The sequence below is a fragment of the Pagrus pagrus genome (genome assembly GCF_965226575.1).
Source record: "Pagrus pagrus genome assembly, chromosome: 1".
Lineage (NCBI taxonomy): Eukaryota > Metazoa > Chordata > Actinopteri > Spariformes > Sparidae > Pagrus > Pagrus pagrus.
This window is the reverse complement of record NC_140185.1, coordinates 2,753,506-2,804,448: the sequence shown is the minus strand read 5'-3', so window position 1 is coordinate 2,804,448 and position 50,943 is coordinate 2,753,506. Positions and strand designations below refer to the sequence as shown.

Sequence of the window (50,943 nt, the reverse complement as noted above, 5' to 3'; positions counted from 1 at the left end):
ACTCTGCCTGTAGCAGAGTGACGATTATCACAAGGAATCCCTCACTCAGTCCCCATACAGTCGGCTTTTCATATTACAGATCATCATATGGGCCCACGTCTGCAGCAGAACATTCTCATCTTGACAGTGTGTGGCTACTTCTTTCTCAACTGTGCGAGTGTGTGGAGGGGTGTGGAGGGGGAGGGGTGGGGGATGAGGCGTGCCAGCCGGTACTGTGCGTTTCCGTGTCACTTCCTCGTTCCTCTGTGGAAGGTGAAAACTTTTCACGGAACAGTCGCGTTAAGACGACTGACTGTATTCGGCTGAGCTAGCGCTAAATGTCGGAAGCAAGCATTTAATTCCTCCTTCATCGCTCCGAACTGACGGAAAGTTTGAAGCCATGGCGGACAGCCGAGAAGAGGAGCGGAAAGGAGACCAGGAGCCTCAGGGCGCCGCGGGTGGGGAAGGTATGTGAAGCCATATCAGGCTTACACAAGTGAAGCGAATGGCCGTTTTCACTTGGACACTTCAAACTTCGTCGCATTTTCACGATGTAGGTTCCAGATAACACCACCTTTAATGTCGTCGTTGGAGGCACCGGTGTGTTGGTGGAGTGTGTTGACGAGTCTCGTCGATGTGCGTTTCTCTTACCTTAACCTGGAAATAAGCCTGTCCCTGTCCCTCTGTCCTTGTCCCTGTCCCTCTGTCCCTGTCCCTGCTCCACCTGACTCCAGTCTCAGTCTAACCCCGACAAGCTATCTCTGCAATCACTAACACAACATACGTCGATGCGTAATGTATGTTGCTGGGGAGTACACTACGTCATTTGAGACATGAACTTTAGCCTAATTAGCCGTTATCTGGTTCAAAAAGACTTATTCGTGTAGGTAATAGCTTCACCTGTCTCATAGTTTACCCAGCAGCCTTCAAACAACAGCAGAACTGTGCTGCTAAGAGCTGAACACTGCTGGGAAAGTGTTGAAATAGTTGCTCGGCTATATGCTGATTTAAGTGTGCGTTGTAAAGAACCGAAAGGGCCTTGTATCTGCTCTGTCGGCCAATTTGGGCCTGCTGATAAACAAGGTTATAAAAATGTCTTGTCCTCATTACATAACAATGATAGTTGTTAGCTAGCAGAGTAGCTGTTCATGTTCACGGACTGAGAGAAATGTCGCCCTGCTGATGTCCAGCGTGATGACAGAGACACTGGGAGACTGAGTGAGTGTGCACTCAACCTGGAGTTTTAAATGTGGAAATCTGCAACCTTCCTTTAAGGGCACAGCATCCAGTACAGAACAGGGCATGCCAAGCTGGCCGTGTGGTAGAAGGGGCACTACTGGGACAGTCTGGAGCGCTTTACGTTAACTGGGCTGTTAATAAAGATTTTAGAAAGTAAATATAAAACTGTAGTTACTGTGTTAAACCATTTATTGTCAAACTATTGCCTAAACAATATTTGATCACGCAAAAGTAAGACATAGGGCGGCAAGATATGCTACAAATCCATCCTGAAATTATTTTGACATATACTACTATCACAATATGATTCACGATAAGTTGGAATGATCATTTTTGTAGTTTGTAGTTTGCAATTTTTCATTTTCAGACAGTACTATTAAAAACGAGATGATGTGACATTTGTTGGGGTCCGTACTAAATAAACATGCTTTCTCACATCTGGAGAACTCTGGAGATTTGTCGTGCAGGAGAATACTGCAGCACTAAAGTAGGGTTGGGTCCATTGTGATTGATATGTCGTAGACAACTAAGCCCACGTCCATCTTAACATTGTTATTTAAAAGGAAACCCTTACCTTGCCAGAGAGCGCAGAAAGTGACTGTGTTCCCTCAGAGATGCTGTCAGGCAGGAGTTGTCGTTGCTGGTCAATGCACTCAGTCATGTTTCGTTTATTTTTTTCTGGGTTATTAAACCAGCACAGTTAGGCGAACACAAGACGCTCGATTCTGTAAGTGCCAGCAGTGATTCTTTTCTGTGGGAGATTGCAAATGTGTTCCTAGCATACGAATCCTGCTACTGTTATTTACATTATTTTAGCTTAGCTTCTTTAGTATAGCTTGTCATTACAGATGTGTGCTTCAGATACAAAGACATTTGTAAACCTTAGTCGATCTGCTTGCTCCCTTTTCTGGTGACCAGAGTTTTCTTGGGTGATGGAGGTTGCAACTCCTTCTAATGGGACACTACCTCAAATGTAGAAAGACATAGTAAACATTAAATGTACAGCGCTGGTAAGCCTGTTTCCCAGTAGGAAAGGGGAAAATACTAATGTTTTAACACTATTTAAACACAGTTTAAACTATTTGTTATCAGTTGATGATATTTATAACATCTGGCAGCTCACATGAAAAAGTGATGGAAAATGACTCTCTAAAAACACTACTTTTCTAAATTGGGCATGGATACAATCCTTTTTGTCTTTTACTGCATGAGCAGGTGGAGAAGGGACATGGGTTACCGACCAAACATTCCATAAGAATGATTACTGTTGGTATATAGAGCTATTTCACACTTATTTTAACTTACAGCAGCTTTATTTTTTCAGAATTATTTGTTGTTTTTTTTGTCCGGTGTTGTTTGTTGCTGCCACCGTGATAAATAAATATTTGCTCAGTTTCTTGTTATAGATATTAATTATTTTTGTTTTAACACATTCTTTTCATATTATAACAGAGAGTTTTGTGTTATAAAGTTAGATTTTTCTTATTATTAATGTTGTTCCAGTTTTTAAGACAGTAGGTAGGTGGTAGCTAGCTAGGTATGTAGGTAAAACAGTTTGTGAGAAAGGACCCAGTTCCACAGCCTCTTGACTTTTGAAAGATTTATCCTGATTCCTAGAATTGGAAGAGTTTTTATACAGAGGAGAATCGTATTAACATATGTAACATGGCGTAGTTGGTTATCTCTCCTGGACATTTGCTTTGCTGTTCTTAGGTAGAGTCCAAACTGATTCAGATGAGTAGGAGCTACGTCAGGCTTCCTCTATGCTTACATGAAACAACTTATTTCAACAGTCATGCTGAACTTGCACAATAGCTGCTGTAAACAATTGGATGTGAAATGGTACTGTATGTGTGAAAACAAGGAGCACATTCTCCACTTCATATGCTTTACATCAGAGGTTACAAAAGTCAAAATATAAGTTAGAATAAATCACTAGTTCTTATGTAAAATTGTAACCACACTACAAGCAAAATTATTCCATTTTAAAATGAAACCCAAGTTCGTCACTTTTTCTTCTTACGTTGGGGCAGCTGTGGCTCAGGAGGTAGATTGGTCATCCAGTAATTGGAAGGTCGCTGGTTCAAATCCCCAGCTCTCCCAGCCACTTGCCGAAATATCCTTGAGCCAGATACCTCAGCCATCAGTGTATGAATGTGGGTGTGAATGGGTGAATGTGACAAGCCTTGTAAAACGCTTTGAGAGGTCAGTACAAGCACTATAGAAATGCCAAAGTCCATTGACCTTTTCCCATTATAACAGGATGAGTTGATATACTGATTTTCTTGTTTTTCTGTACATTTAAGCAAACATTGCTCTCAATGATTGAAATAATTGTAGATATTAATTAGTCTTCTCATTGCTCCAGATGTCATCGATGATCCCATCCTGGAGCAAGGAGCAGTGGTACTTAGAGGGTAAGTCTCATCATAACAACTGGATAAACAACAACAATAAGAATAATGATGATAATGAAGATACTATTATTATTATTATTATTGTTATTATTATTATCCTTGTTTACAGCCATTGAAAAAGGAATAAACATTGAAGTATAATATAACATTGTTTATACCATTGTTAGATAACAATAATATAACCAAGATTATATGAAAGCATGTGTGACCTTGTGGAAATCAGGCCAAGTGACCGAACAACTATTGTAACTTGATTTTAAAGCAAGAGGTAACTACCAAGATATTACACCCAGGTTTGTGTGCAGCATAAAAATCCACTTCAAGAGATTTAACTTGCTTTAGACACATAATCCATCTAGGGCTGGGCAATATTACATTAATCCAAACTTTTTTCTGCATAATATGTGAATTGTTGTAAAATTCATCTTTTTACAACATGCATATCACCAGGGATGTGTGAAGACATTTTTTTTTCAAGAGAAAAAAAGGGGCACTCACCCCAACCACACTTTCTCTATTTGAATGTGTTTTTATATATATTCATATTTGGGCCCTCTTTTGAACCAGGGCTTGGGATAGCTGTCCTGGTGTTCCACCGCTGTCAGCAGCCCTGGCATCCATCCATCAATATTGACTGCAAAGAGATCTTCTCTTAAAGCAATGTCATTGTAAGTGATAGAAGACAGAATCCACAGTCATTCTGTGTATATGTCCTAGGTATGTGATTGAACGTATAAACACAGAGGAGCCCGATCGACACGTCTCATCTCAGGATCTGGGAGGAAGGCCAGATGAACAAAGGGATCCACAAATCAAAGAAGTGGTGGAACATCTGCTCAAGATTGCGGATGAGTTGAACAGGAACGCTGAGCTCCAACGGTAAGCTGTGCATCATGTACAAAAACAGCTGGCGGAACACACCAGTTAACTGATCCATTAGTTATTGGTTAATCATTGTTCAACAATGGTCACAGAGCTTGAATTTGTTACAGTAGCTCAACACTGAAGCTGTTTGATTGTTGACACAGCTGTTGTGGGGTAATTGCAGAATGAAAAACCTCAGTCACACTGACCATGACCACAGTTTTGCAGGTCACACAGGAACTAGGGATATACCTGTATGAAATTTTCATGCTATGAATATTGTGGCCAAAAATACAGTCAACTGTAATGTCATATTATCACAAAAAACATCATACTTTCCTGAAATATTACTATTTGAGCTGAAGTATATTAAAAATTACCATACACAGTGTTTACCGTGGACTCTATTGCCACTGTTTGAGTTTGCAAAATAACTACCATGAAAAACATGTTGAACACCATGAAATCCAAATCAAACTGCTGATAAAGGCAGGAGCACTGAGTTGTGTTCATGATGGTAGTTATGGTAATGATGGTAATAGAAATGATGGTGGTTATTTTACTGTCAGTATGTTTCAGCACAGTAAATGGTAAACAGTTTACCAGAACAACAACACTTGAGATCTAAGTTCCATTTCAGAGAAATCCACCAAGAAGTGAAATCAAATCAAAACATTGTTACTATTAATTCTTTACATTTCTTTCTGTCAGGCTTGTCAACCAGGTTCAGGGCAACTGTGCTAAGGACATCTTCATGAAGGTGGCCAGGAGCATCTTTGCTGATGGCATTAACTGGGGTCGAGTGGTGGCTCTCTTCCATCTGGCCTACAGACTCATATACAAGGTAATACAGAAACAGATACCTCATAGAGCAGTGCAATTCAACAGGGCTACAATTGTTCTAGAATTTTATAGTCAGGTACCATTTTATGTTTTTATTAAGATGCAGTGTTTGTAGTAACATGTTACAAAAATAACGTGCGTCAGTAATGTATTACTTCAAGCAATAACTAATTTGACACATTTCTTTAAGGATTTGTGGTAATATGCATACTGCTACCATGTCCAGTAACCACCCGAAATAAATGAAATATAGATGTTTTTCAGCCTGGTCAGCCCCACCATGGAGCCTGTGACCCGTTAAAGCCATTCAAAGCAGCTCCTAATTATATAAATTAGGGGTGTAACAATTCACCGTTATGAATCAGAAATTGGTTTTAAAGTTAAAGATACGACTACACCCATATGCTGACCTCTGGATCGATCTAAATGTACTGCGAACTGGTCAATGGCCCAATTTCAAAGTTATGAATCGGTTGAGTGAAGCTGCTATGCGCCTACTTCCTCACAGTGTCTTTTCAAACTCACGTAAAAGTTCAAAGGTCAGCGCAAGACTCTCGTGAGATGCATCACAGTAACGTTATCGTTGCCCGCCAGGTAAAAACAAAACAAACATGTCCTTTGTAGAACAGAGTTTAAGTACAATGGTAAGACAAGAAGATTAAACACTTTTTCCAGCCACTTTAGCCACAACTCGGCGAGGTTTAAGGTAATCACACATCTATAGCCCACTTTATTGCTAAGGACTTACAACCTGTCTGCTTTCGAATGTGTTGCTATCATTAGCTGTATTCTGTGACTGCCGGTAGTACTGCACACTGTTTGTCTACTGAAATTATCCACTGAAATGAACCATACTACTGACAGTTGCTGCACAGTGCACACTGTTCAGTTAATCAAACCTTTGAGTTTGTTGTCAGTAGTAAACATCTGTCTGATTGTTAATCATAGGTGTGATTTTATACACTGATCATTACTAGAAAGCAGAGGATACAGTCAGGGACATCCAGTTCAGAGAGGTCCAATGCAGACAGATCCAGCTCAGAGAGACCCTGCTCATGGAGACCCAGACAACAGGATAGTTGTTCCTCAGATCCAGGATGAGACGACAGGTGTGTTTTTTAATAGGGCTGTGTTTAAAAATCGATACGGCAATATATCGCAATATACTGCATCGATGTCCAGCTTATCAATCTAATGAGATGTGATGTATTAAGACTACACGGATCGTACACAGCAACTTGTATTTCAGCTCTGTTTTTACATTTTCAGTAAACTATGTGGAATATAGGAATATATGGCAGTATGCATCGTATCGCACTGTATTGTAATATATTCATATTGTGATCCATGTATCAAGAAAGGTATCGTATTGTGAAGTCCTTGCCAATACCCTGCCCTATAGGTCTCCCTGGTCGTTTATGAAATATCTATTTGAAGCTAAGCAATGACACTTTTGTAGAATTGGCTTATTCTAATTTATAATAGAAAGTGAATGTCTACATGAAACAAAGAATTGTATAGGATTTAATGGTATTGTACCGAAACCGGATCAGATCAATATGTAGCGAATTGTTCCATAACAAAAAGTATCATCCCTGAATTGTATCGTAGCCCATGTATCTAGATACATATCGGATCATCTTATATGGAGAGTAGCACACCCCTAATATAAATGTTTTAACCTTTGATCATATTGACATACTATACATGGTTAGATTGGTTCGATTCTCCACAGTTCAGTCGTTGAGTTCATTTAACAGAAACCAGACGAATAATTCATTCAGACATGGTAAGGAAAAGAGACAAAAAAGTGGTGACCTACATTTGAAGCAGTCAATAAGTTTTAATTTGGGTCCATTCCCTGATAATTTATAGTCCTTTAGTCCACAAGGGAGGGTGGGTGATACCACAAAATTTGGTTTCGATCCGATACAAAGTATTTCAAGGCCAATATCGCCGATACCGATACTTTTTATTATGAAAACACCAGATAGTTTTTAAAGGCAAAATAACAAAAATATTGATTTTATTAATGTAAAGTGAAATTGCATACATCTAAAAAGGTTTTTATATGTAATAATAATAACAATATAATAATAATAGTAATGTAACTTTACTTTTAAAAAGGTTACTATTTTCAGCCATTTTCATATTTCAGGTTTGAGATTTTTATTTTTTTTTTCAGTTTCATTACAATAATTCATTTAGATAAGTTCCAATGGGCTCAATATATTATTTGGATGTCTGAATATAGTATGCTATATTTAATCAGTTTGACTAAACATTTATTTTACTGTATATACCTGGATATTCCCTGTCTCCCTGAAAAGACTTTGCCAGTGAACTCTGTCTGTGTCTCAGTGTCGGGGGTCTGTGTGTGGATGAGGCATTTTCTTCCTCCTCCTTTCTTCTCTGCTGCAGCTCCATGTTCTCTTTCTCGTGTTTTTCTCGTTTTTTTATGTGTTAAAATAAGTTTGTGGTGTAGCCACAGTAGTGAACAGCTTTCCTGCAAATATCATGTTTTCTTTTATGGCTGTGAAGTAGCTCCAAACGACGACAGCAGAGCAGTGGAGAGGAGAAGAAATATACATTTAAATGAGCAACGTATATATATTTCTATCGATCCAATTGACACTTAAATCGATCTACAAAAGGAGTATGTCGTATTGGTAGTATTGATATTTTGGATCGATCTGCCCACCCCAACCGTGAGGGTCCACTAATCAAAAGAATCAAAGGGTTTTTCATCAAATAAATCCAAGTTGTGAATATTGTCCTTTGAAGTCATTCGCTGTCTGCCAACTTCATTCATCAAACAACACACTTTTGACAGGAGACATATTTTCACAGAAACAATACTACCCTTCTCCATTTCATAATACTGTGGGGTTTTTTTTGGTGAAAGCAAAAGAAGTGTAATCTGTAATACATTACTCTACACAGACAGTTATATTGTAAAGTAACTTATTACTATTTTCAACAATTTAATGTTCACCCTGTAACCAAAAACATGCTGCAACCCCACAAGAGAACTCAGAGTCACATTCTGCAGTTCATAACTTAAGAAAACTTTAGAATGAAAATATCTGGGCTGCCCCAGCACACAGCAGCATAGAGTATAGCACTGGCCAACACAGACTCATAAAACATCCTGAGCATAGTCCAGCAGATGTTGAATGACCTCAATCGTCTCAGAAAATACAGACGACTCTGTCCCTCCCTGTAGAGGCCGTTAGTGTTCTTAACCCAGTCCAGTTTATTATCAGTGTGGACTCCCAGATACTTATAATCCTCCACAATGTCCACACTGACCCCCTGGATGGTCAACGGCACCTTGGTCCTCCTCAGATCCACAACCAGTTCCTTGGTCTTTGTCACATTGAACTGTAGATGGTTCCGCTCACACCATGTGACAAAGTTGTCCACAGTAGTCCTGTACTCATCCTCAGCACCTTCACTGATACATCCAGCTATTGCTGAGCCATCCGAGAACTTGTGTAGATGACAAGTCTCTGTGCAGTAGTTGAAGTCCGTGGTGTAGAGGTTGAAGAGGAAGGGAGAGAGGACAGTTCCTGTGTGGCCCCGGCGTTGCTGACCACTCTGTCTGATACACAGTGTTGTAAGCGCACATACTGTGGTCTGCCAGTCAGATAGTCAATAATCCAGGTCACAAGGGGGGAATCCACCTGCATTGCTGTCAGCTTCTCACCCAGTAGAGCCGGACGGATGGTGTTGAATGCACTGGAGAAGTCAAAAAACACAACTACAACAATGTGTGTATATATATATATATATATATATATATATATATGTGTGTGTGTGTGTGTGTGTGTGTGTGTGTAAACAAAAAGACAAAAGTATTTACAGAAAGAGCCATGAGCAAAGTAGCAGTGTGTGTATGCATGTTTGTGATATACAGTGTGTGCTGAGTGTGTGTTATGTTGGTTTATGAGAGTTTATTGTCCGAATGGCCTGAGGGAAGAAGCTCCTCCTCAGATGCTCAGTCCTGGCCATGACACTGTGTAGGTGCTTGCCAGAAGGCAGCTTCACAAACAGTTCATGGTCAGGGTGGTGAATGTCCGTCATGATCCTGGTCGCTCTGGACCTGGACCACCTGGTGTAAATGTCCTGAAGGCAGGGCAATGCAGTTCTAGTGATGTGCTCAGCACATCGGATCACTCTATGGAGAGATTTCTGGTCCTGGGCGCAGCAGTTGTTGTACCAGGTGGTGATGGTTCCAGAGATGACAGACTGGATGGCGGCAGAGAAGAAGGTTTTCTGCAGCCCTGTGGAGATCTTAAATTTCCTCAGTCGTCTGAGGTGATACAGGCGCTGCCTAGCCTTCTTCACTAGTGAGATGATATGGGTTGTCCATGTTAGGTCCTCAGAGATATGAACTCTGAGGTACCTATAGCTGGACACCTTCTCCACCGGGGTCCCGTAGATCTGTAGTGGTGTGTAATGGGACCTCTGCTTCTCCCTCCTGAAATCTACCACCATCTCCTTGGTCTTGGTGATGTTCAGGTCCAGGTTGTTGGTGTTGCACCATGATGTCAGCAACTCCACCTCTTCCAAGTAAGCCGTCTCCATGTTGTTGGAGATCAGGCCAATCACCACTGTGTCATCCGCAAATTTCTTAATGGTGTTGGTGCTGTGTGGCTATACAATCATGGGTGTACAGGGAGTAGAGCAGGGGGCTCAGGACGCAGCCTTAGGGGGCGCCCGTGTTCAGGGTGCAGGTGCTGGAGGTGCAATTCCCAATCTTCACCACCTGTGGTCTGCCGGTCAGAAAGTTCAAGGCCCAGAAACAGAGTGAAGATCCGTCAATGTGGACAAATGATCACTAGTAGGATCAGCATGCATGGCTCTGAATGGTTCTCAATTTTAATATATTTTTTTCTTGAAAAAGATACAGGAAGCATAAAAGATAAATGAAATGTTATATTTCTTAGGTCAGCATGTAAAACACCGCACAGATAGGCCAGTCAGTTCTGCTTTCAGACATCAGTCTGATATCTGCTAGCTACATATAGTGTTGGCTATGCAGCAGGTAGGAACAGACTGAGCAAAGAACATTCTTCAATCTGCTCAGTTGACTCTGGTGGCTTCACCTCTCTGAACCAGAGCTGTTGCCTTATCAACAGAAACACAAACTGTAGTATTTTTCAGTGTGTCCTTGTATAATATTGATGCCACTGTGAAATAAACAGAAAAGCTAACAAGCTAGAGTCATGATAGTGACATATAGTGAAATAATTGCAGTCACAGTTTTTGTTTCTCTTCTTTCAAGGCACTGACCACCAACCATGTAGACAACATCAGGACAATCATAAGCTGGGTTCTCCAGGTCGTCAGAGAGCAGCTCTACTCCTGGATCGTACAGCAGGGAGGCTGGGTGAGTGATGCATCATCCGTGATGATCTGTCAGTTGTGTGATGATTCATTTAAAATATGGATGTAAGGCTTTATGGCAGTGATACTCAACTTGTGGCCCACCAGCCGCCATTTTCAAATTTACAATATAAATTAAATAATTCACACATGGATTTTTTTGTTTGTTTAGACCAGTGGTCCTCAACCTCGTTTGGGCCAGCCCCTTATCCATCATAAAGGGTCCTCATCGCTGCCCATCAAACAAAATGAAGGACAAGGGCTCTATTTTACACCTGGTGCAAAGCGTCGCACAGCACAGCGCAATGTCATTGCTAGTTTCAGACCGACGCAGTAGTTATTTTCACGCCCAGCATCCACGTTGTGCTAGTAGCAAATGAACCTGCACGCACATGCACCCCTGGGTGTGTTGGTCTTAAAATTAGGTTTTGTCAAGCACACTGATGGTGCATTGCTATCTTGACGCAGCAGAAAGTGACTGTGCCATAGACCAGCAACAGGCTGGTCTAAAGTCAAAGGAGCAGTTTGTATCAGCTATTTAAAGGTGATGCATTATTCAGATAATAAAATGCACCTACATAGGCAGGTTCAAAATGTGTATTTATATTTTTTTATCATATCACATTTATTTGTATTATTATTTTATTTATTTATTTGTTTATATTTCTTATTATATTATTATTTTGTAGCATATCATTAGAAAGCATTAAAAAGCACCTCATTGAGTGCCAAATAACAGATTTGATTTAAGTAGATAGGAATGAGTTGAGTTATTATAACTTTCACAAGTTACATTCATAGATTTCTTTTTAACTGATTTTACTCATTATCATGACAGCTGTAGCCTAAAATATATGTATTGCTGAGATCTACTGTACTGATTATTTCCCCTTAATTTAATGAACAACTTTCCATTTAAACTTAACTCTTCCCCATTTTTAGTTTCACATTTCATGTTTCCCTTGTCTTATTTCCATTGCTATTTACAATTTCATCTTTATAGCTTTCAGTTTGAGCATTTCCATTTCAGTTTTTGCATTTTAATTTAACTTTTTTCATTTACTCACCATAGCTTACATTTTCAGATTATCATTTTACATTTTCTTTGTTTTAAGTTTATTGATGACCTGATTGTTTTTAGTTGTGTAGTAAAACAATCATCTTTAAATTGTATTTATTTTACTTTTAGTTTTCCAATAGGATTTTGACTTTTAATAGTGGCTAAGATGATCTTCCATACAGAGGATGCTCTAAGCGCTCTGAAACTGAAACAGAGAACATCCATTTCTGACAGAATTTATGAACGCACTACATTTTAATGCTCATCAAACAGCGGACTAATGGTGATTCTTAATCATCAACTCATGTTTGTATAGTTAACGACGTAACACTCCTGAGGTGGTTCAAGGAACCTAAAAAAGAAGGAAGACACAGACACGACGCTATGGAAGGTGACTCCAGAGCTACCTGAGAGATTTCCAAGATTTTCTATTTGACTCAAGAGGCGTCACTCTGATATTTTTTAATTTAGACTTCAGAGCTACTGTAACTAGCTGCCACTCGTGCGGCACCATCTTGCCACCTGTTGGCCAACTGTGGTACCAAAACTTGAACTACATATTTTTTGTTTATGTTTGGGATCCTGAAGAGGAGTTATTAAGATTCTCAGTCATCCAGGTCATGGTAATTCTAAGTGCTATATCATAGGCAATTGGACTTGTTTCAGTTTCTTGAAGAAGTTTCCCCTCTCATCCAAGAGGCTTCTTCAGAGAACTGAAGAAGCCTTTTGTTTCCTAGGATATAGCACTTTGAAGTCAAACTCATCACTTTGTGGTGGGTTTTATATTGTGCACAAACTGTATGACACACTGGTGACCTACAATTCTTTTGTGTGGTTAGTCCATTTTATTTCTTCTGATGTCTCAAAATACCTAGTTGTTGGAAATAATAAGGCTCAATGTTCTGACAGGCACAGGCCTTACAGTCAGCTGCTACGAAGTAGATGCAACTATCAACTTGTCTTGCAGTGAATTTCTGGTGTAAACTTGCAAACACCCCCAGAGACCACCTCAATGCACCCCTTTTCACAAGTGTTGCTTCCAGCGCCCTACCACATTCTCCTAATGCCACCTAGGGGGTAGTACAACTCCCTATGAGAAACACTGGTTTAGACCATTAAGTAAAGATTCAGAAATGCCACTGACTGACTGATGTGCCAGTTTTGTATGATAAATTAGGCTGTTAAACAGGAACTAAACCCCAAAACCACTTTTTTCAGCTGAAAAACAATGAATGTGCATGTTTCGTAATGTTGTTGATTTATTCAGGTCCATATATTGGCATTTACTGCAAAGTATTTGAATTCTACATATTATGTTATAAATATGCTTTGATTGCCCTCTACAGGTTGAAACCTGGCTATTGCAGCAGGATTTTGCTATAACTGCCGCCTCTCTGGGCAGACTGTGGGAGAACAGTATCAAAGAAGAAGTGATTAGTAATTAAACATGCCTATGGTAACAACCCAATAGCTGGGATTAAATGCTAAAAGTTTATTGCAAACCACTTCAAATATATTTACATTCCTATATAATGTGTCATATCACGTTCACATTACAGACTTTTATATTGAGAGGGAGAGGTGATGGTGGTGGAGTTACAGCACAGGAAGCTGTCTGCAATTTAAAACTTTGTTTCAACAGTTGTGTGAGTGTCAAACAAATTAATATTTTTAAGGAGACCTTGGGACAATCTCCAGCCTCTTTTGTGGCAACAAAACCGGGTGTCTTTGACTTGGAAGTTGTGGCATCTCCATCTAGGTTTTGTGGCAACACACCTAGGTGTTTTGGACCGAGAAGTTGCAGCATCTCCAGCTGGGTTTTGTGGCAACAAGCAAATATGTTAGCTAATAACATGATGGTGTGTATGTCTATGTGTGTGTGGTGGTATTGAGGGGCTGGAGGGGACAAATGCAGCTGCAGGAGGCAGCATGAAAGAGTGAATGAGCGTGTCTTACTACCCCCTGCCATCCCTGCCCATGTTGAGGCATTTTTCGAATTTCCAGAGTAGAGGCACATTAGCTAAGCCTCTGGGGTTTAGTTACTCTTTCATAAGAGAGCAGGATGCCCTCTGCATTATAGGCTGTGCAAAGTGCACTAGGATCAGATGGTGAACTGTGCAGGCCAGACAACTATTGACTAAAGAGGAGCAAAAGTTACAAAGTTATGAGGATAATTCTGATCACATAAATGTGTATTTTACACTTAAAGAGCTTTAATATCAGGGTTTTTCCTGGCTCAAAATGAGATGGAGGTGCTACCATCCCAGTGTTGTCCCTATATGCACCTAGCCTTTTTTTACAGTAGGAGAGGTGGAGGAGAGGAGAGGAGAGGAGAAGTGGAGCCGTCATATTATTTTGCACTACGGACACTTCATATCTGTTGTTCTTTTTAAACAACAGAGGGCGCAATCGTACCGCTCAAGAAGACATCCCCGTTATTATGGGTCCCACCTGAGTTCTTATAAGACCTGTCTCTTCCTCCTCCTCTGGTAATATCTGATTTCGGAGGTGTTTGAGCTGTAGTAACACCTCTTAACACCAACACACTGACCTCTCTCCCGGACTTCGCAGCTCTTCACTCCAAGAGTGTCTCTTGTTAGGCGGAGCAAACAGGCCACCTGTCCGCTGGGTGGGCTGCTCTGGTGTTGCTCTGCCACCCGGCCTGTCTCCTTAACCCAACAAGTGACACTGCAGCTCATTGGATGTTGTTGCTGTGTTTACCAGAGGGGAAGTTATGGCTCACAAACCAACAGCGAGAAAAACACTTTAGAATAGAATGAAAGCAGAAGTACATCAAGTAAAAAGTAAAAACAAATTGTATACGAATAACAAATGCTGTTCACATCACATTTATTATTAAAGTCATCTGATGACTAAATGATGATTATGATTAAATTTACATTTACCTGATGATGTCAGAACAACGATTATGACAACAAGCATCGGGTAGATGTCAACACTGAAGCAAGCAGTGCTGAACACGGACTCTGCATTATCATTCTCGCAGAAAGGAAAAAACTGTCCTGCAGCTTTACACGATTGTTGCACAGTAATATTAAAGCAAACGCAGTCATTTGATAGGAATATGCAACGAAACACATATCTGTGAAAAACACAACATTTGGAAGATCAAAGTTGAAAGATGGTATGTGTACCACATGACCCGATTTTCTTTATCCTTGCTGCCTTTTTTGTGTGATGCGCAACAGCTATTTCATAATAGTTATTCATAAAAGACTGTCATGAATGTAAGTTATTTTATCATTGATAGTGTTGTTAAATTCAAGTAAATTCACACTTTTTAATAATACAACACTGCAGGGTTACAGCACTACTTTTGGTGTCCAACTCAGGAATTCATGTAGCTGTCCCCACCAAAGTTGATATTAGATTTTCATCCCAGCAGGTTTGAATTTTCAGATCACACCTCATTTGTACTTTACGGCACACTTTGCAAACGGACAAAAAATATTTTGTGTGCGCATGTGTACCATGCTTTCAACTGACCCAGGCAAACACTTTTGATACACTTTTGGTATTGATACAGCCAGACTCGGACTCTGTGACACAAAGCTGGGGAGATAGGTCTGGCTTTGTGAGACTAAGTTTGCCCTGATAAGCATAAACAATGTATACTGGTATATCTGGGTATCTTATTGTCAAAGGTAAAAATGGAATGTGCTGCTTCTGACACGTGAGCAAAATAAAAAGTTGACAGCACTGGCTGTGATTCAGACAACGAGGCCTTTTGTTATTATCCTCAAAGTATGGGGCATTCATAAGCCTCAGCTACAGGAATAAAAAGTGATGTTAAATCACACAAACGTAGGCTTTGTGTAAATACACTCCTATTTACTGAACAACATGATAGCCTAGCGTTACTCCTCGTCCTGTCTTGTACACTGACTCTGATCCTCTCAATCCCTGCTCTCTTCCTCCTCTTGTGCTTGTGCACTTCTTTCAGACCTGGCAGATTTACAGCCAGTGGTCACTAACATGAATTATTATTACTGTGATACAATGATGTGCCTGTGATAATCGGATGTTGTCTGCACTGTTTCACCTGCTCTCTTTTCTTTCCTCCTCACAAACTGTCTTTGTAAAGTAATTGCTGATTCAATGAGCCATATCTACGACCCTTAACACATTACACTGTTGGGATGTTGATTTAAGAAACATATGTAGGAAATTGGATGTGCATGGATGCAAGCTAAACAATATTCACCTGTTTAAACAGCCTTGAAACATGACAGGTGGCACATTGCTGATGTCGGTAATACAAAAACAGATGAGAGAAAATTGCAACTCTTTTGTTCCTCCCTGGCAGTTTTGGCAGCACCTTTTTCAGTGCACTGTGCAGATTATGATACTGCCTTGCTATGCTTACTACATCGTCATAATGCAGCAATAGCAGGCACAAATGTCGGAGCCCCCTTGTGGCAATTCAAAATAAATCAGGAAGTCAATATAGGACTGTATCATCAAGCTAGGCTATTTGTAATAATCCTATTTATCCCAATCAGTGATACAATTACATACATAAATATATATTTTTTTATTGTTTATTTTATTATTGTGACGTTCTCGTATGTTTTTATGTTATGTCATATTGTATTGCACCGACTGAGATGCATCTGTGATTTCATTATAAGCTGAGCTTACAATGACAATAAAAGAATTCTATTCTTTTCTATTCTATTCTATTCAGTCATACATCCTCCCATCCCTAGTTTCAGTTATGTTTAATGTCGTATAAACTCTTTCAAATGTAACTGAAGCATGTACAACTAAGCAGCAGTTGCAACTATCAAATTCAGTGAAATATCAGATTTAGCTGTCCCCAGGCAAAGCAAGTTGAGTCTCCCTGCTTTATGGTCTTATGAATAGACTAGATCAAATCAAATAATTTTGCTGTCTTGATCCTTCTAGGAAGGGGTGATCCGTGGTTTTTCTCGGTGGAGGACAGTAGCCATAGTAGCATCAGTAGTGTTGGTGGCAACTATTGTTTACTACAGGAAGACACGCTGAGACATCAGACCTCACCATCATGGCTGCAGTCCCATCTCCTGGATGAACACAGCTTGTTAATGAAGACGGTTTCTGGACATTAATTACCACCACCCCTCAACCTTCATCTCTCTAGCCAGAGGAAGTCTGAACTGAGTGCTGAACTTGGAAGGGGAAAAACCTACTCTCTTCTCAGGTTTCCAAGAGCAAAAAAGTGCATGTACAGCTGCTGTCCACCATTTCCATCACCCTTCACGAGCAACTATTCAGTACCTTTCATGGAATTACAAGAGATGCTGCAACACACCCTCTTGCCGCTATATTGAAGATTCTGAGATCTTGTGCACGTACATTAACCAGGTCTCAGGTTCACATCAGTTCTGGGTGTGTCCAACTCAGCGATCCCCTTCACACTTGTATTAAGTCATACATAAAAATCTGTAACATGTGTCTGACATAGATTTTGTATTAAAACAAGTAACTAGAATGGCACTCAGCAGAGTGGACCAAGGACCAACTGTCCCCTTTAATTCAATTAGGCCAAATCCAATATCTGCATCAAATTGTACTCACTCATAGATACCAGCCACCGGAATATGTCTTTTAATTTCTCATCAAGATTCATGCATTATTCTCTGGGAATTTAACAAAATTATAAAAAAACAAAAAACACCCCATCTTGCAATGTTTTGTGGAAATCTGTTCAGGGTTTTTGTGTAATCCTGTGGACAAGTTTCTACATCACATTTGCGTATGTTGAATATTGGACCAGGACTCATAAGCCTGCCTCTTTCATTCTCAATCATATTTCAATGAACACAGAGAAAATGTACACTCTAAGCAATGAATGTGAAAAGAGCCAGGGGGACTTTAATTTTCTCCAGGTCTTGTGTCTGAGCAAATTTTGGGTTTGACCTTAAAGACCTGAAAAACAGTCTGATGACAAGTCAGACAATCAAAATTCAACAAATCACTGAGCCGAATGTACTGTAGATAGATAGCTTGTGCTGGAAATATTACAAATGTTGTATTTCGGCCAAGGGGCAGCCATGTTTATTCTTATTTGCCAGGGCTTTTTCTAGACACATGCGTGGCTTTAATGTGGATTTAAAATGTTAGGGTTCAGCTTTGTTTCTGAGAGATCATGTTTCCTTTCATATTTCGGTGGATGAGCCTCAGTAACTTTGGCTATAGCTGTGGCTAATGGCTGTGGCTAAATTCAGAATGTATAATTGTTACATTGGACCTTTTTCATAACAGACATTTTGACATTTCATAACACGAAAAGCAGCAGTTTTTTAATAACGTTGACTGGATACCATTTCACCTTGCCAGATCCAGTTACTTGCCTTGTGCACGCTGGCTCACTGGCATGGCTTACTGAGACGCTTACATAGAACATTATGTAACTAATTACCATTACTATTACAATTACATTATCCGTAACCGTATCCATCCTCGGATCAGGCAGGGGTTAAAGCTGGGACCACAAGATGTTGATTTTAGCCTGAATTGATATATGAGTTGACCAGAAGTTGCTATATTTATTCTCTTTTTGAAAACTATTTACAGAACAGCCTCATATCAGTGTTTTTGATCACAAGAGTAAGATAACTATTTACAGAGTGTTTTTAAAAATAAAAAACAATTTTATGAATAGACTTAAGCCAGCCACCCAATGAGGATTTTCCTTCACCATGATTACAGATATTGCCACATTTGTCCTGCTTCAAATCGTTCTGTGGTAGTCAAGGCTGTTAATCAGCTCCAACTCTGGTTGGCTGTGATGGTAACACAACACCTGGGTTGAAAAACATGATTTTCGCCCCTTTATAGGTATGATGCTATGAAGAGCTGTCAAGCAGTGCTCAAACATCATTCAGATGTCGCTGAGATTGAAAGAGACTGAAGTAAATATATTTAAAAAGTAACCCCTTAGTGGCTTCTGTGCCTCTAAGGGCACAGTCTGATACGGAATGTGATCTGCTGCTTGTGACTAATGACGAACATTACACAAAAAAAAAACAGAACAGAAAGACAAACTTCTCTCCTGGCAATCTGAGAGGTGTCAATCACCTATTTTTAGGGAGTTTATCCACATTTAAAAACCAGCAGATACACAGTGATTTTGTGTAAAAGTGGTATACCTTAACTGGACACTTGTTTCAGCCGAGTACACACGCAACTGTAAATATTACATTGTCACTTGCCACAACAGAATGGCTTAGATTCACCTGTGCTTATCCTGCTATGACAAGTCAAGATGACTGCTGTGACCTTGCCAACAAAACAAGGTATCAGAGTAATTAAATAATGAGTTGATGTATCACATTTGTTGTTAGCGTTCAGATGTCCTACAAGCATACCAAGTGACACAGATAAATATATAAATATATATATATATATATATATATATATATATATATATATATATATTACTGATAATTCAACTAATTTAATTTCCATTGTTTAACAATGTTATGTTTTCTATGCAGAAATGAATGGTTCTCAGGACACTGGGAATAAGTCCTCCACCACACTCTATAGATGTGATCATGTCTGTGTTTACAGAGAGTCTATTAGACATTAAACATTACATTTTAACTTTCATGTGTGGTTGGTATTACCATTGGCTGTCATGAGCTGTCATTGTACTTGAACTACAGTGGTTTGGGCTTGTCATTATGTCACTGGGTGTTATTACACTGACAAATGTTTCTGTATCAGTGTCATCTTGACCTCAACAAAAATGGTACAATTTGGACTTGTCAGTAAGGTGACATTAAACGTTATAAAGCAAGTTTGTGTATGACAATGGGAATAAGTACTAAGTTGATTTGAGGAGTTTTATTTGTTGCTAAATTAAGCTAACTGCTAATTGCTGCTTACTGTAGATAGCCGTCGGCAGCTAGTTAGCTTGGTTATCCGTGGAGCTAACATTCCTGTTTGCTGACTCAGTCTGACTCAACCACTGGACTGTGAACATGCTTTAATTGCACATTGGCTCAGTTATCTAGCTGAATCTTGCTTGTAGATTCCTGTTGACATTAACAACAGCAGTGGTTGTGTAATTCTCTGTAACAGCAGTGTTAAGAACCAACCTTATCTTGTCTTATCCTTGAGTGATTTTATGACCCAACGTAAAATCGATATATCATACACTATCATACACAAACGGAAAGATATCAATGGTGACAAAGTCAACAGAACAAACATTCAAACTTGTAACTGCTGATGTATGATGAGTACTAACCTGTTCAGTCACACTCCTTTTGTTGATACATGAAAGAGAAGGACTTTCTATACCATTTCTTTTCCACTGTGATTGTTAATATTTAAAAAAACAATCAGAAAATGCTTTATTGTGGCTGAAAAGTCTCTCTCTCTCTCTCTCTCTATATATATATATATATATATCTCAAATGTACCCACAACATGTAAACATGAGCTGACCCCTCACATTGAGATGGTTAATAGTGTCACATTGATCTGTACCTGGCTTGCTCACCCAACAACACAGTCTAGTTCTCTTCCTCCAGTTTAGTTGTTATGTGCAGTATTTCTACTTCATTTTCACACACATCCAATGAAATTTCTTTATGAACAGATGCTGGTAGATGACTGTTCTCTGCAGTTCGCTGGGAAAGCTGGTTTATAGATAAAGAAATTATTATTTTATTGAACATTTTTCTTACTGCAATGTATAAGGGTCAGGTGATTTAATTGATGGCTTATACGGGATCTGATCTTTCAGCAGACCTAGGTTCTTTTATCTAGTGCCACATGAGCTTTTGTCAAGTATTTTTGCTACCAAATTGATCTTGCACTTTTCAAAGGGATATCACACTATTTATATGCTGTTCTGTGGTGTTTTTTTAAATGTCATCTGTGATTATTTTATTGTTAGAAAAAATATTTGATTGGACTCAATTTCTGTTAATAAATGAAAAATGTTTATTACCACTCATCACTCATTGTGTGAATGTTCTGAGTCATCCAGGCCATGCGATATCTAGTCAGTCATAAGCAGCTGGACTTCAACTGAGAGTTTTTTTTTACCAACATGGCAGTCATGGTAATGCAGGTGTGATGTGAGGAACACAAACATGTCATTTATTGTTTGAGGAAAGTGGACTCAAGGGTGGAGGTAACGCACCAAAGGGGTATATTCTGCCTATTGGGCCTTTATTTAGATAAAATGTGACTTTATTAAGATGAAATCTGAAACTATTTAATATTACTGTTTAATAAAACTAAGTGTACATTATATCATCATTTTAAACAAAATATGCTAAATACAGTAGATAAAAACAGGCAGAATATATGATCTGGTGCATAACTTCCACTGGAGTGGACATATATTTTGAATCACAGGTAAAAAAAATTAGAGAAAAATAGGATGATTTAACAGTCAATTCAGAGGTCCTTGGTGCAGCTAGTCTTCACTTTGCCATTTTGAATTTATGATGTCATATCTCAAAATGGCAAAGATATACAAAGATAATCATTTGGAATTGTGGACAGGGTTGGGGATCCACCACCTGGTGATTGGGACAAATATCTGTCTACTGTAGTGGACACCATGCATTAAAAGGTTAACAAGCATTAATCACAAACAGTGACCCTGCTTGGAATGTTTTATAATAATGACTTTATTCCAAAATCTTATATCAAATTAATGCAAACAGTTGCTTTACATGTAACAGGAAGCATCAACACACACAGAATGCGGAGGTGCATTCAATAAAGATATTCACATTGGAACTGCTGGACATTCAAATAACCAAATAAATACAACAACTAAACTTCTGCAATATGACTTACTTTTGCCAGTTGTGGAAAGCCCTATTAGCCCTATTTTTGACTTACTATCCCATGCAGTTTATTTTACCAACATCCTGATCCTCATCTACAGGTAGCAGTCTTATTCTCTTCTTCTTTTCACTGAGGCATTATACCCTGAGATTCTTGTTGTGTTCAAGGGATAGCAGGGAAATATGCTTGTTCTGTATGCTTGTTCTGTTGTTGTCTGTTCTAAACAAAATGGCAGTATGATAAATATCATGCCATTTATTTCCTTTTACCAGTTTCTTAGGTATCTTAGGTGCTGATCATCATCATCTATAGTTACTGGTGCTGTCACTTTAAACAAACCAGAAAGTCAAACATCTTCCTCCTTGTGTAAAGAAGGCTCTTTTATGAGAGGAAAAGAAGTAGTCTTTCCGGGTGTTTTTTCAGTAAATGTAAAAGCTGTTACTGAAAACGACAGGATGGAACATTAAACCCAGTACAGGTGTCATTCTCCCCTCTGTATTTCACTGCAGAGGACAGTGCTGGACGAATCTCATAGACTGGGTGCAATCTGGCTAGAAATGCAGTCAGGCCCTGGTTTACAGCATGCAGGGAGGAGTGCTCGGTTTCAGTCCTCAGACAAAGCAGAGCACACCTGGACACATTCATTTACTGCTCTCCCAAAGCTTATGCCTCATCTCTTATGGAAGCTGGGACTGTGAATAATCTGAGAGAGCTTTCCAAAAGAGTCCATTGTGTCCACAGGTTCCTCTGTTTGGGCTCCGCTCTGTCCTGGCTGGTCAGGAATGTCCAGTCCAGGGTACAAGGCCTGATCTAGGGTGCTGATCCTGGGGAGGAATTGGGCCAGAGCTGGGAAGTCTCTGTCTCGACCCTGTAGCCTCTGTCTATGGTTTCCTAGACTAAGCAGGACTCCGTGTCTGTCAGAGACATAGATGTTGTACCCGTCCGGCAAGATCTGCTCTCTGAAGGTGCAGTCATCTCTTTCGTAGGTGTGCTGGAAAAGATGGGAGATTATTGCATTTAAAACTGTTTATGCTCTTTGAATACTGAGATTTTGTGATGATTTAACACTTAAGTGATTCCTGGCAGTGTGGAAAATACATTTTTGTTGCAACCAACCAGACAAAGAAGGAAAGTGCACTGAGGAACCAAAATAGATCCAGGTACACGTGTGACGTACTACTTCATTTGACTAATTATATGTTTGTTTGGGAATATATTGATTTTGTTTGCTAGGACTTTCCATACAGCTCCATTATCTGCACTTGTAAATGTGGTTCTACAGTATCATGTTTTATCAAATGTACTTATCTACTAGCAGCAGACGTTCCTCTTGCCCCAGTTGTTTTTTTTTTCTATTCTAGCCAAATTGCTAAAGTTAATATGTATTTAAATACTATAAACACATAAAATTGTTTTTCATTTACATATTATTCAACATACATATTAAATGCTGCATGGGGATTCATTACTCAAATACATACAGTATAATCTAAAATATAAATAAAATGCACTTGTAAAAAATGACCTAAAAATAATAACTCAGAAAAGGTTTAATCTTTTTTTTTATAGAATTAAAGGAAGGCTATGTAATAAAACAAGCAAGTGATAAAACATGATGACAAGGATGGTAAATATTTTGGACTTTGCAGAAAAGACGCGTCAACAGAGAAACAGCAATCTCTCTGCTAAGTTGTTGTTCTCAATGAGGCAATAGTAGCTGCTCTTTTTTAAAAATGTAAGGCAAAAAAAAGTGTTTACATTTACTTACAGTATGTGTTTTTTTTTTCTTTTTGGCCAAAAGCTGAACGACAGGGATGGCAGCTTCTTCTGTAACTGTCTTAAATGTACAGATGATAGTGTCTCATATCAATCTCAGGCCCATGAATTGAATTTTGGCTGACTTTATAATATCGGTAATGTAATGAAAGTGGTAGTTTAAACCCCTATTAAGTATGCTCAGGACTTGGGCTTTTGCTGGTACAGACCTCCTACTTGGTCTAGTAGGACATTTTATTTTTTGCAAAATACGGATTCATTCAAATTTGTATGTGCCATTTGTACCATATGAAAATTTCTATAATACAAACATGTTCACATTACATGTATATAAGTTGGCTATCTTATCAGAGGGTGAACAGAGTGGTGATGGCCTGACAGGTGGGCAAGGGAGCTTACAAGCGAGAAGCCACTGGTTGAGCCACTGTTCAACATTTGTAAGCATGAAACCACTGGATATTTTAAACAAGACATCAGAACATTTTCCAGCCGTGTCTGCGGAAACAAAACTAAATATTTTGGATGAAAAGTTGGGGAGATTTCCAGCCTGTTTTTAAAAGCAGGTAAGCTAAACCCTAAACCCTGTTTTTTGTGTCCAAACATAACCAGAGTGTAAACACAGCATTGTCACAACATAAAATAAAACAAGTGAAGCTAAAGAAATGTTAAGTTGCAACAGAAGGAAATGTTTTTCAACATGTCTGTGATTTCGTGGTTTGCAGATATGTACATTGCCAACATTTCTTCTGGCGATTGTTTTGCCACTCGCTTACTGTTGACCAGTGCTAGCAAACAGACATTGTTAGGTGAGTTTACTGAATTCACAACTCTAATCTACATGTGCTACAATGCTTAATTATGTTTGAGCATTTCCAGTCATCATGTAGTTGTCACTTTTGTTGTGGCCACAGCATCTGCTGTTCAGCAAAGGTTACATTGTTTTGTTTTAACATTAGGGCAAAGATGAGGTCAATTGCGATGTTTAAAAAAAAACAACCTTTTTTATGACGTTTCACTGACTAAACATTAATTGTGAAATATATTTAGTTTGTTTAATCAATAACTTCAATTTTATTTAATTATGTTTATTAACTACTGGTATACATAAAGGTTAGAAAGTAGTTCAGACAGCAACATGAATCCTAAATTTAGAATTGCAGCTTCCTTGTGAATTGCATGAATGCTGGTTTTACATTGAAGGCCCCTTTCATAAAAAAAAAATAAATACGCAAGTGGTGCTGCAAGTTCTTCGATGGCTGTTTACTTTGGCCAAAGAGAGCCAGCCAGAGGCCAAGGTTGTTGTTGCTGCTGCTGGGTCTTTTCATTCAGGTTTTTCACTTTGCAAACACATCCTACCCTGCACCACACCGGACAAAGGTTGATGAACCTCTGTCTGAATGAATGCCTGACTGGCATGCAGTGTTTTCTGAACATGAAAGCAGACTAACAACATATATGAAAAGCAGCAGGAGACCCTAGGTCAGCAGTGCCAACAGGAATCTTTCTGGATATCCTTAGAAATGTTCCTGAATAACATTGGTTGTATAATCCATTTTGGAGAAGCATTTTTTGTGGCATTGTCAAGTTTTGAAAAGGATCAATTCAAACTATTTCTTACAATGTAAAATAAGATTAATAATTAATGGTGAGATTCATTTTTTTTTTATCTTCGTATTCATATTGTATGAGAAGTCAAGGTGTAACATTTTCAGTGGTTTATCTATGTATGGAATTCAAAACACTACTTATAATATGCAATATCTGTAATACTAAAAAAAATTGCAGTTGAAATGGTAGTTAAAGTGGAAGTGCTGAAAGTTGAATTTGCAACTCAATCTACTGAATGAAGTAAAAAAAAAGTTGAGATATCAGTTGAACTAAAAGTGCTGAAAAGCACTAAAGATTCAGCTGAACTTGAAGACCTGGTAGGAGTTGAAGTGGCTGCTGAAGAGTGAGATATTAAAGCAGATGAACTGTCAAGTGTGGGAAACCTAGTGGAAAAACAAAAAGGGCATTTTGCTCTCTGTGCTACAGCCATGTTGAAACTAGGTTTTAAAACATCTCATATTCTTATATGGAGTGAACTGCATGACACACTATTGGGTTAGATTATATTCAAAGGGTGGATATGTAGTTATTTGTTTTTAGATGTTGATGTGATTTAAAACATAGACTGCACAAGAGGTGGATGTAATCTCAGTGGCATCACCCCGAGGTTTCTAAAAAGCTCAGTGTGGTGGCTCCAGCCCTTAGTGCAACAACAATGCCAAAGTTATAATCAGCCAACCCATTTAACCCATTTATTTGGCTCAACAAGCCCAGAAAATTAGTGAGGATGACTTGTGAGGTGATTTTCCAGCTCAGGAACAGCTAGCTAATTCAGAATGAACTCTGCAGTGTTGTCATTTCAAAGACTTTTCTGTCAAAAACAGTATATCTCCTTTATTTCTGTGGGTAACAGGAGCACAAGGCAGTTGCTGATCCAACTGGCTGGAAATATGTGATTGGCTGAAAGGTGAGGAGGCGGAAATCAGTGACAATTGTGTCATGACAGGTGACGTTTGTGAAATAAGGGTATAATAGTGAACAATGGCACTATGAAATTCATCTTATTTCAAAGGGAATGATAATCTAAAACTAAACTCCAATAAAATGGCAATAGGAATGACAAAGTCACATCAATCATAAGTTATTAATTCAGTCATTGAATTTCAAAGATATTAAATCATTTGATAAATAATTTGTATATCACGTTTATATCGACCATTTTGGTCTTCATGTATGTTTTATGTTTTAACAGCAATAAATAGTCATTTTTTTTCTTAAATGCTTTAATTTAACATGTGTGTTTAATCTTGGTTAAATAATGTTCTTAGTTTTAGTGAAGTTTTTATTTAAAAGATTCAATTGCATTAAATATGTTGGGATTTTCTTCAGTTGTAAAATGTTAAAAATGAGCTTAGAAGTCACAGTTAAATTCAAATTTGACTATATAATAAAAGTTTGTGCTGTGATTGTACACCTACTTATTAGATAATCTTACCAATGTGGATTAGCCTAATTAAATATCATTCTACATTATAAAGACAAAATTCTGTCATTTTACCTCACAATTCATTTACTGTAAGTAATGCCCTGACACATCAAATGTGAAAACATAAATCAATTAATTACTTTTGGCCAGATAATAACATTTGCCACTTATTGTCATGTCATTAATAGACAACAGAAGCAAAAAGTAATTGACAACAGGTTGTCTCTGAAATCCTTACCGATGAGTACAGTCTTCCGTCGGCTTCTATGCAGAGAAAGCGTGCGGTTGCTGCTCCTCTGATGACAACACAGCCTGGATCTACTGGACGGATCTCAAGCAGGCCTGCAGTTCAAATGATTGTCAGAATGGAAATCCCATCAAGCCATTTCCAGTCATCATGGTGATTTACTGACAAGAATCACCATTTGCAGGCTGTTGAGTCTGTGCTTTTAAATGCTTGACTTACTGTGCAGGGTTTGGTCCGCAGAGCCCAGGATCTGTCCATCTCCACTTATCAGCAGGTGCAGTCCCGGTCTAGCGGCGTACAGGTGCCTGAGCCGAACTACCTGTCCCCAGCCGTTGGTGATGTGGGGCCCCTGGTCTGATAGGGGCACACAAACAACTCCAACAGAAAAAAAAATATTGGCAAGAGATACAATGACCACGAAGAGTAGCATGATTCGTCAAATACGGTGTAAGCTCTCTGTTACTGCTCCCTCCAGTTGGCCATGTGAAGGTAGTCTCATCCTAACACAGCCTTTTCAATGTGTCCCTTATCAGCTGCTGATAACCCCCTTTCCAAAATCCAGTTCCCAGAAGCAAACCACAACACACCCCTGCACGACATCCAACTGAATCATAGCTCTCTGCTGGCCCCAGACGAGCACAGACTTGAGCCCCTGTCGTGTCTTTAAGCACCTCATTCAAAACTCTGGCAATTCATCCTGGTGTTAAATATTCACTCACACCCTCACTTTATAAATAAACTTATGACTTTTTCTAAGGAAATTGGCATTGTTACTTCGTTAGGGGTGGAGAAGTACTATGGACAAATACACAAATTTCAATTTTAGATTTGATTAGAATTACTGCTCATTAAATAGTTTGCATGCCGAATTTAGGCAAGGTCATTACCATGTATATAGTTGCTACTTCATGGATAAGCAAGGAAACATATGCCACACTTACTTTTTGAGAATGGGGATTGGCACAAACTCTCAACGCAGGACACAACTTGTACGGGGATATGGGGAGGCTACTTCTCCATGGAGTGAACATGTCTCCATCTGGCACGCCACTAGGCTACATACACACCACATAAGCTACAGCAAATATGCCTATTCCTCCATAGGTCAAGTATGAATCATTAAGACAAACCAAAGCATCAGCAGCAGCTATCAGCAATCCCCCTTATTACTATTATTATAGCCTAGTAATTAGTAGCAGTGGTTGTGAAGTAATGTGAAAAAAGCTTTTGGCCTACAGAGTCGCCTACAAATCAGAGGTAGACATATTTTTAATCATTTTCATTTTGATGCTACTTTGTTCTCTGCTACAGTTCAGAATGGAAGATTATATATTTTATATACAAAATGTGATGAGCACTATTATAGATCAGCATTGACTCGACCAACAACTATGGTAAAACAGCTACCTACACGTTAATGTACCTGTAGTGACAATCCAATATTATAATAATGTAGCCTCATTTTAAGAAAATGTAGCTAATTTCATACATTTTTCAAACATTTTCAATGTATGACAGGTAATGGATAGACATGTAATGCAATTTTAAGCTGTAGTTTGACTTCTTTAGTAGTATTAAATGAGATATTAGTAGGAGCAGCAGTAGTAAAGTGATAGTAGTAATGAACTTTCACTCGTGCCTATAGACTGTATGTATCTTATATTGACGATCATGTTGCAAAATAATGTTACATAAAGTGCTACCAAATGTACTCTGTCGGTATTTTTATTTGTGAATAGGGTAAAGTCTACAGATTGGTCTGAATCCAAGCTAAGCTGTGAGATTGGGTCACTCCACACTAAAATAACAGACTTCTTTCCGCTCTTATCACATTCTGGCCTGTGCTTCCGCTGCTCGGCCTTGCAATTACATACACGCAAGTTAAACTGTAAAGGAGAGCAAACATCACCATTCACCAAAATGCACCCTGAGGTCCAGACTTTAAAAGCTTCTCATTAGAATGGTTTTAGATTTGGAAATGGATGCCCTCTGAGGGCAGATGGTGTTACTGCCAATGTGTGTTATGGCACTTTGACAAGGGATTTTTTTTTTATCCCCCTTTTACCTCAAATATCTGCATAGCTTCTGTCACTAGATGGCAGCCTAGAATATGAATTATCTTTTCAAAGCCAGCTTTCATTTATTTTAACTCAAACAAAACACGCTATCCAAAAAACTTTACAGAACAAGCAATGACCAGATATACATTAAGCTGAAAAGACAAAAGGTGGCCAGCACACACCCACAGTCCATCTCCCACAGCATGGACACAGTTAAAAGGCAACGAATGCTGAAGACAGAGCAGGGAGATGATATAACGGAAGAAGAGAATAAAAAGTCAAATGAAGAAAAAAGAGGAGAAAGGCAGGGGGAGAGAGAAGAAGAGGACAGGAGACAGCCAGTGATGGTCAAGATGAGGGAAGAGGAAATAGAAAGAAAAGGAAAGGAAAATAATTATGTTTCGTCTATCTATCGATCTATTAACTACGTACCTACCTAAAATTTATTTTATCAATCTACTACCATGTACTTTAAAAGTACTCATCCGAGCGACACACAAACACAAGAGGGATCTGCCTGCACTAGTGATTTGAAACTTTGACACTCACAGCTGGATGTAAATACCGGTGTGTATCTATCGCAAGTTCTCTTGATCTTGTCTGGCGCGGCTTCCGTAGTGCAAACGCTGTGGGGGAGATTCGCCTGCACGCGGGAGTGTGCCTCCAGGCAAATATAGTATAGTGACTGTTTAGGCTAGAAAAATGTACTAAATGACGTTGTTTCGAGTAAACTCTGGATGTCGCCACTTCAGGACACTTGGATTGCAGGGGACGAGCAGTATGGAGGAATATTGTAAAGTTTTTGTGTAGCTTTATTGACCTTTTCGTCTCGGACACCATTGACACCTATTATATGGATTTTTCCTGCAGGACGGTACCCCCGCGGGTCTCCAGCTGCACTTTGAGGAATAAAAAACTACACCGGACGATAATGACTGAATTTCATTCTAGAGTGAACTATTCCTTTAAGTTCCTCCAGTAAAACTGCCTATTTACTTTTCCCAATTAATGCGCTATAGCATTGTCTAAAATGAGCTGCATTGGCATCAGCTGGATGCAGACACCTCGATGTTAAAAAAATACATTAAATTAAAATATTTCTTTTAGCGGTTACGGAGTAACATAACACATTACTAATAATATTTCAGGTTGCCAGTGGCGGTCCTAGCTTGCATGATGCCCTTGGCGAACCTCACCTTTCTTTTTTTTTGCAGGCGCTCATGCCTTCCCTCCACTAATGCAGCCCTGGGCGGCTGCCCATATTGCCCATATGAAGAACCACCCCTGCAGGTTGCATTACTGACTGAATTGAACCATTTATTGTTGTTTTTTCAAAAATGCATCCACATCACGCATGACCATATTAATAAAGGCTCTGTGTGTGTTCAATATAGCCGAGCCTAGAGGTTCTTTGTTCAGTCTCTGTGTGACTGAAATGAGCCTATCATGAAGCCTAATCCTCTGAGAGCACTTTCATTTTCATTCTTGAATCACATATGTTCATGCATTCCTTGTTCTGTGGACTAAAATAAAAAGGCATAGAAAAAGAGATCTTTGTCTTGTCATGTCATTATAGGCTACATTATAGAAGGTATAGGACTATTGTGTTTCATATGACTGAGCCTACAATTAAAAATATTTATTCCTATCTCATAATATATCAGACTGTCTGCCTGCTCATCACTGTGTCCAAGGACATTCCTTTATTTAACAAGGTCTATGCTATTTGATTGTTCTATGTAGGCTATTTTGTTGAAAGTAACTTAAAAGTAGTGTTATAAGTAATATATTACTCTACGCAGACAGTAATATTGTAACGTAATTACTTTAAAATGAAGGTAACTAGTAATATGTAATATATTGCAAACTTCCCAACACTGACCACAGGGTGGCGCATGTAACACACAAGCTGCAACAAGAAGCACACCCTACACTCAGGGATATAGTAAAGTGATTATAAAGTATGTAACCAAAGTGTCTGCAGGCTAAACTGTCCATAATGAATAATGAATAACTCATAAAAAGGTGAATAAGCATTAACTAGCAATCAATTAATAGCTAACTAATGTGTCATTTACTGAATGTTAATTAAGGAGTTAATGTATACATTATTTAATTGCTTATTAAAAGGTACAACAATAAAAAGGACACATGAATTAACATTAATTAATGGATTAAGGTGTTAATTCATATAGTAGTTAATAGTTCATTAACAGTAACAAAAATAACAAGGACACATACTTAATGGAACAGTCACCATTAGCTAAAAGTCAATTAATAGTTAACTACAGTGTCAAGTAATCATTTACTAATTGCATTCATGTCATTTAAAGTATTTATTCATACATTATTTAATAGTTCATTATTTGTAACAACAATAACAAGGACACATTAATTAACATTAATGACTGAGTATTCATAATAACTCACAGTCAATTAATAGTTAACTAATGTGTCAAGTTATGATTTACTGATGTGTTTTCGTTAATTAAAGTTAATTCATACGTGTTTTAATAGTTTATTTACAGTAACAACAATAAAAAGGTTACATAAATTAACATTAGGTAATGGAGTAATAATTTACTTACAGTAGTTATCTGACTTGTCAAGTCCTTATTAAAGCAACATCATGTAACCTTAAGATAACAGCGTCAGAATCATTTTAGTTGCACAGTGTCCTGTAGTAGGATGAATGGTGTCTCTGTCACAGCCACTCCGCCCCCTTACCACTTGTTTCCACATTATGTAATTTCAGTGAGAGGGTAGGATCACAGTGTTACATACATGTTTACCCAAAGATACAAGTTTTCAAGATATAACATTGTTATGATGTAATGAATGTTGTTTGTAGTTAGCACCAACATTACATCTGACAAATTGTTACAGACCTGGGATTTGTATTTACAACAGTGGTGTTGCCAAATTGCACAAAATGCCAATTTCTACATAATGTTCCTATAACTAATTACGTTAATGTTAATTAACATGTTAATTCATAAATTATTTGATTAGTGGAGTAATAAGATTTACTAACAGTTAATTTGAAGTTAACTAATGTTTCAAGTAATCATTTACTCATGGTGTCGATCTTAATCAAGGTGTTAATTCATACATTATATAATAGTTTATAAAGCCACTATTAACAGTTAATAAAACACAAATGTTAATTAATTAATACATTGCATTAGTAAATGCGGCAATAAGCATTAACTAGCAGTTAACTCATGTGTCTGTTAATTATGCAACATTAGTTTATAACGATTATATTTAAATTTGTCAACACAATAATACGCATTAAGCAATACCTAATTCATACATTAATAACCATTAACTTACTGTCAACAAATGTCTCATGTCAACATTTATTAAGGGTTTACATATTAATTAAGGTACTTACTAACATTACTAAAGGCATTCATTAACATGTACGTCATCAGATCAACAGCAACTGACCTAACATTACTTCACGGTAATTAACCATTAACGAATGCTCTTTTTTCACTGTATAGTTGAAGACGTTCATCCACAAAGTAACACTAAGGGCCGGATCTACTAAGATCCCAAATTGCTTGTACTAATCTGCGTGGGCAATCTAGAAATTTGCGTGTGGGGTTGAACCGCGGTTTGCAGGCGATTTACTAAGAGTGATTGCGTTAATGACAACAGGTGCAAACGTGTTGGAGACACGCCTATTTAAATGAGGGTGGGAGAAAATCTGTGAAAAAGTTAATGCTGTTGGAAAAAACAGGCGAACAGTGGAAGAAGTGAAAAGGAGATACCAAGACATCAGAAGAAGAACAAAAAATTGGCGTATAATAATATAAATATAATAATAATAGTAAACAAAGTATTGCGTGACTCCTTCTCGTAGCTGGCTCCAAATCCGCTCTGAGTTCCTCCAACAGCTCCAAAATGGCAAGGCTGGATAGGCGATATGTTCTAATGATAGTTTCCTCATTCATCCCAAAAATGTTCACACGAGGGTGTGAGGGCGTCTCCTTCCATTGTTTCGGCGTCTCCTTCTTGCAACAATAACCGCAGCCATGTGTGCGCAATTACACATACAAACCGTTTGCACCTCCCTTTGAGAAGTGTTAAATATAGACGCAGTTTTTTATGAGCAAAATTGCTTTCCGGTTTGATAAATCACTTTGCGTGTGCTAAATTAATATATTTACATTTTCTCCACCCACAACACGCACAATTGCGTGTAAACGCCCCATGTTGCATATTCATTGCTGCAAACGTACTAAGTGAATGCAGACGCGCTATTTTGCACCTTTGACAGACGCAACCCTTTTTGCGCACTGTTAGTAAATCAGTTTGTACATTCTTTTGCGTGTGCAAGGAGTTTGCACACGTTTTAATACACGCAATCCTTTAGTAGATCCGGCCCTAAATGCATTAGAGTGCTGAGTTAGCATCACTTAACTAAAATTAACCATTTGTTAATGTTCTTTTGAACCTTTGTGATAACAAGTATCCATAAGTAATACTGGAAATGGAAAATCACTTTTTATTTTTAATTTCAAATTGAATTGATGAATGTAAATACAATAATTGCATTTACTTTAAACATGTAGCTTAAAGTTTTCATATTTTTAAATTTGGATTGAATAATGAAATGTTTAATATATGACGTGATTGCTGGTTGACAAGGTTCACCAAAAAATATTGCTAAGTGGTTAATTTTGGTGAAGAAATGCTTTATGAAGATTGACTTAAGGGATACAACTTTTCAACTTTATGGTATCTATCACTAAGACACATTCTGTTGCACGCTTGGACACAAATGAGACAAAAAAGCCAAGCACAGCAGCATAATGTAGCTACATAGCTTACTGCAGGCTAGATCTACTGCATGAAACATTAACATTATTACTATAAACATTACGTGTTTTTACAGAGGGATGGTTACTTCTTGGAAATGAATATGGCTGGCAGAGTAACCCTTCAGATATTACTCTGGTTAGTGAGTATGGTGTAGACCCAAAGCACGTATAGGGAAATAACTTGCAATATTAAAGCAGCAAAGGGAATGGCAAAAACTGAGAGCATCAATTTAAAAACAGTAATAATAAGCCATAAGTAAAAACAGGAAGTAAGAACAATATAAACAGTATAAATAGGAAACAAAAACTCCAAAGTATTACTCCAAAATATTTACACAATTGCACATTGACGAATATATTTACAGCATTGCACATTTGATCCTGAAATTGCCCATCGGCATATTGAGCGGCATATTGAGCATGCTAGCTGTCAGTTGGATATGTATTCGGGTCTACTGGGAACAGTGTTGGTTGTACAGTCTCACAGCAGTGAATTCATTATAAATGTAGCTGATGATCAATTATGGTGAAGTGATGCTTATGCTTATACCTCGGAAACCCTCATATACATATATTAATTTGCACTGAACTCCTCGGCTGGTGCAGTCCCTCCTGACCAGCAGCTGCTGCACAGGCTAGATGTCTGAAAGGCGAACATTCCCTCAACACGCAGCGGTGACAAACGTTGGCTTGCTGAAACCAAGTCGTTAAAGCTGGGTTTGTATGGAGCTGCAGCCCTCCCTACAGACACTCTGCCTGTCAGCGCCCTCTAGCCGAGAGACATAGCTGTGAGCTGAAGGAGTCTGTGTCTTTAAAGGGGAAAGTACAGCTCGCAATCCGCACACATGTATAAATGCCCACAACAAGGTAGGTCATTTGCGTAGGTTACGGCGTTGGCTCTGCGTAGAGCCTGCGTGCAACCATAAATCAGCCTTTATTATAACACTAGAAGCCAAGCTTAGTGGATAACTCAAAAAGGATTTATTAACCATTGTCAGGAAAGATCATAAAAATATTCAAACCCACTGCGTGAAATGCCCAGATGGAACTGTTGACAGGAGCACCGTTTATGAAGCAAGGAATTTCTGAATCCATCAGAGAACTTCGAGCTTGAAATATCAACTCCTTTAAAGCTCTGGTCTAGGATCTGAGAAAGATTTGAAGAAAAGCATCCCCCCCACACACACACCCCTCCTTAATCCCTCCCCTCCGAGCTCGTATCGCTCTCCCCTCGGAGCCTCCCGCGACACACCCCCTCCCGCAACAAGCACCAAGAGCAAGAAGCCGGCAGAAACCAAATTTGTAGGTCATTACAATGTCCACAGCTAAGCTCCACAGCCAAGCTAGCGTAACAGCAGCTACGTAATAAGTTACAACAGCTAAGTTAGCCACTTCTAAAAGTTATTGAGGGCCAAGAGACTAACAGATGCTGCCGTCAGCTTTCATCACAACGATCCCTTACACATTGTGGCTGAAAAATAAACCTTCATGAGCCTCGGACCAGCTGTGTGTGTCCCAGCTGTTGTCTGAGTAGCACCAGACCACGACACAAACGTGCCCGTAAACCGTAATCTCTTGTTTATGACAGATAAGACACACAAATACACACATCGTAACGCCTATATGATAATCCATCATATTGATTTAGCAAAGGCTTTGTTGCAAACAAACGGACAAGACCAGGAAGAGGGTTAGCAAAACAGCTGAGTAGTGACCGGGTGAGAGGTTGTTATGGAGAAATAAATCTGGACAAATAAAATAAAAATCCAGAAATAAATCCGAAACCCCTCCGCTTCGAGTTGGGGTTTCATTCATCCATTCATTCATCTTACTTGCTGCTTCATTTAGCTGCCACGAGCAAATAAATAGGCTGATTTGGTGTTAACATGATAGCAATGTTAGCTTGTTGTTAGCTTACAATGCTAGCACAGAGGCTAACGTCTCCGTCGAACAAGTAAACAAGTGTTGACAACACTGCAGAGACAGAAATTGTCTCGACACCGTATAATAACACAGAAACAAACTAACGGCAGCTTTCACAGTCATAAGCAGCATCGGCATGAAAGTTATCTGTGTCACAACATCCACAATAAGGACGAGAGATCAACAGAAACTCTGCTGTATCAGCATCGGGTCCATATCTTCACAGACCTTTCGCCACCGTTCAAATGATGACCCGATGTTTATTCGGGTTTGAGCCCTCTTTATTTCACATCTCCGCTTTGTGTCTTTTCAGTGACAGACTTTCTTTCTTTGACTCTTTGTCAGTGGGGCGAGCAGAGGCAGCTGAACTGCTCAGGGCAAAACAAACCTCTTGTCCGCTTGTAGTTTCAAATCCTTTTACTCTTCACATTGTGTAGGTGGTACTATTGGACCATAACCACCATCTAAATGATGTTAATAATAATGACAAATCTTTCAAATCGTAGACCATAGCTTTAAGGAAGTTATTCACTGATTCACTCATCTACCAAAATCCGTTTGCATTGAAATATACTTTAAATGCTTACAGAAAAACATTGGTATGTGCGATTAATGTAGATTTATTAATCACAAAGCTTGTGATTAATTAGATACATTTTTGCTAATAATCGCTTGACAGCCCTAATATTGATAATGTGTCCTAGCTATTGTTGTTAGGGTTAATAAAATGTAACTACTATATGAATTAACACCTTAATTAACATGAACACCACTAATCACTAATTAAAAAGTTAATCGGTTACTCTAAATTGTCCGTAGGTGTGAATGTGAGTGTGAATGGTTGTTTGTCCCTATATGTCAGCCCTGTGATGACATGGCAACTTATCCAGGGTGTACCCCGCCGCCCGCCCAATGTCAGCTGGGATCGACCGTGACCCTGAAAATGATAAGCGGTTACAGACAATGGATGGATGGACCACCAGTAAATGATTACTTGACTGATCAGTTAATTGATGGTTATTAATACATTAATAATGCAAATGAATGTGTGCTTGTTAATGTTGTTACTGTTAATACAATCAGTCAAATAATGTATTAATTAACACCTTAATTTACATGAACTTCAATATTAAATCATTACTTGACACATTAGTTAACTATTAATTGACCGCTTGTTAATGCTTGTCACTCCATTATTGATCTGTCCTTGCTGTTATTGTTATTATCAATAAACTACTAAATAATGTATAGATTAACACCTTAATGAACATAAAAACCATTAGTAAATTATTACTTGACACACTAGTTAACTTTTAATTGACTGTTAGTTCATTATTACTACATAACTAATGTTAATTAATGTCCCCTTATTGTAAAATACCAAGCAACTTTAAAGAAAACTGTACTGGAACAAAGCCACCATGACCATAACGATGTGGCCCATAAACATTTTTATTTTAAGCTGCCTATACATTAGGATGTAATATGTTGTGATTCATTAGTATGGTCAGTGTCATCCATTCAAAATAATGTCTGAGCAGATTCTAGTTTGTAGGTATCTACTTTCCTCCAACAGAGGGCAGCAGTCAAGCTGCATGAGTTGCATGCAACGGCTAGCTAACCATGCAAGCAACTGCAAACTGAAGATGTGTACTTACGCTTTGATAGAATTTGATTTAAAAAATCTAAATAATAATAATATGTATATAAATTGACAAAAAAAATATTTGTGGCTTTTACATTAGGGTTGATTTAAGAAGTTTATGTGGAGTTTCTTTTTTTTTTTTTAAAAGTGCTGTATCGTAGGCGACGATGTTTTTCAGTTTCTTGAATCCAAGAGGCTTCTTCAGTTCTAACTGACTGGAGGGGAGTTTGCAGGCTTTTATAAAAGGTGAAATCCCTTTAAAAAACTGAAACAGGTCCAGTTGCCTACATTACAGCACTTAGAAGTTTACTACATTCATTTTGACTTCTGTGAATCTTGTAATATAAAAAAAAATTGTAATAATAATTTAGTTGAATCTAATATAAATAAAGAAGTTTTATTTATTACCAGTTAATTAGACTTAGATTTCTATTTTTTCCGACCACTTCAGAACTTATAAACACAAGTTATTCTAACTTGAAGTCTTTTTGACTTGAAATGATGAGTTGGATGATCAGAGGTCAATTAACTTATTAAAGAAACATAATCGGCATATTAGCATACTTCCCAGCATGCATCGTTTGAGAGTTATAACTCCCCTGAGACCCCACTTTTTGTCATATTTTGAAGAAAACATATGTGATGGAAACCTGCTGTGTGTCTTTCATAGGCTACATTTTGAGATAAGTCATGGCTGTTTCATTTACATTACTGAAAACACTGCTGACCATGATAAAGGTTGGAATTTAATTCAGTCTTTACTACCTCACACTTGTAAAATTTTAACTGAGAGTGGAAGCAACCAATATGGAGCAGCTAAAGTCAGGACCACTGACAAGTCTTGCTCAGACCCATGACAAGATCATCTCCAAAGGCCCCCCAGCAGACTACTATAAGAGTTTGATGGCTCTTCATGACCCAGGGTTTGGGACAACTGACCTGGTGGTCCTCCACTGTCTGTGGCTTTTAACATCTACAGTGACATGGTTGACACAACAAAGTTACGTTAACTTGTTATTTTAGGTAGGTTGAACTGTAGATTAGGTACTGTATTTTGAGCTTTGGAATTCCAGCTGAAAGAAAATCATAAATTGTTTTAACTTAAATGGAGAATTCTATAGGAACTGTATTGTTCAGTTATGTAACTAAAGAATTTAAGTACAACTAAATTAAAATCAAGTTTATCTGACTAGCAAAGTTGATTTGTTTTGAATCATTACAAAATTACCTCAACTTGTCTTCTCAAATTTAATAATTTATTAATTCAACTTAATTTTTTATGGCAGCTCAGCTCAGCTTTTTTAAAGTTAAAACAAATAGGTTGTTTTTACAGTGTTGATTTGTGTTTCATATTTGTTTTGTGAGTCATGGTATTTCTCTGCTCTTCTCAGTTTCTCTTTATTCATTTTACTGTAAATGGACATACTATATTTGGTCAGGGATTCAAGAGTGGTGTGGCTCTGCTGTTTTTCAGTTAAACAGCCAAAACTTTAACACAACACCAAATTACATAGTTTAAATACTGATAGTAAAACAATATTTTTAATACCTTAAGTGACTTTATTTATTTATTTGACAGGCACAGTGCACAGCTTCTTAGCTGTTCCATAGTTATCAATAAGTTAATTTACATCTGCAGTCCCTGGGCAGGAGACAGAGTCAATGTCTTTGCAAAAATGTTTTATACAAATCAATTTCATTCAACTAACAAAACCAAAAATCTTAAATGTTGATGTTGTATACACAAAAAGTAGTCATACAGGAACTTTGCCTAAATAAAATAAAGTGTAAAATTGGCAAAATGTTGATTTAAATCAGGAGCCGTCTGATTAAAGAATAAGCAAGCAAGACATTTAGCTTTCAGAGCTGAACTGTTTACAGTGCTCCTGACGCATTTTGTTAGGTACCAAAAAGGTATTGAGGTTGCTTACCTGACCCTATCCACACCATATTATTAGTTTGAATGATGGAGTCGATGGGATGTTAGTCAACTGCAGCTTCAGAGTCTCACTAATAAGCTGTGACCATGTGACCCATAAACACAACAGGGGTCCACATCATTTCCTAAAGTCACACACATGCACTACAAGCAAGTACACAGGAAATACAAGTGGGAAATTAGTGGAGGGGGGAGGGGGGTAAAGGATGTAGGGAGTCATTAGAAGGACCTTCACTCAGCTGAACATCTGGAGTCTCTCAGACACATGATAACTACCCGTTTCCCACAGAGACACACACAATAGTGTTTTCTCATATGGCTAGGAGCATTATCATCAAATCAAGTGTTGTTTACAGTCTGATGAGTTTTGGTTTAATTTGAACTGATTTAAGTTTGTGTTACTGTAACTGTTACTTCCAAAGTTTTTTCAATTGCTGGCAGTAAAACAGAATTCTGTTAAGTGGACCAAATGGCGAATAATTTTGTATTGCTTCACACAAAATGCATTCACTGACCGCAATTTCGAAAATATGGATTCTGGAAAAACAAGAAAAGAAACGATGTTTGCAGCTCATTTTTCAAAGTTTTCAAAACTGTTTAGACACATTCAAAACAGAATTATAGCAAATTGAGTGCAAATGGAATGAGAATCATTCCAAACACATTCCAAAACATTAATAATTTACACTTACTACACTTATCAACAAGTTATTTCATGAAATTTCTTAGATTTTTGGCAAACAGCACTCAACTTGTCAAAGGTTGAGTGACACAACAGCTTAAGTTGTGCTCTCCTGAGCTGCGTGAAAGATGTCACAATTTGTAAGAGTAAAAAATGCACCTTTCTTTCTATGAACTAGTAGTTTGGGATAGCAAGCATTGTGATGAAGCAGTGGGAAAATGCTGTACATTTTCAAACAGATGTTATATTAAAAAAATGGGTTGTGAATTTACTTAAATACACTTAAACATCAAACACAAGTGTGTGTGTGTGTGTGTGTGTGTTGTGTTTGTTATATGTGTATATGTAGCAGGAGGTGCAGAGGTACTCAGACGCCATAGGTGGCTGATAAATCAATTCTCTCTGTTGGCACAGACATTGTTGATAACCTTCTCCCATCACTTGCTGCTCAGCTTAAAAGGCTCAGGTGATAATGGAGAGAGGATGCAGGAGGCTGGGTTCTATCTTTAGTCTGGTTTACAGCCTTTAACCAGGATGGCCTAGGATTTGGCGAGCAGAAAGCTGTCATTCTTTCAGCTGAATGGAGGGACAGAAATATACATGTTGAGAAGCTATGTGAACGCCTGTCCTGCTCTAGGCAAGGCCACAGTGCAGCAGATACACAATCAAAGTCTAAGCAGCTAGATAGAATCGAAGAACACTATTTTAGTTGTTGTTTTTCTTGATTAGGAAATAATTAGTCAGTGATCATGGATAACACATTTTAGTTTTTGTGATCACAAGTTAATTATTTTGGATATCAGCATAACCCAAACTGCATTCTCATGGTTTTCATTCGATGAAAGCGTGCTGATTACTTTATTCCTGATACGATCTCTTAAAACCCAGTTTACCCCTTAACTTCCCTGAAAGTAGATTTAAAGACATAGATCAGCAATTTAATATTGCACATACAGTAGTAGCCGTTAAAAATGTCCCCTTCCAGCTGAAAGCCAGCCGAATGGCCTATGTTTTCCAGCCAACTTCCCTCCAAATCCCCTGCAAATCCCCTTCAAATCCCAGCCGCTGGAGTTGCCCCCCTCTTTCTCATGGGAGTGTCAATGTTTTACTGTAACCCCTCCCATTCATTGAAATACAGGGTTTGACCAGGAGATGGCGCTTCTCTCACAAAATTCTCATCGCCCACAGTCATTCTGATGTTATCTGAATTTCCACTGACCGCCAGAGGCGGCACTTAAAGCACCTCTGGTGGTCAGTCAAAATTCATTAAACCGCAATTACATACATAATCATCATTTGATTTGAGCCATGAACTTATAACAGGCCTATGCGATGGCCAATGTTTTATTCGGAAATGAATGCTAGTAATACCTCCTGTCAAATAGCCTATTTGATCACAATGTAATCATTTTAAATCTCCATTTAAAGAGGAAAAATTTCAGGTGATGAAAAGAATTTTGGAAGATGTTTGCAGCTGTGCAGGTATTCAGTGCATGCCTTATGACTTAGGCCAGGGAATTAGCATTATCAGTTAGGGATGTTGCTGATGCTCATGTGTTTATCTACTAAACTGGATTTTATGTGTGTTAGGATGTGTGATGTGTGGTGTGCTGTACTACAAGTTGAAAGTACTGTAACTAGTAAGCAAGCTGAGTTAGCATTATAATTGCTCAACCTTTTGTTTGCACTGAGTGGGCATTTAGTCTCCCATTGTCACACAAATCAGAGAGCCGAAGTGCAGCTGGCGGGGGAGGTTATTGGAAGGCTGTGGGCCTGAACTTCTACTGAGCTAGGCTATCTCCTGTTACCATTTCATCAGCAGCCACAGTGTTGGGCAAATTACTCTGGAAAAGTGATTATAACCCTGTAAGACCCCCGTTGCAAAATTAATAAGTCAAACAATTTCCCAATTTTAAAATGCTGTTAGCTATACAAATGCAAAAAGTTGCAGGGGGAGTTTTACCCCAGGTGACATTTTTTTAAAAGGTATTAACTTCATTAGAAAATCTATGGTATAACTAGATCAGGCTCAGAATGGCCTAATTATAGACTCTTAAATTTAAGCTTGAATTGATGTATTTAATGAAAGTATGCTAGATTAGATACTGTGTATGTCATTAGCAATGACCAATGTTATGTAAAAAAGATACACAAACAATTTCTGAGAGCGAGATTAGTGGAAACTCCTGGGGAAATAAAGACTTACAAACATGGACCAAAACGCCTCCATAATACGCACAAAAATCAAAAAGAAATTATAGCTGCTGCGCAGCGATGGGTCGGGTCCAGGCTATTTTTTGTAAATTTAGAGCAACAAACAGGAGAATAGGAAGACAAGACAGTTGACATCAATGTTAAGTTTGGACCATTTGAGGCTTGAACCCACTCCTGGAACCAAAGACTGTCATCTATCACTCTGAGCTAATTGGCAAGTGGCAATACAACAGTGGCTTCGCAAATTGATTAAGCCATTCACTGTTGTGCAGGCAGATTTGAAACCACTGTGAAAAATTCAGTTATCAAGACAAAAATCTGAAAATACACATATTGCAGCATGGAGATGTTGGTAATTTTAAAAATGATGGATTTGCTCCATAAGTGAATAACTGGTGTTTAGCTATGTCATTATTGCATTGACTCCAGTTGTTCCCATGAGAGCAGAATTCAAAATGTTCTCAAAAATTCAGTTTTTGAGATAAAATTCTGATATTCTCTCGGTACAAGGACAACAAAGAAATGAAAATAGTTTATTCTTGGCCACATCAAAGTGAAATACTTATTGTCCATCTGATTATCGACCCCTGGTTTAGACTACTGAGAGCAGAGCATTAAAATCACTGCTCCTCCCCGTGGACAAAAGAGGCATTGCAGCTGGTTTTCACTCAGGCTGCTTAGGGGCGGAGCCTCACTGATGACGTCATCGCGGGGGATTACATTACCCTCATGGACCTGTAGGCTACCAGCCAAGGAGCAGTCAAGGACCAGCCAAGGACCAGCCAAGGGCCAGCCAAGGTCCCATCATGGAAACAGGGGACATTTTGAGTGGCTACTACTGTATGTAAAGACCAACGGTGCGGTCAAATAGTCTTTATGTCTTAGGAAGTTTTTTCTGTTTCAGTAATATATTTCTGTAATGGAGTAATATAACGCGTTACTAATAATATTTCAGTAATTTTTTCAGAATCCATCCACACTAACATGATCATATTAATATAGGATATGCATGTGTTTAATATAGCCAAGCCTATAAGTTCTTTGTTCAGTCTTTGTGTGACTGAAATGAGCTTTATTTCTTAGGCCTAATGATGAAGCCTAATCCTCTGAGCGCACTTTAATTTACATTCTTAATTCACACATGTCCACGCATTCCTCGTTGTGTGGACTAAAATAAAAAGGCAAGGAATGATTTTTTGTCTTGTCATGTCATTACAGGCTACATTATAGAAAGTATAGGTCTATTGTGTTGATGAAGTGCTGTATTGTAGGCAACTAGACTTGTTTCAGTTTCTTGAAGACGTTTCACCTCTAATCCAAGAGGCTTCTTCAGTTCTAACTAACTGGAGGGGAGTTGCAGGCTTTTAAACTCTGTGTGGGAGTGTCCTTACAGAGTCGTTAAGGACACGTGTGAGCACTGAGTTTCAGAGTCATAGGGCCACTTGTGAGTCATTGAACCCACCTGTCTACAAATGCTAAAAATGAGTGCTGTTTTGCTCTGTCAACATATTTTTGATGAACAACAGCGGTGCTAATTGAACACATTGCATATCCTGTAAGGAGTCTACTTCAAAATAAAGTCAACTCACTATATTTTTAAATAGAATTGTGTTTTTTTTTCCAATTGCATATGAAGGTGTCGTTTTAATAAGTGTGATGAAGCAGCGGGCAAAATAATGTACCTTTTTCAAAGATAAATGTTGTATTCCAAAAAACGGGTTATAAATTTACATAAAAATACTTAACATTTTGAATTAACTGAAAACTTGAAAAGGTTTTATTGATAACATTCAGCCACCAAATGTGGCATTCCATCGCCTGCCTTTCACTGCATTCACATCACAACACTGCTGTTGTCTGAATCATCAGCCCCCTAGAGTGGTTGTCAGTTTGTTGTAGCCAAGCCGTATTAATGCCCTGGGGCCTGACGACGTAGGGGGCGCCCGCATAGCTCGGAAAAAGAAAAAAAATCACCAGGTGAAAAACAAGTTTGCAGAACAAGCTAACAGTTTCCTCTGATGGCTGTCTGAGTGTAGTTGTGAATGAGAGATGGGCCCTGCCCATATGAGAAACTGCCCCTAGTGCAAAGGTTCACAGTATAGAGAACATGTGTCATGGGATGATGGTCAAAGATGTCAGCTGATGTAAAGTATATAGTGAGACATCCACTTCTGCTCCTAAAAAGACAGAGGTGTGGCAGGGCAAATAGTTTAGTTCAGACACATTGTTTTAATTAGAACATGTCTGTACTGTGTTAATTATACAGTGTGAACAGTGACGTGATCAGGCTAAGATATATATACAGTGTGCTTTATAAATATGTGCTGTATATAACTTGACATCCAGATAAACTCCTTCCTAACATCAAAGATTCTGTTGCTTTGTCCACAGGTTTATTGACGTTGCATGGAAAGTGTGAAACTGAAACATACAAAAGGCATACTTCACTATGCTTGCTTATAACATGTACATCCATCCTCAATGTAAATATGTAATAGATTGTATTTATTTTAACTAAATGTAATACATGAACTGATATTTTAACAATGTCCATTCATCATTTGTCTTTCGATGAACTTTCGATAGGAGTAGGAGTTTTCTATTGTCAAACTTCACAGAATGTAACATTGCTCTCAAAATAATGACCTGAAATCTTAGATAACTGTGAAAACAATCAATTCATACCCATGATGCTGGGTCAAGCTGCATGCAGATGTGCTGTGGATTGTTTAATTACAATAGAGCATCAGCTTTTGGAGACATGCTTAATTACATCTTGTTTACTGCTCACATGACAACTTCCTGTTCCATGTCACAGATCATGTTACTGTTAAAGTGACCACAACGTAATACTAAAAAAAGGATAAAGAATTATTTTCAACAATAGAAATAATGCTTTTAACATGTTATCCTTTTTGAAACAGAACAATAGTGTTTTGAATGTTTTTTGTAAAGCCCTCTGCACATGTTATATGATTAATAGGATTTTTCATTTTAATATAACAGAAAGGATGTATTCATTATTTCACTCAGATGATGTCAGTACTCATAATACATACATCAAAGTGCCATTTGCCCTCTTTCAGGAGGAAAGTAAGGAGCAGTTGTGTACGAAACTCATGATTTTATATTGTCACATAGCGGAATGCAGAGGACGGCCACATGGTTTTCACAGGGCACACAGTTTACAAAGTACAACTAACTGAGATCTTCAGCCACTTCAGACTTGATACAGCAGGATCTGCAGCTCTGCAGGCCTGGTCATTTCCTCATGGGGGAAGAAGCCAGAGCTGCTCCTTGTTCTTTCCTGGAGCAAGAATTTCATGATTTACTAACTGTACACAATATCTAACAGTTTCATTGCTGCAGTTAAACACACATAATAAACCTTGTAATGTCCTCAAAAATGTATAGCGAAGTTACAAAACAGTCTCATAACCGTAATGCCAAGTTACAGTATAATGAATGAATGACAATATTTGGTCTACTACTGGGTCCATACAGTCACAATATACAGTCATCTGTAATAAATAAAGGCAACTAATAACTGCCAGCAGAACACAGCCAGTATTAAGTAATAAGACTGCTATCTTATGATATTCACGTGTAGCGTGTATCTTATTTAGCTCAGCTTTAGCAATGCCACAATACCTAGAAAACAGTCACATCACGCTGACTGTAACAGTTTGTGTTGTCATTAGTTAACTAAAGATATTTTTCTGTGAATAGAAAACATTAGATGTTACTTACCGGTCTAAAGAAACGTTGAGAGTTCAGCTCTTTACTCACCCACAGCTGTCTCCAGCGTTGGAAAGCCCCGACAATTTGTACTCCTGTTTAGCTTCTTTTTACTTTGCTTCTTTTCTCCGCCGGGGATGTCCTTTCTTTTCAGGAGCTGTTGTTTGAGATGATGATTAAAGTTGTTTTTCTGGACCATCTGCATCTTTGTGTTTACTGAATAACTAACTGAGGCTGTTCCAACTTCTCTGCAGTATTTCCCTCCAACTGGCTCCACTTCTTCATATTCTCCTGCAGCACACTAGAGGCTACAGTGACTCACTATCGCCCCCGAGGCCAGATGTACTTATTACAGAAAGATGGCCCGTCCTTTGGCTGCTTAGCAGTGGATATCTCTGCAATACAGTACATAGACATCTTGGACATCTTATCTGTTACTTGTTCACACTCCGTTGATACAGTTAGTTATTTTTTTTAATGTTTTTAATTAAAATTATGTCCAGATCTTACAAAATGCACCTTTAAAGGTGCACCATGTAGTTAGTATTGTGTTTTCAAATCAATTTGGGATCTCAAGGCGTCCGGAAACTTGGATTACGCTGGACAGGCAAAGTTTGTTTCCCTCACTTTTTTGTGTTTTAAAATAAGTCCCCATATATTTCAGTTGTTTCAGAGAATGTTGCAAAATTGCATTGCTGTGAATATCCAGAAATGTTTTGTGGATTAAGAACTGACTTTCCATCAGCGTGAGCATGGGCATTGCAGCCATTACACACTTTATAGTTACTAGTGTTCATCACTTTGAAAAAAGCAACACTATATTGACCATGACGCCATTTATAAAAGGGGAAAACATCCAAGAGGGTGACACTTTCTTTAGGCACTATATTACTAAGTCTGTGGTAAGTGGAGCAGACAGTCTTAAAAAGAAGGGCTCTAAATTGCTTGCTTCAGTGGAACCTCTGGAATCAATAGCTTGCAGTGCTTCAAATACATCCTAAGATGAAGTGAAAAATGCAGTTCATGGTACATACGCAATCATTTTTAGTAGTGGCAGTTAGGGGTGTGACTCTTGTGCTTGCAACCGCTGCCTTGTTTGAAGATAAACTTCAAGAACAATCTAGTGTGTGTTCCATCAACATCACGCTACTAATTAACATTTTGAAAATCAATTTTTGACAACTGTGAGATTCTGAATCGTAGGAGATAAGAATCTTCATTCTAATGTGAATAGATTTGTTTACCCACCCCTAGCAGCAGGCCCTGTATATACCTTTTCAAATAAATGGCCAGCATCAGCAAAGTGTCTGTTCAGAGCTTGGCAAACCTCTTCCTGTTCAGAAGTCAGATGGTCAACACATTTAATATGTGCAGGTAGGGATATAGTTGCTTTGTTTTTGTTTGAGTTAATTCCTTTCCAAAATTTAGCAGGGTTTGATGAGGAACAAGCAATTAGATGTAAATAATAATTGGATTTGGCAGCTCTCACGGATGATGTGCATTTATTTCTAAGCTGTCTAAATGACGATCAGTGTGTTGGACCATGACCATGCTCCGTTCTTCTCTGTAATTAAAGCTGATAATGAGTTGAAAACTAAGGGTTTGAGCTGTCTTTTATTATGAAAAATTTGAATGGTGCATGATTGTTAATGATTGAAAGGAAGGATTTTGTGAATTCAACGTCTGGGATTACAGATGTATAATGTCACTATGCCAAAGCTCAATTAAAAAGCTACAGGGCAATGATCACAATTCCGAGTTCAAAGACTCCAGAAGCAATAACTTTGTCAGTCCTATTGTTAAAGATTAAATCAATCAGGGTAGACCTGGAGTAATCTTTTAGATTTGGGCTAGTGGGTTCTGGAATCAGCTGGAATAGGTTACTGCTAACCTCTTTGAGATAAACAGCTGTATTATTCAGCCTATTCTGGACCTATTCCAAAACTTTTGCACCTTGTCATTTAGATCTCAAAATATGTTTAAAAAAATAGGAACCAGGTTTAAAGATAAAGATTGTTTATTTAAAAGTTGTTGAAATTATCTTCCTCTAACTGTTAACACTTCAATGAAATAATTTGTTTTGTGTGGCTGAACCATTCGATCAAATGGATGGATTTGAAATGTTTGTGCATCATTTTTTTCTTTTACATATTTACACAAATAACTAATTTGGTGAAAAGTTTGGGAACTTGGAATTGAAAATAATGACTGATCAGACTGATAATGACTAATCAGTGCTCCTGATGAACTTAAGGTCACTAGTGGAAACTAACCAACTTTTAATTACACAGGGCCGCTATTGGTGAGTTTACTTGTGACGAGGAGTACAGTACAGGCTGTTAAGACTGTCATATAATGTCTTCTGTGTTGCTTGTGGAACTTTCTATCTTTACATTTGGCTGGAGTAGGATTGAGTGGTTTGGGGCATGATTCATACAAGGGGAAAAAAGTCAGGATATCTTGATCTCTTTTGCTTTAGTTTTGACTGTTCTTTTTGAAAGCAGTTTATTGAGTTTCCCTCAACTTTATGGAAATCTAATTGGACTACTAAAAGTAGATGAAAATACTGTAGACTCTTGTATGCTGGTGTTAATTATTATTTGTTAACAATTATTAATTGTGCAGTACTATTCCACAGCTTGACTCATATTGTTACTATGTAATGTTGAAAGGAAGCCATGGGTTAATACTAAGTGCTGTATCTATAATTACCATGACCTGGATGACATCAACATGGGTTTATACATTTCAAGACTGAAATTTTGAGAAACTGACATTTTCACAAACTTTAGGCGTTGACTTTCAGTCCATAAACAATGCAGAAACTTGAGTTTGTCTTGTCCTTGAAAAAATATTTAAACAGATTCAAGGTGACAATGAGCTTAGTTGTCTGTTTGCTGTATTTGTGGATGCACATGTCTGGATTACCCCCAGTCACATGCTGTCAGTGTTGGGCAAGTTACTTTCAAAATGCAATATATTACATATTACTAGTTACTTTTATTCTAAAGTAATATATTACGTTACAATATTACTGTCTGCCTAGAGTAATATATTATTAATTACACTACTTTCAACAAAATGCCCAAATAACCTATATAATAACAATGAAATAGCCTAGATCTTGTTAAATAAAGGAATGTCCTTGGACACAGTGATGAGCAGGCAGACAGTCTGATATATTATGAGATAGGAATAAATATTTTTAATTGTAGGCTCAGCCATATGAAACACAATAGACCTATACCTTCTATAATGTAGCCTATAATGACATGACAAGACAAAGATCTCTTTTTCTATGCCTTTTTATTTTAGTCCACAGAACAAGGAATGCATGAACATATGTGATTCAAGAATGAAAATTAAAGTGCTCTCGGCGGATCAGGCTTCATCATTACACTACAATATATGGCTCATTTCAGTCACACAGAGACTGAACAAAGAACTTATAGGCTCGGCTATATTAAACACACGCAGAGCCTTTATTAATATCTCATGTTGTTGTAACACGTTACATGATATAACTGTAGCAATATATTATTCAAAGTATTATTAGTAATGCATTATATTACTCTGTTAAGGCTAAAAGAAATATATTACTGTAACGCATTGCTTTTGTAACGAGTTACCCGCAACACTTCATGCTGTAGGATGTTGAGAATGTATGTGTACTGTATGAGTAATCCTGTGTAATTGCTTTTGCTCTGTAGGATATAGAAAAGCCTCTAGTTAAACTCTTTTGATCACTTGTATATTATGTTGCTTTATGTTATTTACAATTCCCCAAACCCAACAATTTGCATTATACCATGAATATCCTCAAGTAATGTGTTATTATATATAGGAATACATATTATATCTATATATATATGATTAAATTATAGCTCAAAATTATAAGTATTAATATGGTGCTAATGATTATCTTCAAGCAACCTGCTAATTATTCGTCCAGCTAGATAACAGCCTAGTCCACTTAACAATATCAATAACCGCACTTGTTGAGCATCTAAGAATAGGCCTATTAACACACATTAATTTAGGGGGAATAATTAATTGTAATTGAAAGTAAAGCATTCGCAAAAATCGAAATTCAATCTGTGTCATGATGTAGTTTGAATATTATTTCTGTCCTTCATGATTCAAGGATTGTTTCATAAAGTACACATTTATAATAAGTTCCTCTACACCACATTTGTTTTGCAATGAATTGTGGGTAATTAAATCAGTGAAGTTTGTTGAAGTCTGTGACCCCAAGCTGACTCTCTGGAAGTCTGCAGAAAGTCTGTTTGAGGCCTCCAGTGGACTGGATACATTGTGGGTTTGAGCAGCCCTCCCATAAACTTCTTCGCTTTGTTTTACTGTGTCATTGTCTTCTTTTGTTGTTTAATGGCTGTTGTAAAACAACTTTTAGGCATGTAACTGCCACTAACTGACTGAGTGTGGATCAGAAGGGTTACACTCTTGCCCATTGACAAATTCTCTTGCTATTGTGTGGCAGTCAGAAGTATTCTTTGTATGACTGCATATATTTTATTAACATAAGGAATACATGCACCGTTACAACCCTAGATAAAAGACTATTGTATGACAAAAACACAGATACCAACACACCTTACATTTACATAATGATTTTATTGTCAACTTCCCTTAAGTTAGACTTCATCCATGTGCACAGCACATACAGTGTAATATTTTATTAGGCCCTGTATAAAACTACAGGACAACTGATAAAAGTAGTTGATAGAAAATTGTCATAAGACCACAGGACTCAGAATCATAGATAGTACAGTATCATCATCAGTTCACAATAGAAAACCTTTTCCCTGAATGCAGATGTCCAGACGTTTGGGATGCTGTTGGGCAGTATAATAAATTCAAAAATCGAGTGTATCTGTGATCAGAGACTGTCAACCAGCACCTTGGTGTTAACCATTTGGATGGTTTGAGCAGAAAGTGCGCTACACCAGTCACAGCTGACTTTAAGAACTACGCTGGTTTGGCTGAATAACCAAATGAGCAGCTGGAGTAGAGGGATGACCCTGGGTCAATGACTGAGGGCAGAAAGGTATTCTACTGTAAACATGATGCCCGCCATGCAAAGCAGTGATATTGGAGAACACTGAGCACAGCTGTGAGCACCAGACACACCAGTATACCTGCATGCATCACTGCTGACCAGCTTGGAAAGGAGATTTAAACAGCCAAATTGTAATATGAAATGTTACCAGACCAGCAGAG

The 50,943-nt window shown here is 38.1% G+C and overlaps 2 protein-coding genes across 4 annotated transcripts; one reads left to right on the top strand and one right to left on the bottom strand.

Moving 5' to 3' along the window:
* The first annotated feature begins 221 nt into the window (after positions 1 to 221).
* LOC311259547 (apoptosis regulator BAX) lies at positions 222 to 30,014 on the top strand. Of its 3 annotated transcripts, none has more exons than XM_084356776.1 (6): positions 222 to 446; positions 3,587 to 3,635; positions 4,353 to 4,514; positions 5,211 to 5,343; positions 10,633 to 10,737; positions 29,947 to 30,014. In XM_084356776.1, the coding sequence occupies exons 1-6, from the start codon at positions 380 to 382 to the stop codon at positions 29,968 to 29,970; spliced, it is 540 nt and encodes a 179-aa protein (XP_084212902.1). In that variant the 5' UTR covers positions 222 to 379; the 3' UTR covers positions 29,971 to 30,014. The 3 variants fall into 3 exon arrangements, with proteins under 3 accessions (XP_084212902.1, XP_084212901.1, XP_084212903.1); XM_084356775.1 differs by lacking the exon at positions 29,947 to 30,014 and adding an exon at positions 16,723 to 19,165; XM_084356777.1 differs by lacking the exon at positions 29,947 to 30,014 and adding an exon at positions 6,320 to 6,451 and having other exon boundaries at positions 10,633 to 10,708.
* fgf19 (fibroblast growth factor 19) lies at positions 22,286 to 27,102 on the bottom strand (the record flags this gene model as incomplete). Its single annotated transcript, XM_084348288.1, has 3 exons — positions 22,286 to 22,606; positions 26,664 to 26,767; positions 26,892 to 27,102. 3 exons carry the CDS (start codon positions 27,100 to 27,102, stop codon positions 22,286 to 22,288), a joined length of 636 nt encoding a protein of 211 aa, XP_084204414.1.
* Positions 30,015 to 50,943: the final 20,929 nt, after the last annotated feature.

Bases quoted from the DNA above. Each gene is read 5' to 3' on its own strand.
- LOC311259547 (XM_084356775.1), top strand. From the start codon at position 380: ATGGCGGACAGCCGAGAAGAGGAGCGGAAAGGAGACCAGGAGCCTCAG. The intron at 3,636-4,352 runs GTAAGTCTCATC...TATATGTCCTAG, and splicing joins GGAGCAGTGGTACTTAGAGG to GTATGTGATTGAACGTATAA. The intron at 10,738-16,722 runs GTGAGTGATGCA...TGATCCTTCTAG, and splicing joins TCGTACAGCAGGGAGGCTGG to GAAGGGGTGATCCGTGGTTT.